A 71510-nucleotide genomic window follows, 5' to 3' on the forward strand; every position below is an offset into this window, starting at 1 on the left:
CAACTTAGTAAATAAGGCCTTTGTTTACTATTGTGGGTACTACAAATAAACATTGTCTTATTCTGTTAATACATCTATTATCTGTCTGTAAAAAATACAAAGCTAAACTGGTGACATCATGGTACCAGTAATAGAATATACAGTGTAATAAGCATTTTTGATATTGCTGTGACTGATGATTTGGCATCTTGGAGTCACAGTGTCATACTAACAGTCCAAAGATTCTTTTGGTTTTTATTTATTTATTTATTTTTACAAACACCTCCACCGTCAGGCACTCTGAAATCTCTTACACACCCTCCAACCACAGGCCTCAACTAGGTGTTTTGCTCTCCGCTCAGTAGGGAAAATCCACCCCCCAGCTACTTCCCAGCACTATAAAAAAAAAAATAATAATTTGGCTCTAGTTCTCCGTCCACCCCTGATTCTCCCTGTGAGTAACCCCACTGACCCCATGTGGCATGCAGTGCCTCCCATCCCCTAGACACTTGTAAAAAACTTTTTTTTTCCAAAGGCAGTTGTCACTGTGTCTGTCCTCTTACTATAGTTGATTAAAATAAATCTTGGCTTCAAACGGTCTAAGCATATTATCCAAAATTTTCCTTTCTGAAAACTTGCCGTCTTTGAACCCTTCAGATACATATTACTAGTTTTAGCACTGTTAAAAGATAAACTGAGGTAGACAAAAATTTTGAGGGGTTTTTTTGAGCAAACGTCAATGCGAAGCAGGCAGAGCCAAGCTGACAATGGCTAGGGGCAATCCACCAGCAGGAGCGAAGAGAAAGGGCTTCTAGCACAGACACAGGAGCAAATCAAGGAAATTCTGATTGGCTATTGCTGATCTTGTTGCCTTATTTGAGAACCCTATTAGCTGTTTGTGATTAGCTGTTGTTAAGTGTCAAGTTCTTGATTTCGAGGCTTTTAAAGTCATCCACTCTAACTTAGGTGTTGGTTTGCTTCCCCAGGCTGCTAAGGCGTTAGAGTCACCTTAGTGGCTCCTTGTTCAATTACTGTAATAGCAATTACTGTAGCTCTCTTGTAAGTTTGTAGGCCAGGCCATACTGTAGAGACAACATGGAAACAACCCCTTATGGAGTTTATACTCTAGGAGTTATAGTGGTAGGTGAAGTGTGAAGCGTATCTTTTATTTCACGTGAATCCCTCACTTTTCTTACCAGAGTTTCACATATACTAACGTTCAATAATATGTGCAGAATTGCCTTAGCATCAGAGGCCATTTTCTTTATTCTTTATTATTGAATAGTGGTTTACAGAGACTTAAAATTTTTTTTTAGTATTTACTTTTGAGAGAGAGAAAGAGAGCACACACTGGCAAGCAAGGGAGGGGCAGAGAAAGGGAGAGAAAAAGAATCCCAAACAGGCTTCATCTGTACTTTCAGCTTAACTGGGGGCTCAAACCCACAAACCATGAGATCATGACCTGAGCTGAAATCAAGAGTCAGACACAATCCAATGAGCCACCCAGGTGCCCAAAGAGACTTTATTTATTTTGAGAGAGAACAAGTGAGCAAGCAGAGGAGGGGCAGAGAGAGAGAGAGAAAGAGAGAGAATCCCAAGCAGGCTCCACACTCAGCTTGGAGCCTGATTCAGGGCTCAGTCTCATGACTGAGATCACGATCTGAGCCGATATCAAGAGTTAGACACTTAACCAACTGACCCACCCAGGGACCCCTACTTTCAAGGAGTTTATCTAGCTTGATGAAATTGAAAGAGAGCACTGTTGAATGTGATACAGTAATTCAGGCAGTTAAAATTTACTGAATAGCCTTACTCACCAATTACGGATGTATGAACCAGGAGTGGGGCTTCACCAGATGCTGAATCTGCAACACCTGGATATTAGCCTTTCCAACCTGCAGAACAGTGAGAAATAAATTTCTGTTGTTTATAAGCCACTGAGTCTATGTGGTATTTTTGTTATAGCAGCCCAAACAGACTAAGACCTCATGGCTAAAGTTCTTAAGAATAGTAAGTTGCTATCCCACTGGGAATTTTAACCAAGTCCTACACATTAGCTATAACTCATGTCTACACCTCTTGCAGCCAAGTATTTGGTTTATCTTTTAAATATATGCACCATCTTATAAGGAATAACTAGAATTTCAATTTCTTTTTCTAGGTCTCACTTTCTTACATATATAGGTGAATCAGCTTAACTACTGGAGTAGACGCTGCTATTACACACTCAACATTCATCTGTTTATCCCCTTTTTCTGCCTCTTGGAAGGCAGATGAGAGTCAGTAAAGTATCCTCCAAACTGAAAAGGCACTTTGAGACCAGAAAAATGACACAAGCCACCCCCTGACCTTTACAGACTCTTACGGTAATTTACCGGGAGAATCAGGCAGACAGACGATCCGAAGCCCTATTCAGCTATCCCCCACTAAGTCTGGCTCTTAATCCCTAGCTTCTATAGAGCAAAGGGCATGAGGGGTGAGGTCATAGGGTAGTTATCTCAAGTGGTGTCACCTGTGCACCAGTTCGAGCTCTACTAATTTTCTAAAGTGGAAACTTCTGTGCATCCCTTTAGGGACAATTAGAAGAAGGCTTCCCGCATTCAGGTCAGGGGGTGCATCAATCTCCAAGGGGCCTGAAACATGTAGACCCCCCAAGGGAGGTCACTGTGAGGGCATCAACAGCATGGAGGGCCAAAGACGGAATCAGTGTTCTCAGCACACCTACACCGCCTTAACATTTCTGCCTTTTTAACATAACCTAATTTTGTTTACCTTCCCCACATTGTCTTTCAGGAGAGACTGGCCCCTCATACGTGGAATATGAATTTCAATTGGCCTGAGCCCGTCATGGATGCCTCACCACTTTTTGGTGATAGGCACAGACAGTTGAAGCACTTTTAACTAATAAGATAAGAGAAGAAATCTGCTGGGGGGAAAAGTCGTCATTTGTCTTAAAAGGGGGCAGAACAGGGACTCCTGGGTGGCTCAGTCGATTAAGCATCTGACTCTAGGTTTCAGGTCAGGTCACGATCTCATGGTTCGTGGGATTGAGCCCCAGGTCAAACTCTGTGCTGACAGTGCAGAGACTATGTGGGATTCATTCTCTCTCTCTCTCTCTCTCTCTCTCTCTCTCTCTCTCTCTCTCTCTCATCTCCCTCCCTCTCCCATTATAAATAAATAGAGGAATAACATAAGGGTGTTCTCTTTTTCTGCTCTGGATATTATCTGTAATCTGAAACTAAGGTAGTCATTTTAAGACCATAAGGGAAGCCAGACTGGAAAACAGTCCAACACACTTAAAAATGGCAGAACAGGGACACCTGGATGGTTCAGTCAGTTGAGCATTCATGAGCTCGGGTCATGATCCCAGGGTGGTGGTATTGAGACTCATGTCAGGCACCATGCTTGGCACAGAGCCTGCTTGAGATTCTCTCTCTCCCTCTGCCCCTCTCCTCTGCTTGTGCTCTCTAACATTAAAAAAAAAACTTTTTTAACTTTAAAAACAATGGCAGAGCAAAAAGGGGGAAGGGACCTGGGTCCTCGACAATTTTGTCAAGCCCTATTTACCACATTTGGTTGGTTCACAGCCAATCCCAGGGATGGCCTTACCTTCACACATGGAGCTATGTGGGATAATAAAAAGGCTTAACCAGTAAGGACATTTAGTAAGGTTTTCTATCACTGCAGTTAAAAGCATTCCTTCTCTCTTTCAACAGTTTCACTCCTAATTTCCACTCCTACTTCTCCATGTAAGTAATTGTGGTAGACTGGACTCAAGGGTAATGTCCTTCTATGTTCAAGCTGCTCTTCCTGTTAAAAGGTGGAGTCTATTTCCCCTTCCCATGAGTCTAGTCCTTCTGCCAACAGAATACCGCAGAAGTGGGACGCCTCAGTGGCTCAGTTGGTTACGCATCCACCTTCAGCGCAGGTCACGATCTCTTGGCTCCTGAGTTCAAGCCCCACATCCGGCTCTGTGCTGACAGCTCAGAGCCTGGAACCTGCTCCTGATTCTGTCTGTCTCTCTCTCTCTCTCTCTCTCTCTCTCTCTCTGCCCCTCTCCCATGGGCACTCTGTTTCTCTCTCACAAAAATAAATAAACATTAAAAAAAAAATAAAGAATACCGCAGAAGTAATGTAATGCCAATTCCAAACCTAAGTCTTAAGAGAACTAGCCTGTTCCCTTTCTTCTTCACTCTGTTGGAAGCCCTGCACCATAAAAAGTGCTAAACTCCTTAGGCTAAGCTCCCGAATGATGAGAAACTGCATGGAGAGAGGTTTTATGGAGAATCAAGTAACTCCAGCACCAAGGTCACAGCAATGTGAGTGAAGTCTTCCTGGACCCTCTGATCTCCATTAAGCCATGCAGGCTGCCACCCTGTAAAGCATGAGCTAGCCATCTCTGCTAAGCCCTCCCTGAATTCCTGACCACAGAATTGTGAGCAATAAAACACCTGCTGTTTTATCTATGCAGGAACAGATAACTGAAACATATGATAATATTTGTTCTCTTAATTGATAAAATTACCAGTTGGTTCACAATGATTAAGAACTAAAAGCTAATTATTTTTCCCCAGATATGTGCGTCCTAATTGTGTTAGCTCGCAAAAGATATTTCGAACTATGCATCACCTTGTGCCAAAATTCAAAAATAAATACAAAGAAAATATTTGTAAAAACTTAGAGTTGATATCATTAGCAAGTAAAACAAATTCTTGCAAGTTTAAAGAAAAATAGTAACACCTCAATTTAAAAAATGGGAAGAGCCATTTCCTTGAAGAACCATAAATGGTCAATAAACATGAGAGGGAAATACCTTAATCCCAAATTCACTAATCCAAATGAAACTGAAGTTAAAACAACATGAAGCATCATTTTTCATCTACTAAATGGCCAAGAAAAATGTAAACACTAAGTCTTAATGCCTGGTGGGTTCCAGTGAAAAAATGGGAAAACCCTCCGTTACAATCGCAGTCTGGGACGCCAGTCTTCTTGAACAACTGGGACTCGGGCGTCTGTGTTCACGCGCTGCTTGACTTTGGGCACTGTCTATAGCTGTACAGTGGGCATAATAAAGCCACGGCACAGAGCTGCTGTAAGGCAAAAATGATATGCATACGGAAGAGCAATAGAAATGGTTACTTTTTGTCTGGCTTGTTCATCCACGTGTTTATTTTTGTCGGAGATACTGGAAACGCACTGGAATTACAGAAAAATCCTAACACTTTTCTGGAAAACTGCAGGGGAAATGATAGGGAGTGGTGGCGGTGAGAGGTCAGGGTAGGAGGCAGCCAAGGCTGGAAGCAGCGCCCTCCCTCGTAAGGCAACCTCTCAGAAAGACGCCCGCCCGCCGACTCATTCACACCCGGGCCTCGACGCTCCGCGGGGATCCCGGCCGGAGGGAAGGCGATGGGAACGAAGGATCCACGGCGCTGATTGGCTGCCTGTGAGCACGGGGCGGGATACACGGAGGCTCCCGAGGTTGCGCGAGCGGAAGGCCGCGGGCGCGCACTTCCGGTCTTTGTGGCTGGCCGCTTGGAGTCGGCGGCTTGCTCCCTGGCTGCTGCTGGGCTTCGTGGTGAGGGACGCGGGCCCCGAGCGGAGGGAGGGCGGGGATGGGGTGGGCCCGCCGCCCGGGCGGCGGGCGCAAGGTGAACGAGCCCTGCTCCCCGACCTCTTCGTCCCGGGTCGCGACCCCTTGTCCGGGCGGCGTTTCTGAGCGTCCTGGGGACCAGAGGAGGCCACCTTAGGCCCTTGCTTTCCAGCAGAGAGGGCAGTTACTCCCCCACCCCGTGACTTCGCCAATGCTGAAGTTTAACCGGGATACAAACATATACAGGCTAATGCGGCTGGGCTGGCTTAATAAACCTAAATGTTAGCCTAAATACTTCTAATCTCTAAAGTTACTTGTACTGTTAGGATCAAATTGTAATTGATTTGTCCTGCTGTTTCAAGGGCATACCCTCCTATGGATATTCACCCATCCCTAGAATCAGGTCATGTGTGACTTCTATCACAAAATTTAATACATAATTATCTGTTCCCGTATTTTTCTCTAAATGTTTTCTCCCGTATATTCTAAGTTTTAGAACGGAGATTGACGTTTTTGCTGATTTTGTGTCTCCGTGACAATTGATATCTTTTTGAACACACACTAAACGTTTTAACAAACATTTCTTGGTTAATTCCTCTGTAGATTCATTTACTCAACAAGCAAAAACCTTTGTATTCTTAAGCCTGGCTCACGACAGAGCCCATGGTAAGTGCCTCTGTGTTTGTTGAAGAAATGCATTGAAAACCAAATTTGATCAAATGGCAGTTACCAAAAAGTGTTTTTATTCAAATCAACTTCTGTTCAATATGATTTTTTTAAATGTTGTTACTACCCCAAATGAAAAGATTATTTGCCATAGCTAGAGGGTAACTAAAAATAAAATTTTAAAAACCAGTATTATTGAATCCTAGCTAGATACAGTTACCCTTGGAAGTCTGAGGCTTAAAAAGGGAATTCTGCAAGTTTTACAGACAAAGATTTTTTTCCTTATACCATCAGGATTGAAAGAAAATTGAAAAGGAAATTTCTCAGTTTGTGATTCATGTTAATATTGCATTCTTTTGCTTCTAAAATAATTTCTTAGGGCATTAGTGGTAGAAATTCCACTATGGAAGACAAATGGGATGAGTGACCTTTAGTTTGTTGCTTGATTGTTTATTTAGTTATAGTGTCAAACTTCTTCCCTTTCAATGTATTACTGGCATGACTGATATTTATTATAAATCTTAGAGTTGTTTTTTTTTTTTTTTTCTCCACTGCTAAGTTAACAGTGCTTTTGTATCTTTCAGGCAAGAAGAAATTACTCAAAGAAACTGAAGTACAGTACTCAGTTGTGCTGAGCTTTTGGCTAAGCTGTTCAAGCCAAAATGGCTGTGGAATCTAGAGCAGTTTCAACCCTGGTACCTCAGAATCCTCAGGAACAAGAACTAATACTAGTGAAAGTAGAAGAAAGCTTTTCCTGGGGTCAGAAGTTTAAGCAGAGTGCGAGTACCCGATCCTGCCAAGAGTTGTTTCGCCAGCAATTCAGGAAGTTTTGCTACCAGGAGACACCTGGACCCCGGGAAGCTCTGGGCAGACTCCAGGAGCTTTGCTATCAGTGGCTCATGCCAGAGTTGCACACGAAGGAGCAGATCCTGGAACTGCTGGTGCTGGAGCAGTTCCTGAGCATCCTGCCTGAGGAGCTGCAGATCTGGGTTCAGCAACATAGCCCAACAAGCGGCGAGGAAGCTGTGACCCTATTGGAAGATTTGGAGAGGGAATTTGATGATCCAGGGCAGCAGGTGGGAACAGGGAGATGTGGTATGTTGTGGGAAGAGAAATTTACAGACTGATGCATGTCGCATCCTCATAGCAGTGGGATGAAAATTTGTCTCTACTGAACCATACCTTGAAGTGACTACTGTGCCCATACCTATCCCTGTCCTTAAATAGGTCTTTTTTTTCCCCTGTTGCTCATCCCTGGGGATGTCATTGACCTCTTTCAGATTTTTACTAAGCATTTTCCCTAGGAAGTTTCTCACAACATTAACCATGTTTTAACTGATTTCAGGGACCAGCAGTGCCATGGAAAGATCTGACATGTCTTGGAACATCCCAAGAGTTAACAAACATCCCACTCCAACCTTTAAAGACACAGCTGAAACCCTGGGAACCTTGCCTTTCCCCCAAAAGTGGTAAGAAAATAGAAACTCACCTGGGAACTATTATCAGGCGTCTGGTTTTGAGGATACAGAATTAATTGGATTTTACAAACATGCCACATGTGAGCCTCCCCTTTATTACTCTGGACCAGAGGTATTCACTTCAACAGCTTTGTATTTACTAACCCTCAGGAAGTGCAGTCAGTCTTTCTTGTGTCAGTTTCCCTGGCATTTATTCATTTACTCCTTGGTTATATAACTTAATAGGGTGCTAATACATGTCTGCTACTGTGGTAGGCACTGGGTCTCTGCCTCAAGGAACTTTTACATCTAGATGGGGTGGACAAGTGAAAAGGCAATTGCAATATAGTATAGTAAATTCTAGAATAAAAGTGGGCTTTAGGTACTGTGGGGGCACATATGAACACACCTAACCCAACCTTAGAGGTTCAAGGAGTACTTCTCAGAGGAGGAGACATCTGAGCTAAGATTTGAACAATGAGTAAGGAGAAAACTAGGTAAATAGGGTGGGAGTTTTTCCCATCCTAAAGGGAAAAACTTTTTCTACTCACACACTTCTGACACTGGATGTGTGGGGGTTTTCCTTCACATTAACAACACTAATTCTGACACACCAGAATTAGGGCTGACCCCACAGGTTAAAGTTTCAGTCCCACAAGGCTGCCTCCCTTCCTCCCCGCTGCCACCTCCGCTTGTAATGAATCCCCAGGTTACTCACCCTTCTTTCCGATTTGGCTGCAATTCAGACATCACATGACCACCTCCTCGGGTTTCATAGTTTGCCGTAATAGCTCACAGAACTCAGGGAAACACCTTGCTTACCATTACCAGTTTATTATAAAGGACACAGGTGAACAGCCATAGGAAGAGGTACTTCAGGCAAGATCCAGAAGGGTCCTGAGCACAGGAGCTTCTGTCCCTGGGGAGTTAGAGGTTCACCACTGTCATGGCACTTGGATGCGTTCATCATCCTGGAAGCTCTCTGAACCACTTTGTTTAAGGTTTTCATAGAAGTTTCATTACATAGGCATGGCTGATTAGATCATTGGCCATTGGTTAACTGAATGTCCAGCCCCTCTCCCTGGAGGTCAGGAGGCAGAGCTGAAAGTTCCAACCTTCTAATCATATAGTTGGTTCCTTTGGTAGCCAGCCCCTACCTTCCAGGAGTTACCTCACTAGCATAAACTGAGGTACTGGTTGATAGGGGCTTATTATGGGTAACAAAAGACACTCTTCTCACCTCTACCACTTAGGAAAGAAGTTGCAAGGGTTTTTAAAGCTCTGTGCCAGGAGCTGAGGATGAAGACCAAATATATATTTCCTATATTATAATATCACACAAGCAAAGGCCACAAAGTCCTGAAGGTGGGAAAATACAACTCATTCTGGGAATTGTAGGTGATTCAGTTTAACTTGAGAGAATTCATAGGGGAGAAATGGTGAGACATAACCAGAGAGAAAAAGGAGACCCAGGTTGTGAAAACTTGTGGGACATCTTAAGTAGTTTGAAGGAGTGCAGTGGAGCACAGTTGAAAGGTTTTGGACAAGGGAGTAGTTGATTGGATTTGTGCTTTAGAATCTAGCTGCAAAGTGGAGAATGGATTAGAGGAAGGCGAGAGTGGAGTCCTGTTAGAAACTGTTGTAATCTAAATGGCCACAGTGAATAAATTAAGATGTATTACAGTGAGAGATGGGGACAATCAAAGCTGTCTCTTGACCAGCATTTTAAGTTGCATTGCAGTAGCTGGTCATGGTTAAAAGTGGAGAATGTGGGAAAGGAGTTAAGGATGATACTCAGGTTTTAGTCTTGAACAGCTTGGTTAATGATGGTGCCATTCATGTAAATGCGAAAATATAAGGGAAAAAAATATACCTGATGATGTGTTTAGCCATTTGGGGGCTTGTGAGATATTCACAAGTAATATCCCAGTTAACACTGGATATGATAGTCTAGAGTTTAATAGGGAGAACTGGGCTAGAACTGGGGACCTGGGGAGACATTAGCTTATAACATAAGTAGTGATTGAAACCTGGGTGTAGACAGTTTGTAGAGCGAGGACACATGAGAACCCAGAACAGCACCTGAAGGACCTTGTGTTTGAGTGATTGACCTTGAATCTAAGGAACAGCCCCCAGAAATCAGGCTAACATAACCGGAAGAGAAATGTCTCTAGAGGAAGGTGTGGTCCCAGTGTCAGTGCTACAGGGAAGCCAACTAAATAAGATCCAGAAAGTATTTACTGGATTACGCATCTGTGACGTTGGTGACCTTGATGAGAGTAGCATGGTGGGGAGGGGGTGCACAGGTGAGGCAGAAACCAGATTGCAAACAGATGAGTAAGGCTAACTCTTTCAAGAAGCTTTACTCTGTGGGCACCTGGGTGGCTCAGTTGGCTGGGCATCCAACTCTTGATTTCGGCTCAGGTCATGATCTTGCAGTTCATGAGATTGAGCCCTGCGTGGGGCTCTGCTCTGAACGTGTAGGCTGCCTGGGATTCTCTCTCTCCCTCTCCCACTGCCTCTCCCCTGCTCATGCGCATGTGTATGCAAGTGCTCCCTCTCTCGCTGTCTCTGTCTCTTTAAATAAAAAGAAGCAGCATCAGCTTTACACCGAATGGAAGTGAGGTTGCATGAAGGAGATGTGTAGGCAAGGAGCTCGATTTGAAAAAGATGAGAGAGGCGCCTGGGTGGCTCAGTCGGTTAAGCGTCCGACTTCAGCTCAGGTCTTCAGCTCAGGTCACGATCTCGCAGTCTGTGACTGCGTCGGGCTCTGGGCTGATGGCCCAGAGCCTGGAGCCTGCTTCCGATTCTGTGTTTCCCTCTCTCTCTGCCCCTCCCCCGTTCATGCTCTGTTTCTCTGTCTCAAAAATAAATAAAAAACGTTAAAAAAAAAAAAATTAAAAAAAAAAGAAAAAGATGAGAAATTTGGGCTTGTTTAAATGGTGATGAATGAGAGTCAGCAGATAAAGAGGTTGAAAATAATAGGAAAGGAATAGTAGGTAATTGATCAATTGAAGTTTCAGAGGAAGTAGGAAAGAATAAACTTCAAAGTGTAGATATAGGCGTTAGTTACTCGAAAGGAGGAGGGAGGGACCCTAGTATGGCCTGTTAAAGAAAGATATATGTGGACAGTGACCTCTTTTGTAAGGAGAAGCCTGTATTTCCTCTCACATGGAAAGTAGGTATTGAGAGTGACTGGAGAAATAAAAAAGTCTGTTTTTTGCTATTATCATTTCAGATTGTGAGAACAGTGAAACAGCAACAAAGAAGGACATTTCAGAAGAAAAGTCACAAAGACTTCCCCAGGAACCTTCATCTGGAGGAATTAGTGAACCTGAAAGCAATTTAGAGTGGCAACAAGGAAATGCTACAGGGGAGAAGTTAAGAAGATCCCCTTCCCAAGGGGACAGCTTTAGTCAAGTAATCTTCACACACAAATCTCTGGGAAAGAGAGACCATCATGAGCCTCAAAGCAGCTTGATTCTAAGTACAAACTCTATAACTTATCAGAAAGTTCCTACAGAAGAGAGACCTTATAGATGTGATGTATGTGGGCACAGCTTCAAGCAGCATTCCTCTCTAACACAACATCAGAGAATCCATACTGGAGAAAAGCCCTATAAATGTAACCAGTGTGGAAAGGCTTTTAGTTTGAGGTCATATCTTATTATTCACCAGAGAATTCACAGCGGTGAGAAGGCATATGAATGTAGTGAATGTGGGAAAGCCTTCAATCAGAGCTCAGCCCTCATTAGACATCGCAAAATTCATACTGGTGAGAAAGCTTGTAAATGTAACGAATGTGGCAAAGCATTCAGTCAAAGTTCATATCTCATTATACATCAAAGAATTCACACTGGCGAGAAACCTTATGAGTGTAATGAGTGTGGGAAAACCTTTAGCCAAAGCTCAAAGCTTATTAGACACCAGCGAATTCATACAGGAGAGAGACCTTATGAATGTAATGAATGTGGAAAAGCTTTCAGGCAGAGTTCAGAACTGATAACCCATCAGAGAATACATAGTGGGGAGAAACCCTATGAATGTAATGAGTGTGGAAAAGCTTTCAGTCTGAGCTCAAACCTCATCAGACATCAGAGAATTCATAGTGGAGAGGAACCTTATCAGTGTAATGAATGTGGCAAAACTTTCAAAAGGAGCTCAGCCCTTGTTCAGCATCAGAGAATCCATTCTGGGGATGAAGCTTATATATGTAATGAATGTGGGAAGGCTTTCAGGCACAGATCAGTCCTCATGCGCCATCAGAGAGTCCACACTGTAAAGTAACTTGTGAATACAAGGAATGTTGTAAATATTTTGGTCAGATTTATATCTTTGTTAGTTGAAAGGGTTTACTTTGGAACAAGACTCCAGACTGGTAAACTACCAGATCTTGAGTCATCTGACTTAAAGCAGCACTTCTCAATGCTACTGCAAATTGTCCTTTGAAAGCTTTTCCTGTGACTAATCAGAACAGCAGATGGAAGAATCACTGCTTCCAGCTTTTCTCTTACTATTAGGAATACTCAGGAGATAAGAAAAATGGGAATATAACATTGAAACCTCATTTTCCACGAGAATGTCACAAAGAGGGTACAGCAACCCAGGCTGTGTCACTGCACCTGATTGTCCACATACCAGGTTTGGGATATGGTGTGGACAATATGAGGGACGTTTTGTCTCAGGAATACAAAAAATTTACTGACCAATTAAGAACAATGACAGGGCAGCAAGACAGATGGGGAAATAGTTCATCAGTGACTTACTGAGCCTGTGACAGCCCAGAAATGAGGTAGTGAAAGAATCCAAACTAATGTATCCAACAGCTATTTTTTGAGGGCCTGCTTTGTGCCAGGCACTAGGAATACAGTGGGAAAGAAGATAGTCTGTACAGTTTAATGGACAAGGAAGACAGGCAGTGATACGGTATAATCACTGCTGTGGGACATTAGGAGTACCTGACTCAACCTTGGATCAGGGAAAGTTTCTGAGAAAAACGATGAAGGATGAGTAGAACTTAGCCAGGAAAGTAGGCAGGCAGGCCAGGGAACAATATGGCCAGTAGAGGGAACAATAGACGAAGGTTAGGAAGAATGTCTGGCATATCTGAGAAATGAAAAGGCTGTTTTGTGTGGAGCATTCCTGTTGAGTTCCTTTTGGGGTGGAGTCATGTCTGTTAAGCATGGATGTAGCCAGAACCTGGTGAGCAGTGCTGGTAGTAAAACAGGAGCCAGGGGAGAAGCTTCTGTTACTGGACAAAACCTGGAGTTCTTGGACCACAGGGTAGAGGGAGCTGTCTTGGGCTTGTGTGAGCTGGGGGAAAGGGTTAATAACTATAGTTTCCTGGCCTGTAGGTTAAACTAGACCTTGGGGGTGGGTGGGTCAGAAAGAGCCTAGCCTAGTGGTTAAGAGGTTAAGCATCTGTTGGGAGTCCTGAATCTTCCCTTTCCTAACCAGAGGACTCCTGGTTCTTAAGACTGTCAGAGCTGCTGTCTGCGTCCTGCTAACTCCCAAGGCTCTGGGTCAGAAGCTGCTATGGCTACCACGTTTGTTTCTGGGGCTACACCCCCACATTTCTAGTGTACTCCCTTGGCTCAGGTGCTAAAAAACGTTGTCAGTCGCCGAGTGACTGACCCCTCACAGGCACCTCACACATGTTCAGTTTTGTCTTATATCAGCAGTATTTCAGTCTTGTGAATTTTGTTAAGGACAGTGGTAAAGGGAAGTAGACATAACAGTCATGGTCCATCCAGAGACCACCTCTGACAACCCATCAGGAAACATATCCCTTGACTGGTGCTTCTCAGTGCAATGCAGAAAGGTGTGTAAGTTAGTGAGCAACAGAAAGTCGTGGTCAGAATACCTAACAGGTAAGAGTTCTAACACACCTTACCAAAAACAGAAATCTGTGGGAATCTGGAATCCTGTGCATAAGAAAATAATTTTCACGAGGATAAGTAGACAGCACTCCTGTTGGGGCATATGTAGATGAGCAGGTAATAACCAGGAAGAATGGCAGGTGGACTAAATGCCCGTGCTTGGAGAGAGAATGTGAAGACAAAGGGATAGGATAACAAAGTTAACATGGTAAGAGCTATTCATATTCAACTCTTAGGTTTCCTCTCAAGATGAGGACTCAAACAAACTGAAAAGGGTAGGATAATAAGTAGGAATTGATAAAACATATTACAAAAGGGAGAGATTGTTTATAAAGAGAGTTCTTAACATTTATCAGTAAGAAACATACTGATACTGGTACTTTGCTGAGGGCTTTGTATGTATGTATCTTTCCAACAGCTCATATCTTGCAGATGAGGAAGTGAAGGCTTAAGATCATGGGTTAGTCAGTATCCTATCGCTAAAAAGTGGTGAGGTCAGACTTTGAACCCAGGCAATAGGAATCCAGAACCTTTCTGTGGAGCCACTTACCTCTAGAATCTCCCCATGAAAAAGTCCCAGTAGAAAAAAGATTGTACTTAAGTAAGCAAATCACAAAAGAACAAATGCCAATGGATGACAAATGGTCAGCCTTGCAAGATGTGTATTAAAGCAAGAGTTGAGATGGCACTTTTTTCCCCCCTCATCAAATGAGAATTCAGGGAACCTGGGAGTTCAGTGCTGCTGGTGAGATGTGACTAGATACTGTCTCTGGCAATCAATACCAGAAGCCTTAAGCATTGCCTTGTGACTTTAAAATTCTACCTGTAAATGTATGCTTCAGAAAACATCATGAATGTATACAAAGTCTTAAAAGCTGTTAAAATGATGTTGATTGATGTCAAAAGAAATGGCAGCGTATCTTGGGTAAAAATATGTACACTATGACTCCATGTAAAAATATATTTATGCATTAAAAATACTGGAAATAATAATCTCAGACTGCTATACCGGCTAGCTGGTGATAAAATTACAGATTATTTAATTTTTTTCTTGTGATTTTCTGTGTCTTCCAAACTCTTCTACAATAAATACTTTTAAACTTAGAGGAAAAAAAAAAAGGTTAAAAGGAATGAAAGCCCAGGATAGTCAAGAAATACTAAGAAAAGTACATGCTTTCTGTAGCATCTGTGTCCCTCCCAAGTCCTGGGAGGTTAACTTGTTAACTTCCACATGATGTCCTCATTAAATGACAGTGGCAGACACACCCATCTCACACTAGTGTACCAACAAAAGCCATCTGTAAATTATAAATCTCTGTTCAAATACAACTTATTTGTATGAAGGTTATCTGTAGTTGAGAAAAGCAGTAACCTTGAAGTGGAGCCTCTTGTTCACGTTAGTGCTTCTTGAATTCTGCAGCCATGGGCAAGTCACCTCACAACTTGACCCTCGGTTTAAAGGAGCTGGGGTAGGGGTGCCTGGGTGGCTCAGTTGGTTAAGCGTCTAACTTTGGCTCAGGTTATGATCTCATGGTTTGTGAGTTCAAGCCCCGTATCAGGCTCTGTGGTGACAGCTCAGAGCCTGGAGCCTACTTCACATTCTGTGCCTCTCTGTCCCCCCACCCTCGCTCACAATCTGTCTCCCTCCTTCAAAAAATAAACATTAAAAAATATATATATATAATTTTTTTTAAAGGAAGTGGAGTAGATGATCTATAGTTAAAGCTTCAACATTCTGTGTTTATGAAAGAGGAGGCACCAATATACATTTTCTTCTCCAGCCTTCCCAGAAAAAGAGTAAATAAATTGTGCTCAGGGTCCTCTTATATATTTTGGTATAGAGGCTCTCCAGGGGAGTAATGTTTACCTTAAATGGGTCTTGCAGATACACGGATTTTAAAAGATGTGCAATTTAGGCAAGATGCTTAGTTTCCTACCTTTCGCCTTCTCCCTCATTTCCATAGACTGCAATTAACTGTCCAGCTGAGGATTGGAAATTTAAGCAAATCTGACCTTGGTCTCTCCAAGCTCCCCCATGAATCTTTGTTTCTCTTGCCCCATTGAATGAATCCTCAAAGTAAGGGAGATTGCCAATTAGAATTATTTCCCATGCAGAAGAAACTGACCTGGAGAGCATTTCTGCTAAAAGAAAGGGTGAGCTCAATGGGCAGACCTCACTGATACCCACCCACCCCTTGCTTTCTGATGGGTCAGACATTGTTACTCAGTAACCCTATCCTCAGCAGCTGTCTTGTTGGCTGGTGCTAATGATCACAAATCTAAAGGGTCATGGGGTTTTTCTGCACAGGTTTCTTCTAAGGACCTGCTGAGAGAGGAGGGGAAGCCCTGGGCAGTCTCCCAGACTCCTGCTCCTTAAGTGATTCTGGTGGACGCAATGTGTATGTGTGTTTAAAGAGGCTACTTGCTCTGGTTCCCAAAGTTTTTCAACCAGCTGTCCCCTAACTTTTGTGGCTTCACCTGGTGAAGTGCAGCCCCAGGGGATAGCTATCAGTTTCCAGACACCTTTTGGCCCAGGAAAGAAGAGTTAAGAAGCCAATTCCTTGACTTCTTGCCACAACCCCCTCACCCAGCATACCTCCACTCATGTCACCATGCTCCCTATTCCAGAACAAATCATTTCAAAGCAGGGCTTAAAATTCAAATTTTATTACAATACATCTTGCATTACATTCTAACACTAAACAGTTTAAGTATATACTCAAAAGTATAAACGTTAAAATCAATTACTAAAAATGATTTACCAAGCAAGATTTTTACCAATACTAGAGTTGGGGGAAGACAACTAGAAAGTACTCCAAAATGTTAACGTTTCTGTAGGTGGTGGGACTGAAGTGATTTCTACTTTCTCATTTTCTGTATTACCAACATTTATAATTAATTCACAACCCAGGGGAAAAAAACTATTAAATAAAATTAACATGAAATCATCTGATTGTCACCTATAGGAAAGGGCAACTTCATCCATTTTAAGGGTCTCTCTAGACTTCTGATTGACCTCATTCAATGACAATCCCCCAACCTGTGGACATGTAGACTGACCCCCTCCCCCAATTTCACCTCCCCTATTACCCATAACAGATTTGATCACCAAGTCTTCAGAAGTAACAGTATCTGGAAGGGAAATCAGGACATCTTAAAAGAGAAATCAAACTTTCTCTTACATAGGAATTGCCTTCAGCAATTAATGGTGGGTTAATTAAAACTGCCAAAATAAAAATCAACAGAGAAGTAGAATTTTGAGGAATCTAAGGGGGTAATTCAATAAGGATTCATTGCCTTCAAGTAACTTAGTATCTTCTAGCTGGTGATAAGGGGAGGGGACAGGAAATGAGGAATAGTAGACCTTGGGAAGGCAGACCTCTCACTCCTATGCTTCTGTGAGCTTCCCATTTCCTGAGCCCTAGGGGCACAGAACACCAACACTGTCCCTCTAGCCTCCAATATGTCTTCTTTCCGTGGTGTACATACATGCCTTTTTCCATACAATGCGCCAAAGTCTACCATCACACTGACTGTTCCGAGTACCTCAAGGTCTCTTAGGTCACTCTGGGTCCGGGATAGGCTACCCAAATCTGTGATTATAAACAGAAAGAGAGGAATCAACACATGTCCTCTGAACCAGGGTCTACGAGAAGAAATTCCTGCTTGAAAGGAATCCTGATCAAGAGACCTCTATAGATCCTCTCTCCATACCTCTGTATGTGCTATAACCTTTGCCTATAATGTTCTCTTCCCTCTTGCCTTGATCTAATTTGTACACACCCTTTATTCCTCAACAGAGATTTCATCACCTCCAGGAAGCTTAAGTGACTCCTAAACCAGGTTAGGTGCCCCCCTTGTATTTTGACAGAATCCAAGATTTATCCTACCAAAGAACTTATCACACTTTACTGTAATTACCTGTTTAATAAATATATATGTATCCCATTAGCCCGTAACTCTGGGAGGGCAATGGCCATGTCTGCCCCCAATGGCTGGCACATAGCAGGTGCTCAATAAATAAACAAACCTCAACTGACCTCTGGAAGCTCAGGGCTGAGGAGAGAACTGGCAAGGGGGCAGAATGAGCTATAAACTGATCCAGGACAGAATTCAACATTTCACAACCTCACAATTCAACACCTCAGAGAACTGAATGACTCTCAGCACATGCCTCCAACTTCCAAATGCACGATGTTCTTGCTGGGCAGAGATCCTTGCCATTGAAAGCACCACCTTTCAGTCCATCATGTAAGAAGCTCTTTCAGGATCTCTGCCCCAATCCTGGCCTTACTGTGTAAGTGCTCATTCAACACGTCAACAACCATATTTGTGTGGATCTGCTCGTACAGTAAGTACTGACTCAGACAGGAAGGACAGAAACTCTGCTCTTAGGAAACGTCTAACTTTCGTGCAGTCTCACCCCAAAGCGAATCCCTAGTATGACACAAGTATACAACTCTTACCCAAGACTTAAACTCTGGTGTGAGTTCTCTGGTGCTGCATAAGGCCTGACCTATGCCTAAATGTTTTCCTACATTCATTACATTCGTAAGGCTTTTCCCCAGTATGGATTCTCTGGTGCTGTGTGAGGGCTGAGCTCTGATTGAAGGATTTTCCACATTCATTACATTCATAAGGTTTTTCTCCAGTATGAATTCTTTGATGTTCAATAAGGATAGAGCTTCTACCAAAAGCCTTACCACATTCAGTACATTCATAACCTTTGTCTCCAGTGTGAATTTTCTTATGCTGAATGAGGGCTGAGCTCCGGCTGAAGGCTTTCCCACATTCACCACATTCATAAGGCTTCTCTCCAGTGTGAATTCTCCGATGCCTAATGAGCTCTGAGCTGCCCCTGAAAGCTTTTCCACATTCACAGCATTCATAGGGTTTTTCACCACTATGAATTCTCTGATGTCTAACAAGGTCTGAACTCAAACTAAAAGCTTTGCCACACTCTTTACATGCATAAGGCCTCTCCCCAGTATGAATTCTCTGATGTCTAATCAGCTTTGAGCTCTGGCAAAAGGCTTTCCCACAGTCCAAGCACTCGTAGACCTTTCCCCCAGCGTGAACTCTCTGTCGTGTTACAACATTTGAGTTCACACTGAGAGTCCTTTCACTTTCGTTACATCCAAGGACACTCTCTTCTGTGGAGATTTTCTTGTTGAAGACCGCCAGACTAAGATGTCTTTCCTGAGAAGGGAGCTGACTCATTTTGTTCCTTGCAACTGTTCCTTTTGGCTTCTCAAAGATGTGCAGGCCTCCCAAAGCTTCTTCAACTATCTGTCCTGAAGGAGTTTCCCCAGGGAGTCTTCCTGGGGATATCATGGCTGCTGATGCTACACATTCAAAAATTTCTTGCTTTGTTGTTAATACTTCATCACCCACCAGCTTGCCATCTAAATATGTGAAGAGAAAAATACTAGTGTCATTTGATCCCCATGTCAAAAGAAAGGAATCTATTATAACCAGAATAGAAAATAACCAAACAAAATAGGAAAACTCTTAAGAACTAGCTTCCCAATCCAGAATTTTGAGAAGTGGCCTGGGGTAGTGAGAGGTGGCACCCTCAGAAAGCAATGGGGACAAAAAAGAGTCAGCACTGGAGAGGGACGGTGAGCAGGGAAACACATCAGTTAGAGGAGACAGTGATACATAGGAGTAGCAGTGAGAAACCAGGAAGCTAGGAGACAATCCTGGGTTAGAAGAGAAGAGGCATTTTTTTTGGTAATGAGGGAAAGGAAAAGAAGTGATAGGGAGTGCTCAGGAAGAAGAGAGAGGTCTAAGACTCTTAAATAAATGGTGCTCCTAGAAAAACAGGACAGCAGGATATACGATTAGGAAATGCATTCAGGGTCAGAACTGAGCAGAGGTAGATGAGCAGGAACTAGAATGCGTTAAGTTAATTGCAGATTCTGGTAGGTTCTAAGTAGATCAAACGATTATAAGCAAATAGAATAAGACATACAGAGCATGAGAAAAGGAATACTCTAGGATCAGGTAGAAGTCTTATATGTTCACTTTTTCATGTGTAAATGGTCAAAGGTAGATGGAAACAAGAGACAGCTGTGATTTCCTGGAGCCAAACTTTCAGCTCTCACACAACAAGCCCCTCTCATTTCGAGATTTCTAGTAGCTCAGAAGGAGACTACTAGATAATGGCTGAGGCAACTTGAATTATTTTGAGGGTGAAAATCTAAAAAACTGCTCAGTTACTTTCATCCTCCCAAAAGTCCTCTAACCTCTGGGGTGCCTGGGTGGCTCAGTCGGTTAAGCATCCAACTTCGGCTCAGGTCAAGATTTCATGGATCGTGAGTTCGAGCCCTGCCTCAGGCTCGAGCCTGAGCCTGCTTCAAATTCTCTGTCTCCCTCTCTCTCTCTCTGCCCCTCCCTTGCTCTCTGTCTCTCTCTCAAAAATAAATGAACGCTTAAAAAGAAAAGTAGACAAAGGACACAGAGAAAAAAATACAAATGGCCAATCAACAAATTAAATGATAATTCACTAATAAATAGCTATAAACCAAAAGTCTTCTAACCTTAAATACAGTTTACAGACCAGGAAACTAAGGCTCAGAGAGGCAACATAACCTATGTAAGGCCACAGAATTCATAATTTAAGAGCCAGATTCAAAGACGCTCAACATCAAGGCTTGCCGTTTTCCCCTAAGTCCCTTCTGCTATTTCCCTACCTGTTCAGTGTGGCCTATGTGGTCTAAAAGCCTTTTAACTAGGGATGTGGTCTTTAATTGCACATTGACAAACATGCTTTTAGCTTTCATGTTATGTAGATGATGCTCCACTGCCCACCCAGACCCGCTTTACTTATAGGGTGCCTCCTTGCCCAGCTGCTGTTGAGTGTTGGCTCCTAACCACCCAGTTGCCCTCTTCTCTGGAAAGTTGCCCTGGCTGATGAGAACCACCTGGCCCAGGATGTTATTTCCACCCTCACTGCCCCACACCCACTGCCTTAAGAAGGGACAGCTCAGCACTGCAGTTATGCTGGAGGAGGGGAGGGTAACCCAAACCCCCAGAGATTAAGCCAAGGCTAGGTTTTACCCAAGACCACATCATAACCCTGTTTCTCTCACTCCATTACAGACTTCTACTGAAGAGCAAACCCTCCTTTAAATCACATGTACCCAAATCTCCACATCTCAGGCTCTTCTTCTGGCAAGACATACTGTTAGGCTTGTGAAGAACCTATGGAAAGATTATAACCAAGGCTGTAAGGTCATAAAGCTTCAACAGTAGAGTTTGAGATGGAAGGACACTGGAGAAGGAAGGGGCTTTTCTTCCTGGTGCTGTTGTGCTCTGTTTGTTCCTGCAGCACCTGCTCAACACCAATTAGTCCCAGAGGTGCCATCCCTCTGGGTGGCTTCCCAGCAAGTCTGGTGTCACGGCACCTCTCCACAAGGGCTCTCGGCACCCCAGAGGGTGGCTACCACAGCACACACACCCTCTCCCTGCACCTCATGAATGGCTTCCCTTGGTACCCTAAAGTGCAGCTTCCCAGAAAGTTCTGGCAGCACAGCACTTCATTGAACATGTCCATCCAGCCATCCAGTGGACCACAGCTGTGTCTTCTCCAACAAGATCTGGATCTCAGCTCTGACAGGGCAGGAGGAAGATGTGGTACTCTGTCACAGATTTGTTCCTTCCTTGGATGCTGTGCCTCAGCCCTAAAGATTCCCTATATGTGTTATTCCCGTATTATTTAGACTTTTTTTTTTTTTACCACTTAGTAATTAACCCCATTATAGTCAATAATTCTTTTTTTCAACTTTTTTAAGTTTATTTATTTATTTTGAGAGAGAGAGTGCATGCAAAGGAGGGGCAGAGAGAGATAGAGAATCCCAAGCAGGCTCGACACTGTTAGCACAGAGCCCAATGTGGGGCTCGAACTCTCGGACTGTGAGCTCATGACCTAAGCTGAAGTCAAGAGTCAGATGCTTAACCAATGAGCCACTCAGGCACCCCTATAGTCAATAATTCTTAACATTCAACTTTCCCTGTTCAAGCTGCTATGTAGTTTCTATTACTGATACACTATTCATCTCCACCTTAGAGACTGCCTTGCCAGTGGATCATTAAAAAAAAAAAAAAAAAAGAGTATATTGGTCTTTGAATGTTACAGGTGTTAGAGAATTTTATTAGAGACCTTAATTCTTCACCCAAAGTTAGAAATTATATTGGAATTTCAGATTCTAGGCAGAGCCAATGGAAGAATATTTCAAGGCACAGAGGGGACCTTTCCACTAGACTTAATGAAGCCACAAATGAATGTCATTAAGAAAATGCACTATGCCACAGATGATAGCCCCACCATCATCCTCAGCCCCAATGGACTGTGACTCCTCACCTCCCTCGTGGGAAGCCTGGGACTCTTGAGTCTCACTCTTGCACTGGTTCTCCAAGGGCTGGAGCTGTATACTCAGAGACTTCAGTGCTCCTATGGATGTCATTTCCTTCCAGATCATTCCTTGGCCATGAGCCGTGTCCTAGGAGTAATCAAGTACCAGCACTATGATTTTGAGGATACAGAAGAAAAAACAAAACAACAACCAAAAAAAACCCCTAGAACAAAGGGACAAGGCAGCTGGAGTCAGAAACTCATCCAGGTGATTAGAAAGAAAACAACAGGACTAAAAGCCCTGGTGCCTTGGCCCCAGTAGACAAATAATAACCCAAAGACAAAAAGTTTGTAACTTTCTGATAGCCACGTCAAGGCCACTCATAACTTATGTAACTATTAACTTATAAAAGGTAAAACTAACAAACAAAAACACCTACTTCTTACCTGTTGCCTTGGTTCATCAAGTTCTTTCTCCAGCTCCTCCAGCATAGTCACGGCTTGCTCTCCGTTCTCGGGCCGGTGCTCTCGCAGCCAGGCCTGCAGCTCCTCAGGCAGGATGGCCAGGAACTGCTCCAGCACCAGCAGCTCCAGGATCTGCTCCTTGGAGTTCACCTCGGGCCTCAGCCACTGATGGCAAAGCTCCCAGAGCCGGTTCAGAGCCTCCCGGGGCCCAGAGGAGTCAGAGTAACCAAAGTGCCTGAACTGCTGGCGGAAGGTCTCCAGGCCACAGGTGTCTCCCTGAAGGCCAAAGTCCTGCCCACAAACATAATTCTCTTCTTCAACCTTCACAACTATAAGTCCTTCTTGTTCTTTCGAAGCATGGTAGGCCAAGGCTGCAGTTTTTCCTGACATTCTTGGCAGAGACAGTCTGAAAATGCTGCTCAGTTGAGGCAGGGAGGGAATGAAAGTCTGTGTCTAAGAATTCTGATTCTTCAGAGCTCCTGAGATGGACAATGTGGAAAAAATGTGTTTAGAATACAAATACAGGATTTTGAAGACCAGTTGCCAGACAGCGTAGTAATGAAAAGTGACTATAAGGGAGTTTCCATATAAACAATACAGGGATGCCTGGCTGGCTCAGTTAGTAGAGCGTGCAACTCTTGATCTCAGGGTCATGAGTTTGAATACCATGTTGGACATGGAGCCTACTTAAAACATAAAAATAAAATAAATAATACAAATAAATAAACAATACATTAATGGTGATTCAGGATTTTTTCAAGACATGAAATAGAAAATTTAAGAATCACCAAAATCAACTCAGCCTTTGGAAATAATGCTAGGGTTAACATTGGGGATAACAGTCCTCTTAGATCATGGAAAGCAGGAAAAACACTGTGGTATATTATTACTTCTTAGAATAATAATCACCATTTTATTGAGTACTTACTAGATGCCAAACATTAGCTGGGTATTTAACATAAATTTATTTAATTTCCCTAATAATTCTATTAAGGACAATCATAATGTGCTCATTTCTAAATGAGGCTACTGAGAAGCATAAGCTGACCAAAAAGACAGGTAGCCCATAAGCAAGAGAACCAGATTCTCCAACAAGAGTATTGAGCTCTATTAGCCGTGGGGTCTCCCCCAAAGAAGGGAATTTGCACTTAATAAACACCTATTGGGGCACCTGGGTGGCTCATTCGATTAAGCAATTAAGTGTCTGACTTCGGCTCAGGTCATGATCTCAGTTTGTAGGGTTGAGCTGTGTTGACAGCTGTGCTGACAGCTCAGAACCTGGTGCCTGCTTCAGATTCTGTCTCCCTCTTCTCTCTGCCCCTCTCCTGCTCGTGCTCTGTCGGTCTCATTCTCTCTTAAAAATAAATAAACATTAAAAAATTAAAAAAAAAATAGGGGCACCTGGGTGGCTCAGTCGGTTAAGCTTCCGACTCTTGACTTTGGCTCAGGTCATGATTTCACAGTTCGTGAGTTCCAGCCCTGCATCAAGCTCTGAGCTGAAAGCACAGAGCCTGCTTGGGATTTCTCTCTCCCTCTCCCTCTGCCCACCCTCCTTCCCCCAGCTTGCGCGCTCTCTCTCTCTCTCAAAAAATAAATAAATAAACATTTAAAAAAATCTACCTTTCATGGGCGGGGCACTTTACAGATACTATTTTATTGGGGTTTAACAATAATACTATGTGATAAGTATTATCATCCCCATTTTACTGATGAGGAAACTGAGATTTTTAAAAGTTAAGCAATTTAGGAGCGACTGGGTGGCTCAGTTGGTTGAGTATTCAACTCTTGATTTCGGCTTGGGTCATGATCCCAGGGTCTTGGGATCAAGCCCTGCATCAGGCTCCACACTGAGCACAGGGCCTGCTTAAGATTCTCTCTCTCTCTCTCTCTCTCTCTCCCTGTGCCCCTCTCCCCTGCTCTCTCTCTCTCCCTCTCTCTCAAATAAAATAAAGAAATAAAAGTTAAGTAATATACCCAAGGCCCCAACCTGGTACATAGCAAAGTCAAGATATGAACTTAGGATTGCCCAACTCTAAAGTACTTGTTTTTTTATTACAGATAGGGGTTAACCCAAGACAATCATGGTTGGTACTATTTAAGTGATTTAAAAAATGTTAAGAAAGGGCCATGGAGAATGGCCAGAGTGAACGTACAAACAAGGAAAAATTCTTGACTTTAAGTCACAGTTTCTAAGACAGTACAAAGAAAAGAGGAATGAATTCCTTCATCCATTATTTCGACAAATACTTGAGCTGTGTGCTAGGCAGTGTAGTGAACAGGATTCTCAGGAGTAAAAGGTGTGTCCTCAAAGACTCCATAGTGTGGGAGAGCAACAGGGAAACCAGGAAATACAGTGTGGAAAATCCAAGGATAGAGGGAAGCAGGCAAGGTAGCACAGAGAAAGACAACTAAGACCAGGAAGACCTGCCTGCCTGGGAGAGACATGTCAGCAGTCTGATAAGAGTAAGCCAGGTGAAAATGTAAAGAAAGGTCATTCAGGAGAAGACAACAGTCGGTAGAAGATATGGCCCACTGAGGAAACTGCAGGTGTTTTAGGAAGGCCAGACTAGTGGTTGTCTCCTCTGGCTCAGAATCAGCCATGGAGCATGGACCCCACAACAGACTTCCTGAGTCAGAATCTCTGTGGGTAAGGTTTCAATAAGTGCCCCCAAATGCTTCTGATGTGAAGCCACGGTAAAAAAACAAAAACAAAAACACAGCCAGAAAGCCTGGGGCATAGTTAAGAAATAGTGAGAAAGGAGATACCTATGGTCTGACAGGTTGCATTGCAGAGTTTGAATTTGATCCCCACAGCCACGGGGATGGCTGGAGCGTCTGTCTGCCCACTCGAGAAGGAGTACAGAGAAGAGACAGAAAGGGGTCTGTTGCCACCACTTGGGCAAGGAGGGCCCGAGCTATGGGAGCCAAAGGTAAAGACAGATTTGACAGGAATTAGACACACACTGGATAAGGGTTTGGAAGAAAAAGGAGTCAAGAACTTGGATTTTTGGCTGGTGCTGGTGACTGAAATGATGGTGGTATCATCATTTCTTGAGCTATTTATGACAAAATTCAGTCTGAGATACCTACAAAGCAGCGTTCCTAAACTGTGTTTTTTCCATATACACCTAAACAGAGAAACTCAGGAATATTTTTCCTGTTAATTTTTTTAGTATTTGAAAAATACTAAACACATTTGTTTAGTTCTTACCATGTGACGATTAACATTTAAAAAATCCCCTAGCAATGCATCATCAGATCTGTGCATCACTGTGTACATAGCATTTACCAAGGGTTGCATCCTTTACTTAATGACCACTGGTCTAAGTCATGGATCTTGCCCCTTAATTTCAATATGTTTGTGATACTATTAAATTTCTGTTATAAATATTATGCTCCTCTACACAGAGTTCCATAGGTTAGCCCTTAAGTCTACCACTGTTTTCACTGTCTCCCAGGCATCTCTACTCTGGATCTCTCAGCTGAGCACCAGCCCTATTTATTCAGTTTCTCACTCCCATAATGCCTCTTGAATTTCTCAAAAGGACCTCAGACAGCACATTCATGACCAATTGATGATTCCTCCCACTCCAAATCTGCTCCTCTCCCAGTGGCCCCCTCTCAGGAAGTAGGAACATCCACCTGGCTGCACTTCTAGAAACCTGAAAGCATCCCTAACACCTCCTTCCCGTATTTAATGCAAATTAAGCCCTCTTGATTTTATTGCCTATCTCCAGAATCTGCCCCTCCCCATCTCTGCCACCACGATCTTCATGCCAACAACCATCCTCTCACACTATACAGTAACACACAGTATGCTTATACTGTAACCAGACAACCTTTTCAAATTGCAAATCTGATCCTGTTCCTCTGACCAGTTTTTTTAAAAAGCAAAAACAGAAGCAAAAACAAAACCTTTAGCCAATCTCTTTGATTATACTCATCTCATTTACAGATGCCCGAGATGGACCCCCAGCCTGAGTCAGAACCTCCTACGTGGGGCTTTATATTTGTAAAACATTCTGCAAGTAATTCAGATGTGCAGGCAGGGTTGGGTTAGTCAAGGAGGCATAAGAGATACAGTTAAAGAGAATTTTGATCCTTTCCCTCAGAGCACTTCTCTCATTTTGTCAATTTATATGCTTTAGTGGGACTATTGGGTTAATGCCTATCTTCTCCACGATTAAAACTGTAAGTTACATCAACATTTTTGCTCACCATTTTATCACTATCACTCAATCCAATGCACAGTACAGAATATGTATATGTATATATATCCATATATATATTCATATATATCCATATATATTCATATATATATCCATATATATATTCATATATATCCATATATATTCATATATATATCCATATATATCCGTATATATTCATATATATTCATATATACGAATATATACGGATATATATGAATATATGTACATATATATTTATATATGTATATATATGAATATATACATATATATTTATATATATGAATATATATACATATATTTATATATATACTCATATATATTCATATATATTCATATATATACTCATATATATATTCATATATATATACTCATATATATTCATATATATATATTCATATATATATTCATATATATTCATATATATTCATATATATATATATAAATGACTACTATTGTTAAAAAAAAAAAGTTTCAAAGAGGCAGTGGTCAACATTGTCAAATGCCCAACAAGGACTGAAAAATGTTTCCATGGCACTTCTCATAGTGCAGGGAGATGACAGCTCACAGGAAAAACACCAGCTTTGGAGTCAAGTGACACAGCAGTTTGGAATCACAGCACAGCCTCTTACTAGTTGTGTGACAGCAGTCACCAACCAAACCTTTCTAAGATTCCATTTTCTCTCCTAAAAATGGAGTTAATAATACTTTCATTGCAGTGTTACTATAAGAATTGGAAGTAACAGACATCTAGAGTAGTGCTTGATGTATTAAGCGTATCTTTTTATTCTGGCGTTTTGACATCTGGGCCTTGCTTTCACTGGAAGGACTGTCCTTCCCAGAGCTAGCAGATTCCTAGAGATAATAAACTCACCTACAGGGTGCTTTTCATATGCAAACCAACCCAGAGCCCACACCCCACCACCTCCTGTACTGGGATTTCTCATCCAGGGCCACCATTCCCCTGCCCTAATCACCCAGGGTCAGATGCCAGAAAATCAGGCACAAGCCCTATGCTTCAGAGCACAATGAAACTATTCAAACTAGCCAATCCCAAACCTGTTTACCCTGCCTCACCCATTCCTTCCCACAGAAACCACGATACAGGCTCCTGCCCACTTTCCCCTCACCTGGCCTCCTGACTGATCCTGTGATTTCACCATGTGTGACCATGTGGGGCATGGCATGACCCCTCCTCTTGGAAACCATGAGTAACACACTATCTTTGCAATGGCAATCATCTCCAGATCTGTTGGCCTCACCATGCCTAAATAATAATAAAACTTAAATTTTAAAACACTTGGCCCATAGCAGGTTCTCAATGCATGGTAGATATGGCACAAGGGAAAGGCAAATTCCACATCACAAGGCGTGGGATATAGAATAGGTTTTATTGGGGAAACTTACCAGCTAGGGGTCAGTAAAATGAGCACAGGTCCTGGGATTCTTCCATCATCCCACAAAAGGGAATTCTGGAGAGAGTTGCTGCTGTTTCAGGGAAGAGCTCCTTCTAACTTCTCAGTGTCAATGTTAAGAAAGCAGCCTTGTCATTGGGGGCCATAGGTCCACTGTTTGGTTGACCTATGTTTATTAAGTGCCAGTGTTGACAGAGTTGTCTAGGGAACCCCTATGGAGAGGGCTGGAAGCTTAGATAGGGCCCTTCCCTCTGGGAGGAGAGATCCTGGTCCAAGCTAGCTCTTAGTCCAAGCAACTCAAGGACCTCCAGGGCACTTTTGGACAAAACTGCTTGTTACAGCATGGCTGTTATTATAATGTATCTGCATTGTTTGCTTACTATATGGTAACAGAAAACACTGAGTTTTTATTGTAGAATCAAGCACTGTCTACCTGTTCATTTCATCTTCACAGCCCTTTATGGTCTAGATTCTACTGTTTAACTGAACAGAAACTGATGTTACTTAATTTGTCTCAGGTCACATGGTTTGGAAGTGATGAAATCTGGACTTTTCTGAAACAAAACGGTCTGACTCCAGAGTCCATACTCTTAGATATGTACTCTGTTGAACTGCCTTTTCACATCTGCCTTCTCCACCAAACCAACGGCCCCTTCCAGGAGGTCTGTGTTGTCCCACACATTTCTTCAACAATACAGAATGCTTACTTTGTGCAGGCACTGCGCTAGGCACTGAGCAAAGAATTATAAATAAGACCGTGTCCTTGCCATTACAGAACTTAAATTTTTAGTAGGGAGGCAGACGTTAAACAGAAAGGACGCATAATTACGTGATAAGAATTACAAAGGGGAAAGTAGAAAGGGCTCTGAAGGTGACTGACAAAGAATCTATCTAACCTAGACTGGGGAAGTCAAGACGGTCAGCTGAGATCTGACTCAAGAGCGAGCTCTGGCCGCATGAGAAGTGGGAGGAAAGATTCCATCAGTTTATCTCCGACTCCTCAACCCGTGGCCTGGCACACGGCGGAGCACGGTAAGTGCTTGTGAAGTCAAAGGGCACTAGGGCGGGTGGATGGGCAGGCAAACGAACAAATGCGTGAAGAAATGGCCCGACTGACGGATGCGCGGACGGACGGAAGCGTCGAGGTGGGGCGACCATCTGATACGGCCGCAGGCTCTGCCTGTGTCACGGCCAGGCTGAGGCAAAGCGGCGGGGAGGGCAGAGGCCGGACGGGGGCGGTTTGGGAAGCACCCGGGGCCGCGCTGCCGGACCGCCTCACTCACCCTTCGCTCGGCGGGCTGCGGGACAGACCCCAAGGCGGGAGCAGAACGGCCTCGGGCGGCGCGCGCCGGAAGTGGGATTGGGCGCACCCCTCTAGGAAGCCGGGAGGACTGCATGTTTGCAGCTCGGTGGCGGGCGCGCCGCGCGGAGGCTTGGGAAGAGGGGTGCGAGGCCGGGAGGAGTGCGTCTCTGCGGGGGACCTGGTCCCCCACAGCCCCGCTTCAAAATGGTTGACAGGCGACGGAGAGAAGAAAAATACAGGAAGAGAGAGAGCTTTATCTCCAAAGATATAAAAATAGAACCTTCCATCTGTACATTTAGGGAAGAGGAAGACGCGACCACATTCGTACACCACAAACGCCTGCCTTCAGTGCCAGTTCTGGACAGTTCGGGGTGGAGTGCGTGGGGACGGAGGGGAAGGGCTCAGCCCAGGCTTGGCGAGGGTGCAAAGCGGAGAATCGACCCTGCCGTCGTGGGCAAGGGCGTGCAGGGCCATCACGGAGCAGAAGAGTGAGAATAATTTTCTCATAGAAGCCGTTACTCAAGCTGAGTCTTGTCTAACGACTAAAATGTTGACTTAGAGGGGTGGCCAGAGGCAGAGCACCGCAATGGGAAGTTCAGGGCATGCTGGGGAATTAGCCCAGCATCTTAGTTGGCTGGAACCTAGGCTGAAGGATACAGTGGTGTCACGTTTCGAGAGTTTCAAATGCCACTCGGGAATTTGGAATGCATTTAGTAATCAGTGCAGGCCGTTTACACGTGACAAGGCCTGAATTATACTTTGGGGAGGTATCTTACGTAGTAGAGTGGATTAAAGGGCAAAACAGGTAAGAAAAAGAAAACAGGCATTTGGAAACATGAACTTAGCAGGATTTGCTAGTATCTGAAAATATGATTGAAGATAGAGAAGGGGATGACATCGCCAAGGGAGATCTTACGGGAAAATAAACAGGGAATGATAAAATACCAGTGTGTGGGGGTGGGAAGAGCAAGAACATATAGAGAAGAGGAGCTTCTCAGAAGAGGAGAGCCCAGATGGTTCAAACATCACAAAAGTCAAGCGAGAGTTTCAGGAGAGAGAACAGGTTACTAGCAGATGGGGCAGAGAGCTGGAGGAGGTGAGAATTCAGGTGATGCTGGGTTTTTTGTTTTTTTTTTTTTAAGCAATGTGGTTTTTTTGTTTTTTTAACATTTTATTTATTTTTGAGAGACAGAGACAGAGCAGGAGCAGAGGAGGGTCAGAGAGAGAGGGAGACACAGAATCCAAAACAGGCTCCAGGCTCTGAGCCTGTCAGCATAGAGCCGGATGTGGGGCTTTAACTCACAAACCATGAAATCATGACCTGAGCCTAAGTCGGGCGCTTAACCGACTGAGCCACCCAGGCACCCCAGGTGATGGTGTTATTAAGGGGAGGGGCAGAAGAAGGGCTGGAGAGAGATTACCTGTGGAATGTACTTGCCAGGGGTTAAGAAGTATATGATAAGACACTGAAAATAGGTAATAGTTTCTTTGAGAAATGTGGTCGTGCACGAAGGGACAAGAAAGGACACTTGGTTGGACTAGACAACAAGATTGAAAGATGTCTGTTTTTTAAAGATACTAGAGGGGCGCCTGGGTGGCGCAGTCGGTTGGGCGTCCGACTTCAGCCATGTCACGATCTCGCGGTCCGTGGGTTCGTGCCTCGCGTCGGGCTCTGGGCTGATGTCTCAGAGCCTGGAGCCTGTTTCCGATTCTGTGTCTCCCTCTCTCTCTGCCCCTCCCCCGTTCATGCTCTGTCTCTCTCTGTCCCAAAAATAAATAAATGTTGAAAAAAAATTAAAAAAAAAATAAAGATACTAGAGATCTAATTTGTCGAAAAAGGGTAAAATGTGAGTAGGAAGCAAAATTGAAGATAGAAGAAAAGAGAGATACATAGCTGATGGGGAGAGAATGATACCAGATAGGTAGGTGGAGTTGTCTCAGAAAATAAGATGAAGCATTATAATAAAAAATGGTGCATTTTGGTCTTTGTTTTTTGATGCTCTGAATGCAGAACAGCCAAACAGTATTGGTTAGTAATGCTGATTTTATAAGTAAATAAGTGTACATACAGTTTGTTGAATTTTCACAAACGGAACCTCCTCCTGTTCCAGCACTCAGCAAAGAAACAATATTATCGGTCTTCAGAAGTACCCCCTGTGCTCTCAAGTCCCCACCCTCCTCTAGTCCTGAAAGATAGCCACTACACTGAACTCTGAACATGATAGGTTGGTTTTGCCTCTTCTTCTACTGTATATAAATGGAATTCAATAGGTACTTTTTAAAGTCAGTCTTCTTTCAACATTGTGAAATCCATTCATATTGTTTTGTGCAGATGTATGCCATACATTTTTATTTCTAATAATATTGTAGGATTATACCAATATCCATTCATTCTATTATTGATGAACATTATTGAAAGTGAGGTATTTAAATCTCTATATAATTTTTGCATGTTAAACCAACCTGCTAGGTTGTTTACACTGGTACACACTGAATCGCAGTGTATAATTCTTTTTTATGTATTAATGAAGTTAATTTGCTAATATTTTATTGAGGACTTTGTGTCTATATTGTTAGAGATATTGGTCTGTTTTCTTTTCCAGATCACTTTCTTTTCCTGTGATATCTTTGTCTGCTTTGACATCAGAGTAATTACTGGCCCCTTCTATTTTCTGGGAGAGATTGTGAAAGACTGGTATTCTTTAAATGTTTGATAGAATTTACTGGGCCTTTGCTTTTCTTTGTTAGAAAGTTTTTTACTATTAACTCTATTTACTTTTCATACATTTATTCACATCTTCTATTTCTTTCTCAGTTTTAGTAATTTGTATATTTCAAGTAATTTGTCCATGACACTTATGTTGTGTAATATGTTGGCATGAAGTTATTCATAGTGTTCCCTTATATTCTTTTAAATTATTACAGAGTTGGTAGTGATGTCCCCTCTTCTCTGCTTTTGTTAATCTCTCTCTTTTTTTCTTGGTCAGTCTATTAAAGGTTTGTCAATTTTTGCTTATATTTTCAAAGAACAAAATTTTGGGTTCATTGATATTTCTTTATTATTTTTCTGTTTTCTATTTCAGTAATTACTACTCTAATCATTATTAATTCCCTCCTTCTGCTTTTTTGTTGTTAAGTTTACTGCCTATTTTCAAGTTTCTTAAGGTGGAAACTTAGATTATTGACATGAGATTTTCTTCTTACATAGGCATTTTATTTTAATTTTTTAAAATATTTATTTTTGAAAGAGAGAGAGAGAGACAGAACATGAGCCAGGGAGGGGCAGAGAGAGAGAGAGAGAGACACAGAATCCGAAACAGGCTCCAGGCTCTGAGCTGTCAGCACAAAGCCAGACGCGTGGCTTGAACTCATGATCCTCAAAATCATAGCTTGAGCAGAAGTCGGATGCTTAACCAACTGAGCCATCCAGGCATGCCAACCTAGGCATTTTAAAGCTATAAATTTTTCTCTACATGCTGCTTTGGATGCATCTCATAAAATTTTATATGTTGCATTTCACTTTCATTCAGTTAATATATATATATATATATATATATATATATATATATTTATATTTACATAAACATTTTAAAGAATGATATATATATTTATATATTTATCTATATGTTTAAATGTATATTTATCTATCTATATATTTTTTAGAGAATGAGAGAGCACACACACACATGTGAGATAGGGGCAGAAGGAGGGAGGGAGAGAGACAGACAGACAGACAGACCCAATCAGGCTCCACACTCAGCATGGAGCCCGTCTTTGGGACTCAGTCCCACAACCCTGAGATCATGACCTGAGCCAAAATCAACTGTTGAATGATCAACCAACTGAGCCACCCACTCAGGCGCCCTGAGTTTAAAATATTTTCTAATTTCCTTTGTGATTTCTTCTTTGAAGCACAGGTTATTTAGATATGGGCTATTTCATTTCCAAATATTTGTAGAGTTTCCAAATTACCCTGTTGCTTGTATGCCCCTTGCGACAATGGAAGCTTCATCAGCCCCTCTCATTTGAGGTGGCTCTGGTCTCTCAGCCCTCAGAAGTGGAACCCCTCACTGGGCACCCCATTTCCTGCATGTAGAATCCTAGAAATCTGACAGGCTTCCTTCATTTTGTCCTGTCTCTGTCTGATCCAGTCCAAGCTGGCAGTATTTCTGGTGATACAACATTCTCAAAAACCATGCTGGTCTTCTGTGGATATCAAGGGGATCCCACAGTTATATGCAGGGGTTCTCCACAGATCCTTTCTGGATAACCCCATTTCTGTTTCTGGTTTCTGTTGAGATAGTTGATTGGAACCATGAGTCACACACCCAGTCCTCTCCACCAAAAGTTTTCTAGCTACATTCATGGCTTTGTCTCCAGAGCAAGGATAGGCTGGGAAATTTTCTAAATTATCAATTACTGATTCCTTTTTTGCTTAACAGTTCCATTCTCAATTTATCTCTTTCCTCTCACATTTTACTATAATCAACAAGGAAAAACCAGAACACATCTTTCATACTTTGCTTGGAAAGCTCCTTGTCTAAAAATCCAAGTTCATCACTTACAAGTTCTATTTTCCACTCAACAGTAGAACATGATTCAGCCAAGTTTCTGCTAACTTTGCAATAAGTATCACCTTTTCTCCAGATTCCAATAATATTTTCTTCATTTTTGTCTGATACCTCATCAGGAGTGTATTGAATATTCAATATTTCTAGCAAAATTCTCTTCATGACAATATATGTATTCTCTAAGACGAAAGAACACTGCTCTACTATCCTTTTCCCTTCCTTCCAAGTCCTTGCCAGAGTCACCTTTAACATCCATATTTCTACCAACAATCTCTTCAAGGCAATGTAGGTCTTTTCTATCATGAGCCTGAAAACTCTTCCAGCTTCTAGTCATTACCCAACTCCAAAGCCACATCAACATTTTTAGGTATTTGTTAAAGCAGCACCTCACTTCTGGTGTAACAGAGTGGCTTAATACCACAGAACTTTATTTTCTCACAGTCTGGAGGTTGTAAATCCAAAATCAACGTGCTGGCAGGACCATGCTCCTTGTGAAGGTTCTAAGGTTCATGCCTATTTCCAAACTTCTGGCAGTTTCTGGCAGTCCTTGGTGCTCTTTGCCTTGTAGATGCATCACTTTAATGTCTGCCTTCACATTCACATGGTCTCTTCTCACATGGTCTCCTGTGAGTCTGAACTTACCTTTTCTTATAAAGACTCCAGTTGGTGGATTAGGACCCACCTTAATCCAGTATGATCTCATCTTAACTTGATTACATCTGCAAAGACCCTATTTATAAATAAAGTCACATTAACAGGTACTAGTGGGGCCGCCTGGGTGGCTCAGTCGGTTAAGCGTCCGGCTTCGGCTCAGGTCGTGATCTTGTGGTTTGTGAGTTTGAGCCCCACGTCGGGCTCTGTGCTGACAGCTCGGAGCCTGGAGCCTGCTTCGGATTCTGTGTCTCCCTCTCTCTCTGCCCCTCCTCCGTTCATGCTCTGTCTCTCTGTCTCTCAAAAATAAATAAACATTAAAAGATTAAAAAAAAAAAAAACACCAGGTACTAGTGGTTAGGATTTAAACATATCTTTGGAGATGGGGGAACACAATTCAACCCACAACAATGTTAAGTACAAACGAAGAGTCGTTCAAACTTCTGTGACTTGGTTTTTTAGTTGAAGACTTCAAACTGATGCCAGTGACCTCACTGACTGAAAAGAAATGATCTGATTTGAATTCAACTCTAGAGGTCTTGGGGAGTTTTGGTGTTTCTGATACAAGCCTATGCATCTCTGTCAAAGTGAACGTTGGAAACTGATTATATTGGCCATTATTTCACTTTCTGAATCTCAGTTTTCAGCATGGGTTCTGTTTTTAAAAAGTCACAGTCAATTGGAATGCATATTAACATTTCAAAGACATTGGATTGTCCATAATTTAGATATATCATTCACAAAACAAACAGGAGCAGTCTACTTGTTAATCTTTATTTGACAAAAAGGAAAGTCAATTTTTTTCATTTGGCTTCACAATTTGGATTTATTTCCCTTGTTTACCTGGACCTAGAGATTAATTTTTAGATTAAAATTAATTCTTTGTGAAGACTGATTATACAGTCTAAAGGAAATTAATTTCTCATACAATATAATACATGATAAGCAAAAGTTCACATGTAGGTCTTGATGTTCAACTTTCTGAAGAAGAGGTCTATAGTTTCTATCATATTCTCAAAGTAGTCATATTATCCAAAAAGGATTAAGAACCACTACTGTAGAACCTATGCCTAAATCAGACATATGTTAGTTTGGCCTAGTTTCCCGCAAGAAGAAATGTAATAGGAAACAGAAATCAGGTAGAATACTGGTGGGTGAGCTATCAGTTCTATTCTTGAGAATCTCATATCATTTCCCATGCCTGCATTATCACTCCTAATCTCTTTGGAAACCTTTGAATGCTTTTTACCTTACTGAGAGGAACCTCTTCAGTGTCAGCTGGTGTGGACCACAACTGGGTCTAGGGTTGTTCTGGCTGACTGATCAAACTGTTAGATTCCAAGCTGGCTTCTTAGCCTCAGAATGCATCTTTGGTAAGACTCCACAAGGCAACAAATCTAGCACAATCTGAAAAAAAGTTTGATTTCCTTGGTTAAATGCTCACAAAGTCTATGTTCACATGATCATTTCCATGTAAAAAATTAACAAAACCCTTAACTTTGCACATAAGAATTAACCTCTGGTTAACCTCTTTCTCATTCTCTTTTACTAAAAACCTTTCAAAAGTAGTATGTCAACTATGGTATTCTCATATACTGCTGGTGGGAATGAAAAACAACTCAGCCACTCTGACAAACAGTGTAGCACTTTCTTAAAATGTTAAACATACAACTACCATGAAAGAAAAAAGTATATGTCCATGTAAAGTCTTGGACACCAATGTTTGTAGCACCTTTATTTGTAATAGTAAAAAACTGGAAATACCCAATTCCCATCAACTCATGAGTGGATAAATAAATGAGGGGATAAATAAATAACAATGGAATATTATTTAGCAACAAAAAGGAATGGACTACTAATACACACAGTAACATAGATCTCGTAATAATGCTCAGTGAAAGAAGTCTGACCAAAAAAAGAGTGCATTCTGTATAATTCCATTTAAATAAATCTCTAAAACATGCAAACTAATCTATAGTAACACAAAGCAGAACAATGGTTGGGAGCTGTGGGAAGAAAGGGAGGAGATACTAAAGATAGAAGGAAACGTTTTGGGTTGCTGGTTGTGTTCACTATTTTGACTGTGGTGATGGTTTCACTACTGTATACATATGACAAAACTTATCAAATTGTCTACCCGAAATATTTGATGATTGTTATATGTCTGTTATATCACATAAAACTGGTTTTTTAAAGAAGTATCTACACTCCTTTCTTGGGAGGGCTGGACCTAAACAAGTTATTTACAGGGATATCAGGGCCTCAATTTGTACACCCCTAAGATTTCAGAGATCAGAAGAGGGTCTTGAGCTGGGACAGAAAGACCTCTACTTCTACCTCAACCATCATTTCAGCCAGCCACCACTTTCTCAAATCTGTACCTCTTCTTCCCAACATCTCAACCTAAATCACATGTCTCAATCCTTCTCCTAATCCCCCCTTACTTCCCAAGATATTTCCAAGGACACAACAATATTCTTTCCTATCATGATATGCGCCCCACCCCATCCCCCCAAATTTCAGGTCCTTCTTCTCACCCTGATCCTTTAGCCACAATGAAGACTGTACTGGCAAGAAAACTGTTTAGTTTCTAGTTCATTTATTTCTACTCTAGTCTTTATTATATCCTTCCTTCTACTGGTTTTGATTTTGGTTTGTTCTTTTTTTAGTTCCTGTAGGTGTAAGATTAGGTTATTTGAGATTCTTCTTGCTTCTTGAAGTAGACTTGTATTGCTATAAACTTCCCTCTTAGAACAGCTTTTGCTGCATCCCAAAGATTTTTGGACTATTGTGTTTTCATTTTCATTTGTCTTCACATATTTTTTAATTTAAGTAAGCCGTTTAGAAACAGACCCTGTGGCCTTCCTTGATGGCAAAGTTTATGAAAATCCAGCTTCCCAGCAATTTGGGAATTGCTGAGCATTCCTTATTTTTAGGGCAATGGTTCTCAAAGTGTGGTCCCAGAGCCAACCACAAAAGCACCTGAACCTGGGCTCCCACCCCAGGCCTACTGAGTGGTAAACTCTGAGGGTGAGGTCCAATAAAAAGTATTTTGACAAGGCTTCCAAATTATTTGGAGGCATGCCACTGTTCTGCGGAAAAAAAACAGAGAGGACAGGTAGAAAGTTAGAATGGAAGCACACCAGCAAATATGAAAGGAAGGTGGAGTGGGGATTCAAAAAGAATAAGATAATAAGAACTCATTATTATGTAGTCAGAAAACCCACCCTGCCCGAGAGAGCTTTCCTGAAAGGTGTTTCGACATTCACGTCAAGAACCGGCAGATAGGCCAGCAAGGTACCTGTCGCTGGCTCACCAGGTCGCTAGCTATAGCTCCGCTGAGGTCAGCTTCGCGGAGATTCACGGGTTAACTCTCGGCAAACACCATCCGACCCGCCGCCTTGGCCCCCGCCCCCTTGCGTGTGCTCACGTGCGAGGCTCCGCGCCATAGAGCTGAGCAATCCTCCCAGATTCCTAGAGCGGACGCGGCGATGGCGGGTTCGCAGCCTGTGAGGCTTGACAGTGACCTGGAGAACAAGTCAAGGTATGGGTGGTGTCAGGTCGCGGGGGCTGGGGATCTCGGGTGATCTCGCCTGCTGTGCTACCTTGCAGCGCCACCAGGGAGCCCTGTGTGTTTTCTTGTGTCCTTGGAGAGTCTGGGCCGCCGGGATCGCCCCCAGGCGCCGCTCCTGGGCTCGGTGGTTCCTTGGCCTAGTGTGCTTTGGGTATCCGGTCAGCGCCTCGGCCTTGAGTTCACCTGAATGAACACCAGAAACTTTGGGGGCAAGTGGAAATCAGGAAGGGGATGCATTCACGCAGATCAGACGAGCGTGCCAGGGAAAGAGAAACCTGCACGTGTGAGTGCTGGAAGAAGGGAAAGAGGGAAAGAAAAACATAATGATGAGGGATCAGTAGTCAGTTCGGTATGATAAAGGCACCCAATACAGTGTTAACCGCTGGAACAAAAGTTTTAATTCCCTCCCCTGCCTTATCTTTCCAGGATGCCCTTATTTCAGTAGCATTAACCTCCACTTATGTTGGAAGGTTTTTAGACTTGGAATGGAGTACACATATCCAAAGAATGCCTGACTCTAGGATGATGAGGGAGGAAACTTAGTGAGAAAAGCTCGTGGAGATTAAATGAGATTTTGTTTTCTCCCTCACTTCTTTTACATCTAGGGGATGTTTCTGGTGGTCTAGTCTCAGAAACTTTATCTCCAGTCTCCACCATGATTCCCTTCCAAACCCAGTGGTGCCCAGTTGCCTCCAGGCTTCAGACTCCTATGTGGACAAGAAAAGCTTACTAAGGAAATGGTAATTCTCCAGTTGCTCCCTGAGGTGGTAAGTGGCCCGTTGCAGCCCATGGAGATCCACTTCAATTATGAATCTCAAGAACACCGCCTTCTGTCAGGTGAGAAGCCATGTGTTACATCTTTCTTAATGGTTTCAGGTGGTGGGGAGGGTTGTTACCGGGGCTGTGTTAGCTTTTTCAAGTGCTATTGGTATTCTTCACTGCCTACCCCTCACGATATTAGGCAGTACTATCTCTTTAGTGCTGCAAGCACAGTCACATGGCTTTACTGTGAATTTTAGCAATCAAATTCTCATGGAATTCCCTCCTCTCCTTAAATCCCCAGAGTTAGCCATTTTCCCATTCTAACCACCTTATCACCAATCTGTCAGTGTTTGATATTTTCCCTTTAAAATCTTCTATGGGGCGCCTGGGTGGTTCCGTCAGTTAAGCGTCCGACTTCAGCTCAGGTCATGATCTCCTGGCTTGTGAGTTCGAGCCCCAAACTGCTGCCAGCTCAGGGCCTGGAGCCTGCTTCCCATTGTGTGGCTTCCTCTCTCTCTGCCCCTCTCTCTTTCTGAAAAATAAATGAACACTATAAAACATCTTTTCAAGTCATCCTTTTTATGTGTTGTAGTGGCATAGTTTAAAGTTTGGAAGTCTGGGGGCGCCTGGGTGGCGCAGTCGGTTAAGCGTCCGACTTCAGCCAGGTCACGATCTCGCGGTCCGTGAGTTCGAGCCCCGCGTCGGGCTCTGGGCTGATGGCTCAGAGCCTGGAGCCTGTTTCCGATTCTGTGTCTCCCTCTCTCTCTGCCCCTCCCCCGTTCATGCTCTGTCTCTCTCTGTCCCAAAAATAAATAAACGTTAAAAAAAAAAAATTACAGTTTGGAAGTCTGACAGCCTGGATTCAAATACTAGCTTTGTCATCATTCTGTTTCCTCATTTTATAAGTATATAATAACTCATACTTTGGAGGTTATTTTGAGGATTGTGTCTATTACCACATAATAAAGAACCTCAAAACTTAGTGACCTAAAACATGATACTTTTTTTAAATGTTTATTTATTTTTGAGGGAGAGCACATGCATGCGTGCGTGCACACATTCCCCTCCCCCCCCACACACGAGAGTGAGGGAGAGGCAGAGAGAGAGAGAGGGACAGAGAATCAGAAGCGGCCTCCGTGCTGACGGCACACAGCCCGAAGCGGGGTTTGAACTCACTAACCAGGAGATCATGACCTGAGCTGAAGTCAGACGCTTAACTGACTGAGCTACCCAGGGACCCCAAAACATCAGACATTTTTAAACCATGTTTTCTTATGGTTGTGTAGGTCGTCAGTTTAGGCTGGGTTCAGCTGGACAGTTTTTCTCCTGGTTGTCTGGGATCACTCATGCAGTCATCTAGTGGCTCAGCTAGGGCCAGGGTCTGAGTTGGTATCAATCATATATGTCTGGCTATTAGTGCCGGGTATGGCTTGAGTCATGTATCTGCAGCAGGCTAGCCCAGACTTTTTCGCAGGGCAGCCAGTTTCCCATACAGAGAGAGGGAAAGCCCTGGGATGCATAAGCACTTTTCTAACCTATTTTTGTGTTATACTGAAGTTATAATGACCAAAGTAAATCACATGACCAGTTCCAGAGTCATTGTGGAAGAGAACTGCACAAGGGTATGGGCATTTGGAGCATCTCATTTCCGCATCATATTTTGCTGCTGATTTTGGTCCTCCCATTGCTGCTCTTTGGCCTGTGAGATTCACCTTCTATTGTCATTTTCTTTTCTTTACTCTAGATCTTCTGCCTCTTTATAGTTTTGAAGCATCTCTATTTTACTTTGTTTCTGTCTTCTGTGTTTAGTACTTGTCTTACCTTAAGAATCTATTCTCAGGGAGCTAGCTCTCATTTTTCCTGAGAATCATTGCAATTGGGTCTACTTTCAGTTTTACATAAATTAATATACATATTGTATGAGTTTGTGACTTTTAGAGTGTGTTTAAATAACTTTTTTTTTTACTATAGAGTAATATAATTATATAAAGTGCATTTATAAAACATAGAAAGGCACAAAACAGAAAAATTAACCTACAACTCCACCATCTAGAGGTAGTCACTGCTAACATCAATGTATCTTTCAAATAATTTAACTATTCAACAAATACTTATTATTGATATATGTTTATTAATCAGATTATAGCTTATTAATTGTTACTAACCATATACTATGATTAGTTATTGAGGGGTTACTCTATGTGGGCACTATTATAAGTGCTGGGCATATAGCAGTGAACTGAAAAGGTAAGTCTTTGCCTTCAAGGACCTTACATTCTGGTGGGAGAAACAGTGAATGAATGAATGAATGAATGAATGAATGAATGAATGAATGAAAAATAGAGTATAGATAGTGATAATGGTTATGAAGAAAACAAACCAGGATGTATCAGTCTGGATTCTAACAGGAAACAGGTGGTTTGAATGCAAATTCAGCAATTCAGTGTTTCATGAAGAAGATGGGCAGTATTATAGAAATTAACAAGGGATAGAGAACAGCCTTGGGATCAAAAAAAAAAGAGGAGCAGTTGCTACCTTTAGGCCTAAAGCTACAAAGGGAGAGACTAATTAACCAGATCCTGGAGAGTATACTTGTAAGGTAGAGCTGCCAATAGGAGCCATGGCTTTTGCTCAAAGAAACACATTACTTCCAGCTCCTGGCCCAGCAAGAAGAGACTCTGGATGTAGAGTGAAGAGCTAGATCTCAGTTTCCCTGGGATTTAGCACTGAAAGTCCTATATCCCAAGAACCCCCTTTGTTGTGGACAACCAGGATAGCTGGTCATTCTACAATTCTCCTCCTACTTTGGGCCAACTCTAACTGCAAGCCAGAGGACACAGAACCCCAAGAGCTGCAGTACATAAACTGGTATCAACCTCTTGGAGCACAGAGCAAAGTAAGCAGTAGATCTAGAGGGTCAAAAGGAGAATATCCCATTACAGTCCACCCCTTTTAATCTATAATATTTACTTTTGTTCTTTGTTTGGGTTATGTTCCCAACTTAGCAGAAAAACAGTCTCTTAAGCTACCATTTCTTTGCAGGTTGACTTGTAATTAAATTATATTCCCATCAGGGGTGCCTGGGTGGCTCAGTTGGTTAAGCAGCCGACTTCAATTAGGTCATAATCTCACGGTTTGTGGGTTTGAGCCCATGCCGCGTTCTGTGCTGACAGCTCAGAGCCTGGAGCCTGGAGCCTGCTTCAGATTTTGTGTCTCCCTCTCTCTCTCTCCCCTCCCCCTGCTCAAGCTCTGTCTCTCTCCCTCTTAAAAATAAGTAAACATTAAAAAATTGTTTTAATTATATTCTCATCTGAAACATAAAACTTTACTGCCACTGGTGCTTTTCATATTAAGTATTGAGGAAAAGGGAGGGAAAGGCATAATAACCTTAAAATAACTGCTACAGTTTTTGCTATTCACAAAGCCAAAACTGATAATCAAAACTATCTTCTTACATCATCCATTCCTTATTGCCTCTACCCTCTGCCAGAATCTTAGTGGCAGAGTTCTTTACCTAGTTTAGTAACAGAAACCTGTTTTCCTGGATGATCTGAGTCCTTGATGATTCTGTCTCTTCCGTATTACTTCAGTGTATCATTGTGCATTTTAGACATGAGAGAACTTGGAAGCACCTTCACTGAATCCCCTGACTCCTAGACCTATTGTTCCTTGCCCTTACTATGTAGCAGCAGCCAGTTCCCCAGTAGCAATTGGTATCTGTCATCCAGGCCAGTAGAGTGACACTTTCTCTCCCTGTTGGTTCAGCCGCATGAGGAGCCCAAAGTGGCCAGGAGGCAGTCTCAGATTCAAATTTAACAAAATCATGACTTTATTCCATGGTAGAAGTATTTCTTCTTTGAGAACCAGAACCCCAAGCCCATCAAACCCAAGATTAGGGGAATAGAAAGTAAAAATAATATAAGTGGGTTATTAGTTATATAGTAAGAAGAGACATTTATTACTACTCCTCTACCCTTAGCTCCTATACCCATATATTCTGGCCATGGAGAAGACAACACTGTTTATTGTTCTCTGGTTTAAGGCATATATTGCATCCTGTATGACGGTACCCCAACTTATCCGGGTGTTGTTGCCTGGCTGGTACTGTAACTGAGCCTTCAGTAAATCATTCCACGATTACTAAACCCACTTACTTCTGGGTGATGGGACATGTGGTAAGACCCGTGAATTACACATGTATGAGCTTATTGGTGTACTTCCTTCCCTGTGAAATAACTCATTTGGAGGCAATATTGTATAGAATTACCATGATAATAATACACATTCTCTTAAGTCAATGCTAATTTGTATCTGGGCTGTCTGTTTAGTCCTTTGAAAACAAATTGTTGCTCTCTTTGTGATAGAAGGGGTCAAGTGTGATGAATCTGCCCCCTAGTTGCTGGCTAGCTCCCTTCCAGGGACCTTATTAGGGGCTCAGTGTTGGATCCAGCAGATGGCTACATGGGTGTATAGCTGTGATGATAGGCATATCAGCCTTGATAAGCAGACATCCATATTATTGAGCCCATGCATAGCCTCCATTCCTGCTGCCATGACCACTTTGTACATAAATCCATTGGGTAAGCATTAGTAAAAAAAAAAAAGGCTAATGGACATTCATAACATGAATCACTATGCCCATCTGATTGAGAGGCTTTTTGCAGAGAGTGCCCTTTGGTGAGTATTTACCCAGGGCACAAATATATTAATTATTTGCCCATTCTAGGAGATCTAGCCTCATAATTTTCTTCCAGAATCCTTATTTCTAGTCTTCCAATCTTATTCTTTGAGGTACCTAACTAATTATATAAGCCATTAGTCACTATCCTTGAACCATTATAGGCATGTATCTTAGGCTATATTGCCTTCCATGAAAATGGACAACCAGGTATATACCTGAAATTGTGCCTACTGGGAAGATTTGCCTTTACCAGTGTGTTTCAGGTCATTCCAGAGTCAGGGAATAAGTGAAAGATGCATTTTCAGCTAGTGTCCACATGCTGGTCAGGCCCAACTATAAACCAGTTCTGTACTTTTTCTTCCTCTATTAACTGGTAAGAGGGAATTCCCATCAGGCCATGAATGTAGGCTAATGGAGAGGGGTAGTGGAGCAATAGGAAAAGGCACTGCGGCAACCCAGGTCACTAGCACATAGAATTTGTCTTCCAGACTTGCTTTTATACTGGAATACTGATTTGTATGTCCAGTTTCATGATTTGGTGGATCAAATAACTAGTTCACAATGGTCAGTTTGTAATAGTCATTTGGTGCTCTGTGTTCAAGCACTAAGTCTCTATTAGTGCCCAAGTGCAAGCCAGGGTCTGCCTTTCACTTAGGAAATTGTTTTTGACAGAAGAGAGTATGGCCTTACTTCACTATAGTTCTCTTCTAGAGGCTTGCAAGAGGCCTAATACAGCATGCCTGACTGCTGCAGACACTTCTTATACCATTGGTTATCCTAATAAATAAAGTCATGTGACAGGACAACTTGCATTGCAACCTGGACTTCTGCAGAGCCTTTTATTACTCTAGTCTCACTCGAAAATAACAACCTTACAAGTTACTCATATTAGTTATTTCAGCACATTTGACTGTGGTCTTTTTTGCCTCAAAAATGCAGGGCTTACCAAGTATTGTGCCTTTCTGAGGTGATAACAGTTGGTTAGAGACAGAAGTGAAGTAAAAGAACAAGCCCTATGAGGGCTTTCAGGCAGAGGGAATAATAGCAAATGCCAGGGACCTTTTGGTGTAGCAGGAACAGGGTCAGTTTGGAATAGACAAAAAATAGGAGTAGTTGTGGAATGAAATGAGAGCAGAGAGAGAAAGGACGAGATGGAACTTTCAAGCCATAGTAAGGACATGGAATTTATTCCTAGTGTAAAAGGAAACCATTCGAGCAATTTATGCATGAAAATAACATATAAAGGTCACTCTGTTGTATGGACAATAGAAGAAAGGTATATTAGCGAGAAGAAAACAAATGTTTCAAGAAGAGAGTAATCAACTATGTCAAAAAAATAAGACTGAGAATTGGATTTGTCAAGATAGAGCTTATTAGGAATTCTAGTAAGTGCAGTTTTGATGGAGTTAAGGAGATAAAAGCCTGATTGCATGGGTTAAAAAGAGAATAGACTTGGGGCACCTGGGTGGCTCAGTTGGTTAAGCGTCCGACTTCGGCTCAGGTCATGATCTCATGGTTCATGGGTTCAAGCTCCGCATCAGGCTCTGCTGACAGCTCAGAGCGTGGAGCCTGCTTCAGATTCTGTGTCTCTCTCTCTGTCTCTGCCCCTCCCCAACTCCTGCTCTCTCTCTCTCAAAATTAAATAAACATTTAAAAAAAGAGAGAGAATAGACTTAATATTGGTTAGAATATAGAGCAGTGTGAACTCATACACTCAACAATGAGACCCCAAAATTCTGATCCTAAGTTTATGTAACCTGGAGAAACACTTGAATATGTGCATCGAGATAAATGTACCAGCAGATTCATATCAGCATTGCTTGAAACAACAAAATGTTACTGTCCATTGAAGGAGAATGGGTAAATAAAATGTGGTATATGTCACGCTATAGTAGTGAGCATGAATGCACTACAGCTACACACATGAATATGGATGAATCTTCCAAACATAATGTTGAACAAAAAAAGCAAGTTACAGAATATATGTGATACAATTTCTTAAATGTATATAGTTCAAAACATGCTCTATTTGTCTTCTAGAGCTGCCATAACAAAGTGTCACAGACTGGGTGGCTTCAACAACACAAATTTATTTACTCACGGATCTGTGCATTAACTTTGGTCATCTATGCTTTGCTTTCTTCTAGAAGATTTATAGTTTTAGATTTTCTATTTAGGTTTATATTACATTTCTAGTTAATTTTTGTGTATAGCATAAGGAAAGAGGGTTAATTTGTGTTCTTGTTCAGTTCTAACACTTTTTGTTGAAACGAGACTGTTCTTTTACCATTGAATTGTCGTGGCAACTTTGTTGAGAATCAGTTGTACATATATGTTTGGATCTATTTATGGACTCAGTCTTTTTTTTTTATGTTTATTTATTTATTTATTTTTTTGAGGAGTGGAGGGGTTAAGAGAGAGGGGGACAGGGGATCCGAAATGGACTACATGCTGATAGCAGAGAGCCTGATGCCACTCAAACTCACAAACCATGAGATCATGATCTGAACTGAAGTCAGACACTTAACCAGCTGAGCCACCCAGGCACCACTATTAATGGACTCAGTCTTATATTAATAGATATGTCTGATCTTATGCACTGCTTTGATTACTGTAGCCTTATAATAAAGTTTGAAATCAGGTAGCATAACTTGTCCAATTTTGTTTTTCCTTTCCAAAATTGTTTAGATTCTTCTGTGCATGAAGTTTATAATCAGTTTGTCAGTTTCTACAAAAAAGCCTGCTGAGGTTTTGATTGGGGTTGCATTGAATCTATAGATCATTTGGGGAATGATTCCATCATCTTAACAATATTAAATCTATCTTTCCGTAAGTGATGGCATATATTTCTGTTTATTAGGTCGTCTTTAACTTCTCTCGGCAATGTTTTGCAGTTTTCATTATAAAGATACCACACTTATTTTGTTGAATTCATTTTTAAATATTTTATTTTTGGTGCAGTTAAAAAATGTTTTCAGGGGCACCTGGGTGGCTCAGTTGGTTGAGTGTCTGACTCTTGATCTCAGGGTCATGAACTCAAGCATATTGGACTCTGTGTTGGGTGCGAAGCCTACTTTAAAAAAAGTTGTTTTTTTCTTTTGTTTTTAAAGAGAACACAAGCGGGGCGCCTAGGTGGTGCAGTCGGTTAAGCGTCCGACTTCAGCCAGGTCACGATCTCGCGGTCCGTGAGTTCGAGCCCCGCGTCGGGCTCTGGGCTGATGGCTCAGAGCCTGGAGCCTGTTTCCGATTCTGTGTCTCCCTCTCTCTCTGCCCCTCCCCCGTTCATGCTCTGTCTCTCTCTGTCTCAAAAATAAATAAACGTTGAAAAAAAAATTTAAAGAGAACACAAGCATTAAAACCACTTGTGTTTAATTTTTTTTTTTTTTACTGTTTATTTATTTTTGAGAGAGGGAGAGGGAGAGAGAGACACAACATGAGCATGGGGGTGGGCAGAGAGAGAGGGAGACACAGAATCTGAAGCAGGCAGGCTCCAGTCTCTGAGCTGTCAGCGCAGAGCCCAATGCAGGGCTTGAACTCCCAAACCGTGAGGTCATGACCTGAGCTGAAGTCGGACGCTCAACCAACTGAGCCACCCAGGCGCCACCTCCCCCCCCCCCCCCGCCACTGCAAAGAAAAGGTTTTTAATTTTAGGCTCTAATTGTTCATATCTAATGTACTGAAATACAGTTCGGTTTTGTATATTGCTCCAATAAACTCATGTACAACATATAACTTTTTTGACACACTTTAGTATTTTCTGTACACATGATTGTGTAGTCTATAAATAAAGACAGTGTGACTTTTTTTTTTATTTGTATCTCTCAATTTTTCTTGTCTTGTTGCATTGGCTAGCAATATTGAATAGAGATTGTATAGTGTTGAGTGGTAAGAGAGGTCATCCTTATTTTGCTCCCTTGTTCCCAGGAGAAAAGCATTCAATGTTTAACCATTAAGTATAGTGTTAGCTGTTGCTTTTTCTTTCCTTTGTATTGGAATCGTTAATTTACATATCACATAATTGATGTTTGGATTTAAATATACCATATTCTTGGGGCACCTGGGTATCTCAGTTAAGCATTCAGCTCTTGGTTTTAGCTCAGGTCATGATCTCACAGTCTGTGAATTTGAGCCCTGCATTGGGCTCTGCACTGGTGATATGGAGCCTGCTTGGGATTCTCTGTCTCCCTCTCTATCTCTGCCCCTCCCCTGCTTGCTCTCTGTCTCTCTCTCTCTGAAAAATAAATAAATAAACATTTTTTTAAAAAGGAAAAAATAAATATGTCATCTTCTTATTTGTTTTTATTTATCCCATCTTTTGTTTCTTTTTTTTCTCCTTTTGCCTAATTTTACATTATCAGGTTTTTTTGTTTTTCCATTTTTTTCTCTATTAACTTACTGTTTATACATCCTTTTATTGTATTTAATTGTTACCTCATAGCAGCCTTTTTCAGATGTGATTCTGTGAGAATTAAGCACCAATGCTTTAGGGCATTCATTGTAATCAACGTACTGATGTTTCTCCTGCATATCTATTATGGTACTAGCTGTGAACTTTCTTTGGGAGAATTAAGAAAATGGTCATTCAAATTATTTTCTGTTTTATTCTCTTATGGAACCCTGGTTGAAATAGGCTGCCTTAAACCTATTACAACAAATACGTTTGATTTATTACAGTTTATCTTAGTTTACTATTTCTAGGACAATCCAAAAATCTTATAATGTTTTAGTTTTATGGACTTTCCTCCTCTTGTGCTATTTTTGCCATGTATTTTAATTCTCTATATATTATAAACCCCGTAAGAGGTTCATGTTGCTTAAGTCAGTCAGTACACATTTAGATTTACCCATAAACTTAACTTTTTCCAATGCCCTTGCCTCTGGTAAAGGGAAGGAGCCTCTACTTGGAGACCTGAGATTTTTTACTTTCGCCCTTGAAATTAATCTGTGTCGTGTTTTCAGCTCTCTAGACCATTTGCAGTCTGACAACTGTGTGCCTTTTATAGTAAACCCCATTTAACAGTGGACTGATAGTCAAGAATTTCAGTGGAACTCCTACCGTCACAGACATCTGATATTGTTAAGCCTAGGAATCGCCTCCTCAAAAATCAACTCAGAAGAGATTTTTGATCTTTTCCTGATTCACACACTATACTTAGGAAGTCTGGTTACTGAATGTGGCTCTTTCTTAGCCACTTCCTTGTAATAATCAGGACAAAAGAGATGAGAGATTATAAAGACCTATTTTTGAAAATTTAAGATTCTGTCCTGACCATTCCTGGACTTCATTGGTTCCTTCTTTCCCCTAGTAGCAGCCTCTGATCTGCCTGGTTGGTGGTCCTCCCAGTGACAGCCAGGCTGCCACTGCCTCCTCCCCCTCTTCTTCCTTCCCCCTCTTCCTCCTTCCCCCTCTTCCTCAAGTATTCTTCCACATTGTTTACCTTACTTAATGTTAATAAATTGCTTATGTATTAGCTTTCATTTAGTCAAACTGTCATAATTACCATGACTAGGTTTCACTATTCCCAGATCTCCTGTGACAGACGTATACAGAACATATCTGGGTGAGACACTTCAATAAATGGTTGTTATGGGCCATTACTTACTGATTCTTCCCAATTTCTCTTTCGGAGGGTCATTTTCAGTGTTTTGGAGCACTCCCCTCTTGTGACGGCATCTTATAGGTAAATACAAATCTGTTTCACCTCAAACTTTCTTACACTATGGAGAATACGTTCCATTTGGATTTTTTATTGTTCTAGATGGTGAGACTAAGACCAAGATTGGAGAGGTGGCTTCAGAGGAGGAAATTACAACAAAAATTGAACCATTGCCTGAAGAGTCTGGCAACCCCAGAAATGATGTTCTCCAGGATTCTGAATGCAGAGGATTCTGTGAATTTGGAGATACATTAAATGAAAAGGATCAAAATCTGTTTAACAGAAGACAACATAACTGTGATGAATGTGGGCAAAGCTTTGCTTGGAGTGCAGGCCTTATTAGGCATCGAAGAACCCATTGGGAGAAACCCTATGAATGTGATAAGTGTGGAAAGGCCTTTAGTGTGAGCTCAGCTCTGGTTCTGCATCAGAGAATTCATACTGGGGAGAAACCCTATCCGTGTACTTGGTGTATTAAAAGTTTCAGTCGGAGCTCAGACCTTATTAAACATCAAAGGGTCCACACTGGTGAAAAACCTTATAAATGTGATGAATGTGGGAAAGCCTTCAGTCAGAGTTCCGATCTTATTATCCATCAGAGAATCCATACAGGAGAAAAGCCCTATCAGTGCAGTCATTGTACTAAAAGCTTTAGCCAGCGCTCAGACCTGGTTAAGCATCAGAGAATCCATACTGGAGAGAAGCCTTACACGTGTAACCAGTGTAACAAACATTTTAGTCAGAGTTCTGATGTTATTAAACATCAAAGAATCCATACTGGAGAGAAACCATATAAATGTGATGTGTGTGGAAAAGCCTTCAGTCAGAGCTCAGATCTTATTCTGCATCAGAGAATCCACACTGGGGAGAAACCATACCCATGTAATCAGTGTAGCAAAAGTTTCAGCCAGAACTCCGACCTTATTAAACATCGAAGGATCCACACTGGAGAAAAACCCTATAAATGTAATGAGTGCGGTAAAGCTTTTAATCAGAGCTCAGTCCTTATTCTGCATCAGAGAATTCACACTGGGGAGAAACCCTATCCATGTAATCAGTGTAGCAAAACCTTCAGTAGACTTTCAGATCTTATGAATCACCAGCGAATTCACACAGGAGAGAAACCTTACCCATGTAGCCAGTGCAGTAAAATGTTTAGCCGAAGATCAGACCTTGTTAAACATCATAGAATTCATACAGGTGAAAAGCCCTATGAATGTGATGAGTGTGGGAAAACCTTTAGTCAGAGCTCAAATCTTATTCTACATCAGAGAATCCACACTGGAGAGAAACCCTATCCATGTAGTGATTGTCCTAAAAGTTTTAGTCGTCGTTCAGACCTTGTTAAACATCAAAGAATACACACTGGAGAGAAGCCGTACGGGTGTAACCAGTGCAGTAAAAGTTTTAGTCAAAGCTCAGACCTCACTAAACATCAGAGAGTGCACTCTGGGGAAAAGCCCTATCATTGTGATCATTGTGAGAAAGCCTTCAGTCAGAGTTCCGACCTTATTCTTCATCAGAGAATTCACACGGGAGAAAAACCGTACCCGTGCCCACAGTGCAAGAAAAGTTTCAGCCAGAACTCAGACCTCATCAAACATCAGAGAATCCACACTGGGGAGAAACCATATAAATGTCTTGAATGTGGAAAGGCTTTCAGTCAGTGCTCAGCTCTTATCCTACATCAGAGGATCCACACTGGGGAAAAACCATATTCATGTGATCAGTGTGGCAAAAGCTTTAGTCGGCGCTCTGATCTCATTAACCATCAAAAAATCCACGCTAGTGAAAAGCCATATAAATGCGATGCATGTGGGAAAGGCTTCAGCACATGCACTCAACTTACTGAACACCAGGGAATCCACACTGGGGAGAAACCCCACCGGTGTAGTCAGTGCAACAGAAGTTTTAGCCAGCTCTCTGATCTTACTGATCACGAGATAGTCCATTCTGGGGAAGACAGTCTAAATGTGATGAATGTGGGAAAACCTTTGGAGTATACACCAACTTTACTCAGTACCAGAGACACTACACCAGAAAAAAATCTTAGGAATGCTATTGATGATTATGAAAAAGGTTTTAATCAATGCTCAACTCTTTTGCTACAGTAAGGGGGAAAAAAACCACTGGACAGAAAATAATTTTTACAATGAAAGTTTCACTGAGAGACATTACTAAACTTAAAAATTCTGAGGAGGAATCCTGTAATTGGGAAAAGCTTCAGTGTGAACAAAAATGTTACTGAAGGTCAGCAACAATGGAAAGGAATTTCTGTCTGCTAAAATGTAAAAAACAAAAACAAAAACAAAAACCTTTAGTCTTTTATTCAAATACAGTCCACAAGGGAAGAGTTTTATCATTAAAGAAATGTATAAGTATTAATGCAGAACCTTATCAGATATTGTAAAAATCAATGTGATGGGGTGTGCAATCAGAACTCAGAAAGAAGTGTACTAGTGTTATAATCTCAAACCTTTAGAGAGCCCTAATTACCTATTGCATATCCGAGAAGTCACCTTAGAGAATGTAGGGAAAACTGAATTCCCTTCCGTATCTTAATTGGCATGTATTCTGATGATCAACATGCCATTTATCTCCTGACAATGGAAGAGTCCTACCTTATGCTACTGTTAATTATCTGTCATTAAATTCCCTCTGTGTGAACATGCTATGCTATTCTGGTATTAAACTTATTAACTACGTAACTCCAGTGTCCCATTTTCTCAGAAAATTTTCTTTGGCCTAGTTTTGGTTTTCCTAATGCATATGACTTTTCAAGTTCCTGCAGTATTCACAGCAAATATGGACTTGTTTTGCTTTCACTAATGTAGCCCATAAACTTGATGGGTTTGAAATCCTTCTTCACTACCATTTAATCACAGCTCCTAAATATGTGAAACAATTTTTTTAAAAAAGAGTTCCATATGTCAGAGTGTGAGGATTTCTCTTCCACTATGTGTATCTTGTCTCTATAGATTGAACAAAAATGAGAGCCAAAGTAATATCCAGTATGACTAATTTGTATAGCATATTCTGTCTAAAAATAAAAAGACATTGATTTTTTTCAAGTGGCAACGTTTATCAGACTATTTTTTTAATGTTTATTTATTTTAAGAGAGTCTGAGAGCGGGCATGCAGGCAGGGTGTGGGTGGGGACAGAGAGAGAGAATCCCAAGCAAGTTCCATACTCGGAACCAAGCCCCACGTGGGGCTTGATCCCATGAATCATAAGATGATGACCTGAGCCAAAATCAAGAGTGGGATGCTTAGCCAACTGAGCCACCCAGGTGCCCCTGTTTGTTGATTTCTGACATACATGTTGATAATAGGCTACACACACGTGTGTGTATATATATATATATATATATATATATATATATATGTATATACATATATGTATGTGTATATATATATATGCAAAGTTTTCAACAGAAAAATAGAAACTTTTTTAAAAATAAAAATCTCAAATTGTTTTTCTAGTATTAACCGCTTGTTAAAATTCCATTATTGTCCTTTACTTTGAATATTCCCTGAAATCACCCAGTTAATATTTCACTTTAACACATTGTTATTTACTACGTGCAAGGTATTTTTCTTTCAGTTTTACTATACATGAAGAATATACTGTCCCAACAAAGCATAAGTGACAAAGCCTGATGTATACAGAAAACACATGGCTCAGTGTAATCATAAGGGTAGACAAGATGCTTATAAGAGCTCAGAGGAGGTAAGGTTCAATTATGATTAGAAAGAAAAGGTAAAGTTTATGGAGCCCTTGAAATTTGAGTTTTGAAGGATGGGAGTAGAAGCATAAAGACAGAAGGAAGTAGTCAACAAAGTAGTCAACAACAAGAAGCAAGCAAGTATGTGAAATGATGTGAAGTGTGTTCATTCAATAAACATTCAGCATCATACTCTACTAAGTGTTGCTGAAGGGGTGAGAAAGAGTCCCTGCCCTTATGATCAACAGTTCATGAAAATAATTACTAAAACATGTACTTAAAAGAGTCAGAATGAGGGGCGCCTGGGTGGCTCAGTCGGTTAGGCAGCCGACTTCGGCTCAGGTCATGATCTCGCGGTCCGTGAGTTTGAGCCCCGCGTCGGGCTATGTGCTGACCGCTCAGAGCCTGGAGCCTGTTTCAGATTCCGTGTCTCCCTCTCTCTGACCCTCCCCTGTTCATGCTCTGTCTCTCCCTGTCTCAAAAATAAATAAAAGGTTAAAAAAAAAAAAGAATGAAATGGAAATAAAAAACGAAGTAGGAGAAAAGACTTAAGGAATGTGATGCTAAACAAGCAGGCACTTCAACTTTCTGGCGTTTAGTATCATATGGAAAATAGAAAAGTACTAGTTATGGCTGGGTTAAGTTTCATATTTCTGCATTTTGTTCTCAAGGTAGTGGAAAGCCATTGAGGTCTTTGAACGAAGAAATGACATGATCGTCTTACTGCCTTCAGAAGAATAAAATAAAAGGGGAAAGAAAGGGGCGCCTGGGTGGCTCAGTCGGTTAAGTGTACCACTCTTGATTTTGGCTCAGGTCATGATCTCATGGTCATGAGATAGAGCCCTACTTTGGGCTCTGCACTGAGCATGAGCCTGTTTAAGATTCTCTTCCTCTCCCTCTGCCCCACCTCTGCTCACTTGTGTTCACACACTCTCTCTCTCTCTCAAAAATATAAATAAATAAATAAATAAATAAATAAATAAATAAATAAATAAATAGGGAAGGACAGAAAGAAAAACTATTTTGGAAGCCTGGAAATAAAAGCATGAGGGTCACGTTTCTGATTCTGTGTCTCCCTCTCTCTCTGCCCCTCCCCCGTTCATGCTCTGTCTCTCTCTGTCCCAAAAATAAATAAACGTTGAAAAAAAAAATCTTAAAAAAAAAAAAAAAAAGCATGAGGGTCACTAGTAGAGGAGCTAAAAGGTATTCACATGATGATAAGTTGTGAAGTCAGTGGGAAAAAAGTGTACAATGAATTATCATCTGTTCCTTTGGGAATTAAAAAAATGAAGAAAATAGGAAGATGGAGTTTATATCTGAAGTGTACCCCCCTCTCCTGAGAGTAAATTTTAAGAGCCGTCTGCTTACTACACACTTCTACCTAGTGTCATGAGCTTAACACACACCCGCATGATATCTTCCTTCTGAATTCCCTGTTCTGGTGAACTGCACTGCTAAACACCTTGCCGTACAGATGAAATAACTGGTAGTCATCCTACGCTCCTCACTCTCCCCAGTTCTCTAAATCAACCTGCTCACTAGGTCTTAGAAATGAGTTATAAAAGTAACACTACTTATACAAATCTAATTTAAAAAAATCTGACAGTAACAAGTGTTGACAAGGATGTGGAAAAAACTGGAGCCTTCATGTTGCTGGTGGGAATATAAAATGGTGCAACCACTTGGAAGTTTGGCTGTTTGATTGCTGATGGGTATAGGGTATCTTTTTGGAGCGCTGGGAATGTTTTGGAATTAGTGCCAATTGCTGCATATTTTAGAATTTACTAAAAACCACTGGAGTCAACCCTTTAAAATAGTAAATTATATGGCAGGTGAATTATATGTCAATAAAAAATTAATATGCAAAAAAAGCTACCGCGACCAAGAGAAAGAACATATGTTTAGAAATAAAATCACAAGTGATAAAGATATTGGAGTTACCAGACATGGACTTTAAAATGACTATAATTAATATACTTAACAAAATGTTAATGAATAAATATTACCAGAATTTATTAGATAGATTCTAATAGATTCTAATAAATCTATGAAAACTGTTTTATGGAAGTTCTACACCTGAAAAATATAACAACTGCAATTAAGAGCTCAATTGATAGGCTTACCAGCAGATTGGATACTTTGAAGTGGAGATTGGTGAACTGAAAGATGTAAATAAACACCAAGGCGGAAGCAGGGAGGGGAAAAAGAAACAAAATGCAGAGGAGAGCATAGGCATCATACCTAATATTGTAAGAAGATCTAACATACAAATAATTTGAGCCTCAAAATGAGATAAGAGATGATGAGAAGAGGCTCTATTTAAAGAAAGAGTGATTTGGGGCGCCTGGGTGGCGCAGTCGGTTAAGCGTCCGACTTCAGCCAGGTCACGATCTCACGGTCCGTGAGTTCGAGCCCCGCGTCGGGCTCTGGGCTGATGGCTCGGAGCCTGGAGCCTGTTTCCGATTCTGTGTCTCCCTCTCTCTCTGCCCCTCCCCCGTTCATGCTCTGTCTCTCTCTGTCCCAAAAATAAATAAATGTTGAAAAAAAAATTTTTAAAGAAAGAGTGATCGAGAATTTTCCAGTACTCATGAATATCAAGCCATAGATTAAAGGAGCACTACAAACATCAAGCAGAATAAATACAAAGAAAAATACACTTGAGGACATCATAGTATAGAGCAGTGCTGTGCAATAGAACTTTTAATGTTCTTGTCAGTATTGTTCACATTTTAAAATGTGGTTAATGTGCCTGATGAACTACATTTTATTTAATTCTAATTAATTTAAATAGCCACCTCTGGTTAGTGGCTACCACATTGGACAGCAAGACTTAGGATATGTTTTCAGACAACAATAAAATTAGCTAGAAATCAGTAACACACACACATACACACTAAAAAAATTCCCAAGTGTTTGGAAATTAAGACCGTTCAAATCACATATGGGGCACCTGGGTGACTCAGTTGGTTAATTGTTCGATGATCTCGGCGGTTTGGGAGTTTGAGCTTCATGTCGGGAGCCCCATAGCAGGCTGGCAGTGCAAAGCCCGCCTGAGATTCCCTCTCTCTGCCTGTCCCCCACATGCATACACACTCTCTCTCAAAATAAATAAATGAACTTTAAAAAATAAATAAATCACCTATGAATAAAAGAAGCAAGCATAATGGAAAATTTAAAGGTATTTTTCTCAAGACAAAAATAGAAATTATGGAATACAACTAAAGCCCTGTTTAAAGAAATTTATTTTAAAAAATTAAAATTAAAAAAAATTATAACATTCAGTGCATGTGTTAGGAAAGAAGGGGCTGCAGTTCAATGATTTTTTTTTTAATTTTTTTTTCAACGTTTATTTATTTTTGGGACAGAGAGAGACAGAGCATGAACGGGGGAGGGGCAGAGAGAGAGGGAGACACAGAATCGGAAACAGGCTCCAGGCTCCGAGCCATCAGCCCAGAGCCTGACGCAGGGCTCGAACTCACGGACCGCGAGATCGTGACCTGGCTGAAGTCGGACGCTTAACCGACTGCGCCACCCAGGCGCCCCTGCAGTTCAATGATTTAAATATACATTGCAAGAAATTAAACAAAGAATAGCAAGTAAATCTGAAGAAAAAATGTAGAGAGAAGTTCATACACTGCTGTTCTGGGTTCCCATTGTAACTTAAAGGGAAATTTGCACCATGTCCAGAACGTTTGATGTACTGCAAATGAGGGAACAGCGTCTTCTCAAATTCCTTGCAGCAGGAACCCGCTTAAGGGCAGCAACTTGACTTCTAAATGGAAAAGCACCTCTACAAAAGGAAAAGTGACGGCATCTTTATCATAAATCTGAAGAGAACCTAGGAGAAGCTTCTGCTGGCCTCTCATGTCATTGTTGCCACTGAAACGCAACTGATGTCAGTGTCATGGCCTCCAGGAATACTGGCCAGAGAGTTGTGCTGAACAGTTTGCTGCTGTTGCTGGAGCCACCCCTGTAGCCACACACTGAAGAAAATGTTCTCAGACCCTTAGACTGAGCAGACGGGCAGGGCTGCCTCTGCCAGCGAAACAGCAGCAGCAGCCAACTGCACATGGTCTTTATTTTATATTCATCAGGTATAAACATCAAAGAAGCGTGGGAGGAAAACACAAAGAGCCTCCAGACATCTGGTGTTTACGTGAAAGCATGTAGGGAAGATGTACAGTTCCAAGGACTGCTAGGCAATTACAATGGGTCTGTCTCCTAACCGGCTCCTGGGAGATCGTGGGGCTCTGTTCTCATACTGCTATCGCGTCCGACAGCCTTGAAACTGGAACATCGCTGATGTTTCAGCAATTACCCCATTCACTTTCCCAGGCCTTACAATACACTCTCCAGAAATAACTCCACACACCCCTAATGCTGGCCGCTTTTCTCCCGGAAACTTCACTAACCAGATGCAGGCAGCCTTGCGGGAGCCAGGACTTCTGGTGGTTACTCATCCCAGGGCTGACTACCAGCCTCTCACAGAGGTGTCTTATGTTGGCCTGCCTACCACTGCTGTGTGTCAACACGAACTCATCTGCTCTACGTGGACATTGCCATCCCGGGCAGCGAGGAGGCTCACTCACTGGGTCTGGTGAGGTGGATGCTGGCCCACAGATGCTGGCCATGAAAAGGCCTGCTGAAAAGGCTATGACCACGAATGACTTTCAGGGTGAATGGACTGCTCCAGTTCCTGGAGTTACTGCTTCTCAACCTGAGCTCCCTGACTGCTCGGAAGGTAGGCGGGTGCCTCTGTGCCTATTCAGCAGATCCCTACTGAAGACCGGAGCGTGCAGCCTGCCACTGAAGACTGGTCTGCAGCTCCCACTGCTCAGGCCACTGAATGGCTAGGAATGACCACTGAGTGGTTTTAAGCTGTTCTTCCACAGACTGTTAAACAGAAAAGGGAAATATGGTCGGCAGAAAATAAACGGTTTCTTTGAAAACAAAACAAGAGTGAAAGGAAAGAGGGGCGCTTGGGGGGCTCAGTCAGTTAAGCGTCCGACTTCGGCTCAGGTCATGATCTCGCAGTCTGTGAGTTCAAGCCCCGCGTCGGGCTCTGTGCTGACAGCTCAGAGCCTGGAGCCTGCGTTGGATTCTGTGTCTCCCTCTCTCTGACCCTCCCCTGTTCATGCTCTGTCTCTCACTGTCTCAAAAATAAATAAAACGGGGGCACCTGGGTGGCTCAGTTGGTTGAGCAGCCGACTTCGGCTCAGGTCACGATCTTGCGGTGCGTGAGTTCGAGCCCCGCGTCAGGCTCTGGGTTGGAGCTCAGAGCCTGGAGCCTGTTTCGGATTCTGTGTCTCCCTCTCTCTGACCCTCCCCCGTTCATACTCTGTCTCTCTCTGTCTCAAAAATAAATAAACGTTAAAAAAAAAATTAAAAAATAAATAAATAAATAAATAAAACGTTAAAAAAATTGAAAAAAAAGAGTGAAAGGAAAGAAATAGATCGTGAATTAATGAAATAGAAAACAAATATTTCAGTTCAGTTTTTGAAAAGAATACAAGTGATAATCCCCCAGCAAAACTGGTCAAAAAAAAAAAAAAAAAGTACCGTTTGTCTGTCAGTGTAAGGAATGCCAAAGTGACCATTACTATAGATCTACAGCCATTACAAATATAACATAAAGGATGCCATTAATGATTTTATCAAAAATTCTGAAATTTTATCCAAAATTAACACAAGAAGAAATATAAAATCTGGATAGTTCTGGGTCTATTAAGGAAATTATCTGTAATTTAAAATTTGTCCCATAAATACTCCAAGCCAGATATCACAGTGGGCAATATTTCCAGACATTAAAGGAAGAAATAAACCAATCTTACACAAACTCTTCAGGTAATAGGAAAATATGGTACATTACCCAACTAATTTTATGGAAGCTGTGGATTATGCTCCTTACAGAGGAAGATTTTATTCCTGGAACAAGACCAGGAGGAGCCTGGCTTTCTCCAGGATTTTGACATACGCATCTTTCCACATCTTCCTAAGATATCCTCAGGCCCCTGATCACTCTAGCTTCAGGGAGCTACAGCTGAGCCTCCAGGGCATATTGAAAGGAATCTTCTTTCCAATGGTGGGGATCCAGTTCTATGACAGACTGAATCTATCTACGATATCATACAATGCATATTTATCACATTACACTTCTCTAGACAAAGTGTTATTTGTTTATAAGTGTGGTTTTGGTTAGATATTTACATTGAATTTCATTTATTGCTAACTCAATGATACAGGTAATTGCACGGGGCCAGTGAAATTCTCAGACCATCAGCTGGTCCAGAGGGCCCCATACGAAGTCCTATAGGAATGAGAACATTTCATGCCTATAAGCCATACTCTACGGAAAAAAGTATCCATCTAAATTAGGGGCCAGCAAAGTACTACAAGAACGCCAGCCTGCCACCTGTTTTTGTACAGTTTTAATGGAACCCAGCCATGCCTATTTGTGTATTATCTATGGCTGCTTTTTGCTATAATGGCAGAGTTGCATAGTTGCAACAGAAACTGTAGGGCCTCAAAGCTGAAAATATTTATTATCTGGCCCTTTACAGAAAACATTTGCTGACCCCTGACCTAAATGAGAATTTACTTTCTTTTTAACATTTTTTGATTTTTTTTTTTTGGCTGATTATAAATGTCCTGCTAGCTTATTGTAAAAAGAAAAAAATGGTAATATGTAAAAGAATAAAGATAGAAGTCATTGTCTCTGGAAACCTATTTTGCAAACCTAGAATTTCGGTGTATGCCATTCTACATATATATGTACTTTTTTTTCCAAAAATGATACCAATAATGATAAACTAAATATTGGGACAATTTAAACTAAATATGAACATTTTATATATCCATGAGCATAGCTCTACATCATTTTAAATTATGACTATAATGAATATTTATAATTGCTTTCTCAGTATCCCCTGCACCCTGCCCCTGCCTCAAGCTTTCTCAATAATAGCACATACCCTGATTTTCCTTTAATAATTCTCCCTCCCCCTTTCTGGGCTATTAAATTTTCTTTAACTTTGACTTTTGACATAATTTCAAACTTCTAGAAAATTGCAAGAAGAGTACAAAGAATTCCTGTATACCCTTCACCCAGATTCCCCAAATGTCAACATTTTATTATAATTTCTTTATAATTCTCTGCCTGTTTTGTTTATCCAGATATCTATCTATCTATCTATCTATCTATCTTTGTGGTTTTTTTCTGAATAGTTTAAGAGTAAGTGGCACATGCAGTTCCCCTTTGACATTTAAATAGGGCAAAAAGGAAGGGGATTTTGAGCCAAAGTGATAATCGTCGACTTAATGATCAGCAGCACTTAAATGATCTGGCTGCTATGCTGAGAACACAGTAAAATACAGCAAGCAGGGAAGCAGCAAGGCCCTTGGCCTGAGCAATAGGAAGGACAAAATCGCCACTTTCTAAGATAAAGAAAACTATAAAAAGAACATGTTTGGGCACAAATTAAAGGTTTGATGTTAGGGCATGTTAGATTTAAGATGCCTAATTAGTCATTGTACCAAACCCAGTTTAAAAACTGCCTCCCATTTGCAGAGTGGGTGTTCTGCTCTGATACTGATAACCCTCTAAGAAGATGGCCTGCACCTCCACCCCTGAGGCTGCAAGCCCAGAAGACTGCAGGGACGGACTCCCACTCCTCCCGTGCTGTATTGTCTTAGAGCGTGGCTTCCTAGTGGTGGCTGCTGGAGAGGAGGAATTCATGCCCTTTGATAGAAACTGACCAGAGGGAGGGAGAGTCTGCAGAAAAGTCTTCTTCCTCCCCTACCCCATGGTGAGGTGCGATGAAGTAGTCTATAGCACTTGCGCTCTGAACACAGTGAGACTAGGCAAACAGCTGTTCTGAAGCTGTGGACAGCTCAGTAACACCCACTTGTATTCTCCTTCCCTTCATCACCTCCTGTTTACCCTCACTTATCCTTTCCTGGGATTGCATCACCCCAATAAAGTATTAACAATAAGGTTTTTTATCTTAGGCTCTGTTTTCTTAGGAACCAACACTAAAGCAGGCATCAAAGTGGCTATTCCTAGGATACAAAAGGCCGCAGTTCAGAGAAGAGGTCTAGGCCGAGATACAGATTTTGCAGTCATAGATGGTATTTAAAGAGATGAGATCACCTACGAAGAGAATGTAGGTAGAAAAGAAAAGGGATTTGAACACTGAATCCTCAGGCACTCCAACATATAGAAGTCTAGAGACCCATGAGGATATAGCACCGTTGAGACTGAGAAGAAATGCCCCACGAAGCAGAGAAAACCCAGGCATGTTGTTCTTGACGCCAAATGAAAATGTCAATTATGCAAAATACTGCGGCTGATGGCTCGAGTAATATAAGTCTAAGAAATAAGTATTGGAATCAGCAATGTGGAGGTTAGCAAACTTTACAAATATTTATGTGGATAAGAATTTGTATAATGGGGATACCTGCATGGTTCAGTCGGTTGAGTGTCACTCTTGATTTCGGCCCAGGTCGTGATTCCAGGGTGGTGGGATTGAGCACCCATTGGGGTTCTGCCCTGAGCATGAGGCTTGCTTAAGATTCTCTCTCTCTGCCTCTCTCCACCACTCGCTCGCTCTCTCAAAAAAAATTTTTTTTAATTATATACGGTAATGTCACACCTCTCATTCCTGATGTAATTTGTACTTTCTTTCCCCGTGCCCCTGCCCCCTCCATAAGTCTGGCTAGAAGTTTATTAATTTTATTAATCTTTTTTAAAAGTTAGCTTTTGGTTTAAAAAGAATATAGAGGTGCACCTGGGTGACTCAGTTGGTTAAGTGTCTGACTTTGGCTTAGGTCGTGATCTCAGTTTGTGGGTTTGAGCCCCACATCAGGCTCCTCACTGACAGTGAAAAGCCTGTTTGGGATTCTCTCTCTCTCTCTCTCTCTTTCTCTCTCTCTCTCCCTCTCTCTGCCCCACCTTGATTCTTTGCATTCTTTCTCAAAATAAATAAACTTAAAAAATATATATATATATGTTTTTTTCTCTTATTTTTCTATTTTATTGACTTGTAATCTAATCTTTGCTATTTCTTCTCTTTGGGTTTTATTTGTTCTTATTTTGGTTTCTTAAGATTTAAGTTGAGGAAACTGAATTGACTTATTTTTCTAATGTGTTTTATAGCTATAAATTTCCCTGTAAGAACTGCATCCCATAGATTATTTTTTCAAATATTTCTCTATCCCTTCTCTCTCTCACCTTTGAGGACTCAAATTACAATTACACATATCAGGGCACTTGAAGTTGTACCACAACATGTTGATGCGCTATTCATTTTTTCTGTTTTTTTTTTTTTTTTCCTGTTTTTCATTTTGGGCAATTTCTATTGCTATGTCTTATATACTATACTTTTTCCTTGCTTTCTTGTTTTATCCAGTTAAACCCATCTGTGCATTTTTTTTTTTTTAATCTCAGACATTGTAGTTTTTTCTCTAAGAAGCTTAGTTTTGTTGCTTTTTTAGAACTTGCATGTCTCGATGTGTCTCCACTAGCTTCTTGATCATATGGAATAGTTATAATTGTCTTAATGTGCTGGTCTACTAATTCTTTGTCATTTCTGGGCTGATTTGATTGATTTTTCTTATTATGGGTTGTATTTCCCTACCCCTTTGCAGGATTTATAATTTTCGATTGGATGCCAGACATTATGCATTGTGCCTTGGTGGGTGCTGGATATTTTTTATGTATTGTTTTGTTCTGGAATGTATTTAAATTACTTGGATACAGTTTTATCCTCTCAGATCTTGCTGTTAAGTGTCTTGTAGGGAGTATGAGTGTAGGATTCATTTTTGTCCACTAAGGAAGCAGGACCCTTCCTACTGCTTGAACCCAGTTTCTCAGCCTCAGCACTACTGATATTTAGCGCTGGGTAATTTATTGTTATGCATTATAGAATGTTTAGCAGCATCTCTAACCTCTACCTACTAGATGCCAGTAGAAACCATCTTCTCTGGTTGTAACAAACAAAAATGTCTCCAGATGTTGCCAAATGTCAGGTGGGGTGGGGTGGGAGGTGCAAAATTGCCCTTGAGCACACTACACTGACGCCTGTGATTGTTAGGTTTTCTACTCAGGTACCCTTTGTGAGTTCCACTGATTTTTCCCTCTAATCCTTTTGGATGGTTCTTCCCCACCTCAGGTAGTTTCCCTACACACACATGTGCTCATCAGTATTCAACTTGAGTAGATTTCCAGTGTTCTGTCTAGTTTTCTCCTATCTGGTACATTGCCCTGCAAAAGCTAGCCACCTTGGCCTCCCAGGACGCCTTGCTCCATCTTCTCAACTTAGGGAGCCTGCCTGGCTCCGCTTGAGTTCTCCTTCCCCATGCTGTGGCCTAAAAACTCTCTCCAGGTAGTAAACTGAGACAACCCAAGTTTGCTTCATTTGTTTCCCATCTCTCAGGGATCCCCCCTCTCCCAGCCTTTGCAGTATAGATTTTGCAGCATTTGTTCAGGCAGGTTAGATCTGGGATCTTGGCCTAACAGATTTTGTGTGTTTGTGATTTAAAAACAAAACAAAGCATAATAGTCAGCAAAATCCAGGAGAGGAAAATCAAGAATGCAAGATGAAGATTGTTGGGAACATGCCTTGAGTGAGTAAGTGTGAGAGGACAGCTTAGATCCAGTGGAAGATTCAGGCAGAAGCACAGGGGATCCAAAGTTAAGAGGAAAGAAGGCATTAACAAACCAAATTATAGACACTTTACTACTTTGTTCTTCCTGTTGCAAATATTGGTGTAATAGGTATAGATGGGGACAGGTATAGAGAGATCATTTATATAGGTATATAGAGAACATTAAAATGTTAATAGGACTGTGGACTCATGGGTGACTTTTGGGGTGATTTTTATTTCTAACCACCAGAAAAAAAACATTTTTAAGAATTTAAAAAAACAGGTAACTGGACACTTTGTTCTATTCTTAGGACCTTTGCCCCAAAATGGTTTCCCATCTTTCAAAGTCCTAGTCCTACCAATAGCTAACCAGGTCTTCCAGGATGTGGCCCCACTCTCCACCCTTACCCCATTTATTCCCTGGCTTCTTCACCTACTTGACCTCATTATTTGGCTTCAGTGACTCCACCCACTTACCGTTTCTTGAACAAATCAGGGACTGCTCCCACATGAAGTTCTTTACACTTGCTGTTCCCATGTGTGGAACATCTGTCCTCCAGAATCTCTTCGCTTTTTATATCATTCCTCTCTCCTTGAATTTTTCTTTTCCAATTTATTTTCTCCATACTACTCATCACATGACATACAACATGGGTTTTTTTTTTCCCCCTACTGCCATGTGTAGTTTCCACACATAGAAGCAACGGATATAAATTCTAACAACTAAGTTTTGGCCATTAACAACTTCAAATCCCCAAGCCTGGCAATAAAATGAGGGCCCGAGAGAATGATGTTCGGGGGTGGCAGGGGATGATGGTCATAGGGAGGGGCTTCAAGAGTCATGTACAAGGGATGCTTGAGGGGAATGCCCCAAAAGCAATGGGTGGAGGTGGGTACAGCATAGACTCGGCAGTGTAGTCCCCAGTCTGAGTCCCAGGTTAATAAATCTGTACAAAGGATGGAAAATAAATGCCAAAGACACAACTGTGTAAAAAGCTTTTCATCCACAAACATCCCCAACACCAATGTTTAGATACTGTTGGAATGTAAAATGTTATGTGTGGTATAGAGAGAGTGAAGTAACAAATGGCAGAAGTTGACAAAGGCCAAGTCATGGAAGGCCATGCTAATTTTATTAACCTATATAATGCATAAAGTGTTAAGTCTAGAATTTAGAATTACAAAGCTTTTCTACAAATCAATAAGAAAATACAAATAACCTATATTAATCAGGACAGAAACCCAATTCAGTTATTTTAAACAAGAAAGGGACTTTATTGGCTCACAAAACTTTAAAGTTCGGAGGTAGGGCAGGCTTTAGGCACAGCTGGATCTAGGGCCTCCAGAAAAATGACATCGGAACTTAGTTCTCATTCCTTTCTGCTAGCCTCTGAATTTCTCCTCAGACTCTCTCCACATGGTGTAAATTCAGGCTTACGGTCCTTAGTTCGTGGGATCCCTGTAGAGCCTTCTTTCCAAGAGTTCCAGCAGAAGTTCTGTTGAGAGCTCGCGTTAGCCTGGCTTGAGTTACATGCCCATTGTTTAATCACTGTGGCTAAGAAGCTGAAGGACTCAGGAAGGCCAGACCTGGTCATGTACTCATCTCAGCCACAGGGAACGGGTTCCCCACAATAAATAAGGATTCTGTTACCAGAGGATGGGGAAAGAGATGCTGAACAACAACAACAAAAGACCCAACAACATATATCCACACATAACCCAATAGAAAAGCTGTAATAGGTAAAGGATATGAACAAACAGTCCATGATAAAAATGGCCAATAAACTATGAAAATAACCTCATCCTCACCATTAATCAGGGAAATACAAAATGATTTTTTCTTCTTTTGCCCATCAGATAAAAAAAAATATTAAGTGTAGGTAAGGCTATGTGGGGAAATGAGCACTTTCCATACATTTGGTGAAAATAAAAAGTTATGAAGACCTTTGGAAAGGCTAAGATGGGTCTATCAGGAAGCACATCCTTTGACCCAATAATCCACCTCATACAACTCCGTCCGAAAGAAATTCACACACATGCACAAAAATGTATGAAGAAGATGTTTACTTTGGCAGTGTAATAGCAAGAGACAAAATAAGGGAATAGTTAAATAACGGGATTTTCATAGTACTGGATCCTATTCAAATCAACCATTAAAGAAATTTAAAGACCTAAGGATTTGTTTCTGACACACCTGCTCCCCCGCAAAAAAAAAAAAAAAAAAAAAAAAAAAAAAAAAGGCAAGCTGCAGAAAAATCATATACATGATTTTATTTATGTAAAAATAGCATTTATATGTGTATGTATACTCATATGGAAATGTATGGAAAGGGAACTAGATGGAGGTATATGAAACTAGACAGTGGAATGAGACTGGAAGCACTGGAAAAAAAGGGTCTCTCTCTGCTCTTCTAGTTGTGTATCATTTAAGTTTTATAAAATGAGATGGTAGTCATTTATTAATTAAAAAAAGAAAAATGGGCAAAGGCAGTTCACAATGGGAAATGCAAGTGGCCAATAAACATAAAAAGATGCTCCCCCTTATTAACAAAAAGAAAAATTCTGCCCACCAGAATGCTAAAAGTATTTAAGGATTCGGGGTGGGTGGAAGTGTAGGCAAACAGGCACTCAGTTGATGGAGTTGTAAATTGGTACCATCTTTTTGGTGATATTTCCCAAAATGTTAAACGTGCACATTCTCTGACCCAAGAAATCTATTTCTAGCTATTTATCCTACAGAAATATCCACACAGGCAGCAAAATACATGGGTAAGAATGTTAATAACTATGCCTTTAGCCATAATTAAAAAATTGGAAAGAACTTATTTTCCATCAGGAAGGGGTTGGTTAAACAAATTCCAGTATATTCGTGCAGAGGAACGGTACGTAGCCATAAAAAAAGCAGGTCTACATCCTAGTGGGAGGGGAGGCAAGTTTCAGTGCAGTACGTGTAAGATGGGGATAGGCACCTACCTCATACGGCTGCTGTGAGGGCTAAGAGTTAATCCGTGGTAAAGCGCTTCCAACAGTGCCCGCACACAGCAACCACAAGTGTCAACTATCAACACGTTTGCTTAAATATGCTTAAATATGCCTAAGTCCGGAAGAATAGCAAACCAAGTAATTATTCCTTCTGAGTAGACTGTGAAAAGGAATGTCCTTTTTCATTTAACATTTCTGTACTGTAGAAAATGCAAATGAATATGTTTATTAATAAGCTTCCAAATTTGTTAACCATAAAAAAGCAGATTTATCAATCAAGGTTTAACAGCCATCACTCACTACACTGTGAAAAAATATATATTCCTGTAAGTTCACAGAACTACATTTGAGTTTTAACTCTAATTGGCCACATGCAAGTCACACAATCTATGAATCTCCCTTTCCTTGACTACAAATCTAAGTGAGAGAGGCATAGCGACTGACCCAATGCCTGGAGTGCAGATTCTTTCCACACAACCCTCCCTTCAATTCACATCAACGTGATAAACATACTGTTCAACGATCGAGTGAATACCAACTGGGTGTGGATGTGGGGAGTTTAACCTCCAAGAAAACCAGCAGGAAATTCAGCAATAATGAGCAAATGCTCAGTAGCCATTGGGCAGTTATCAGCGGCCTGCGTGCCGTTAACAATGACTGCTCTTTTAAGAACCAAACAGATGGCGCTGCTTGGCGACTGCCAGGTCACTTCATCAGAGGCTGGCCAGCCCCCAGAATTGCTAACCAGGATTATCTGTGTGGGTATACATTAATATCCGAAATAATAAATCACTGAATAGCCATCTTAAATCAAGTTGTCTAGTGGGGACGTGGACTAACAGAAGATGACGAGTAGACAGACTGCTGCTTCCTTTTCCCTTACACCCTAATCCAGTCTTTTGGGGTCCAGCCCATTTTCCCCCCAGAGCCTTGCCTTCGCCTCAGAATCCTTTCTAAACAACACACAGGGATCAGAGCTGGCAAGACAAACTTGTATTTGCCAAGTCTGACACTGCTTTTTCTAAGCTCTGACGTTATACCAAACATCTTTGGCATTTATGACAAATGTACCACAGGGAAGTTTCTTTATATATGCAAAAGAGGTAAGATCTAAAAAACAGGGTGAAATTCTAGCCACTGAGAGGATGCTCCCTTCTTACCTACTCTGATACAAGAATTCTGTCATTTCAGCAGAAGTATTAAAAATATGCCACCTCAAAACCTACTTGGAAAGAAGCCAGTTATAAATAAATAAATCAACTCAAGATAATTTTATCTTAGAGCGGAGGAGTTTATAGCTTTATTGGACATTGACTTGTTTCCTCTCAGCCACAAAGAGAAAAAGACCCAAACAAAAGTCCCTACATTTTCTTGTATAACTTAAAATACATTATATCATTACTACATATTTATACTTCAATAAATCTTAATCTATAAAGCACATTTCTTATAATTAATTGTTACCAGAAAATCTATAAACAAGCTCCATTCTGCCTCACTTTTCCACCAGCTGGCCTTGCATTTATTACTATGCTTTTTAACAGGCTCATGCAAATCTCACCTTCCATTTTTTAAATTTGATCCAAGCACCAGATGTAACCAAAATCTCTGGAACTATGAAATCTTTTTATTCACATGGGTCATTTTCCACACAATTAATGCCCACTATAAAAAAGCCTTTTCTCATATTCTATATTTTAACTTCCAGAGTTTTCCACTAAACAGTAAAACCACAGTACTTGGGATTCTCAGCCAAGGAGTATATAAGCCTACTACTACAATGTATTACTTTTATACATTTTTTAAAATGTGTTAAGACTTAAAATTAAAAAAAATAGTTCAATCAATTCTGATAGTTAATAAACTAGTTGTTAATAACCTATTATTTTTTAAATAGAACAATCCATTCAACTTAACATGTAAGTACAACCTCAATGCTACTAGAGATTGATTAGTTTTTTTAAAAGACCCACAAACCTCCAAACCATGATGGAGTATCTTGGACTCACCTCTGATTGCTGGAGAGCTGGTCAGCTCTCTGAGCTGAGTCTTCCTTTCCCCCAAAGACAACACCCTGGTAGGAGGACTATGGCTCCGGGAATCTCAGAGGTGACCTCCCCCAGGACTGCTCCGATGGAGGGAAACAGCTCACTCACATGAAACAGCTTTAGACCAAACCCCCGATGATTTACAGTGGAAGAAACATCTACCTACCCATGGTAGGGTTACAGTATCTAGCACAGTGCCTCGTCGGTAGAAAATGTTTAATAATAAATGCATGGCTGCTCTGTTAGCCTGCTGTGCAACCCTTTTGTACCAAAGGAATAAAACAGCCAACCTGATACTTGTTGCCCACCTGTCATGGACATTTCTGTCCTTCACCAAAAGAAAGGCAAAATAAATTAGATCTTCAAGTCTCTTGTTTTCTAAAAGCCAAGACAGACCATTACCCTTCTGTTTACATTTGCCCTTCAACACTGCTGTTCACTACAAATTCCTCCCTAGTGTTAAGATTTCTACTCTTGTAGTTTACAACTGCTTATTGTTCACTGTCCACTTTCTACCGATAACACAGAACATTCTCATTAGCAGGATGCCTTCAAATTACAGACAAGGTAAGTGTGTTTTGAGTTTTCCTGCAGGCAGATAATTAAATGGAGATAAATTCTTGATATACTTCAATTCCTGGATCATGATATTTGTTTTATCTTCCCCAATCTAGGTGTCCCATTCACTTTTGATGTTTTATCACCATCACTTCTCATCTGAGTTTTAAGGCTCATTTTACTTTGAGGCTTTTGGTCATCCTTTATCTTCTATTTTCTGAATGCATATCCGAGTTAGGTAAAAGGAAGCAGAAGGGTACGTTTTTAAAAAAGGGTTTAGGTTTTCAGATTTTATAATTCCTACGTTGCCTTTTAATGTAGAAGGGAATGTATCCTTGCAAAGACATTTCAATGATCAACACAGAAACAATGTCTGTCTAAAAAAGAAACTTTTAAGGGACAAAGAATCAGGTAGTTCATTATTTGGAAAAATAATAAGAATATAAACATCACATGGAAGATTTAGGCATTAACACCTGAATTAAGTTTAAAATTTCAGTTTCTAGGCAGGTATGATATCATTTCTTTCACGGTAAAATAAAATAATGGTGGGTGAAGATTTTCTACATTTCCCAGTGGATTTTCTAACCGTCTATATAGGGAAATAAAACTATTATGTATCATTTCATGTTTTTAATTTTGTCTTCATTTCTGAAGAAAAAGACCTGAGTGCTGATTTTTTTTTGTAATTTCTTAAACTTTCACAACATTCAGAAGTTTTTCTGCATTGTGTCTTCGCTGATGTCTAAAAAGATTTGAGCTCTGACTGTAAGATTTCCCACACTGAACGCATTCATAAGGTTTCTCCCCAGTATGGATTCTCTGATGATTAATCAGCCCAGAATTCTGGCTAAAGGCTTTTCCACATTCAAGACATTTGTAGGGTTTCTCTCCAGTATGGACTCTCTGGTGCTGCACGAGGATAGAACTTCTGCTGAACGCTTTCCCACATTCAACACATCCGTAGGGTTTCTCCCCGCTGTGGATTCTTTGATGGAGAATGAGGGCCGAGCCCTGACTGAAGTGTTTTCCACATTCATCACATATATGTTGTTTCTTTCGAGAGGGGTTTCTTTTTCTTTCAAATCTGCCCTTGGGGAAACAGGCTTCTCCATACTTAAAAATCTGAGGAACACCTATATTGAGAGTGCCCGGAACTTCGTGAGATTCTACCGCTGAAGGAATCTCCTGCTTTGGAGCTAGAGCTCCATTTTCAGTCCTACCATCATCATCTGAAATAGAGACAAAATGTAAATAATGTAAATATCACTCATTTCCTATTCTGGGAGGGAAGAGAGAGACCTGAAGAAAACTTTAGTAAATGTGAACTAAAAGTAAAGAGCTTCCATTCATCTATAAACAGCAACCTGAAAACCAGTGTTAAGGTTGCCTACTCCAAAAAAGGAAATTAAATGACTGATTCTGAGGCTAAGGGGGAAATGGCATGCTCCCATAATGAAGAACTAAAATGTTATATCTGAATAAAAGCAGTAACATAAGCAAGTGTGCTTTACAACACTCGTCAGAAAACAAAGGGCAGAAAGATGTGGCAGATTCTATATGATTGTTAGACAAAGTGCTGCAGCTAGGTCTGGATGAAATTTCATAAGAAATATAAAAATTGCCCGTTGGGAAATCCTTGTAATATTCTTTTGCTTTGAGAAAAGGAGAAATTACACCAAATCATGATGGTGTAAATAATAAGTGATCTGTCAAAAAGTGACTATTTCTGAAATGAGCAAGATAAGGCAGGTCACGGCCAACACTACACTAAGAGCAGAACCCAGAAGATGTCGTAATAAGAGACTGAGGGTAATAGGAGCTGAGGGTATTCTTAACTCAGGACATGACACTTACATTTAACAGGCCCTTAGTAAATGAAAGTTTTCCTGTAAAATACCCTACTTGCTATTTGCCGTGGTACTTAGTTAGGTGAGTTATTATTTTTAAGCCTCAGTTAGATAAGTCTAGTGAAACAAAAGCCTGAATTAATTACCAACATGAGGTACTATCACCCACCCGCAGGACACAGTATATTTAAAGACTGTCCTGAAACTTCCAGCCTGTAAGAGTACAAACAGTTACTACAGGGTGAGCAGCAACAATTAGAAAATAAACAGTGAGCAAGTCTATAATAAATGATGAAGAAAGGGATAAAGTCAAGAGAGAAGACTAACAGAAAGACTGAAGGGTTGCAGGGGGTCAGGGAGGCCTGGAGACATGAACAACGGAGAAGCAAGTGTTAAAGTTATGTGGACACAAATGGCACAGAAATAAGTTCCCAAGCGTCATAAAGACTAGACTGCTGAAATGAAGCTATTTACAAGCGAGGGAAAATT

General features: G+C 41.3%; 3 protein-coding genes across 8 annotated transcripts in view; 1 reads left to right on the forward strand and 2 right to left on the reverse strand.

The window, feature by feature from the left end:
• Nucleotides 1-5456: 5456 nt before the first annotated feature.
• Nucleotides 5457-52288, forward strand: ZNF397 (zinc finger protein 397). Of its 4 annotated transcripts, XM_043558599.1 has the most exons (6): nt 6162-6235; nt 6820-7311; nt 7581-7704; nt 10931-11970; nt 37570-37575; nt 49580-52288. In XM_043558599.1, exons 2-6 carry the CDS (start codon nt 6898-6900, stop codon nt 51326-51328), a joined length of 3333 nt encoding a protein of 1110 aa, XP_043414534.1. In that variant the 5' UTR covers nt 6162-6235; nt 6820-6897; the 3' UTR covers nt 51329-52288. The 4 variants fall into 4 exon arrangements, with proteins under 4 accessions (XP_043414533.1, XP_043414534.1, XP_043414532.1 ...); XM_043558598.1 differs by lacking the exons at nt 6162-6235; nt 37570-37575; nt 49580-52288 and adding an exon at nt 5457-5554 and having other exon boundaries at nt 10931-14614; XM_043558597.1 differs by lacking the exons at nt 6162-6235; nt 6820-7311; nt 7581-7704; nt 10931-11970; nt 37570-37575 and adding exons at nt 28939-29047; nt 38720-38951 and having other exon boundaries at nt 49317-52288.
• On the reverse strand, nt 16223-29363 carry ZSCAN30 (zinc finger and SCAN domain containing 30). 2 transcript variants are annotated; one of them, XM_043558601.1, is made up of 4 exons: nt 29299-29363; nt 22375-22871; nt 21937-22075; nt 16223-18976 (listed from the first exon to the last, which is right to left on the reverse strand). In XM_043558601.1, exons 2-4 carry the CDS (start codon nt 22780-22782, stop codon nt 18045-18047), a joined length of 1479 nt encoding a protein of 492 aa, XP_043414536.1. In that variant the 5' UTR covers nt 22783-22871; nt 29299-29363; the 3' UTR covers nt 16223-18044. The 2 variants fall into 2 exon arrangements, with proteins under 2 accessions (XP_043414536.1, XP_043414535.1); XM_043558600.1 differs by lacking the exon at nt 29299-29363 and adding an exon at nt 28008-28542.
• Nucleotides 52289-64829: 12541 nt separating the features above from the next.
• ZNF24 (zinc finger protein 24) overlaps nt 64830-71510 on the reverse strand; it is a 10696-nt gene continuing 4015 nt past the window's right edge. For both annotated transcript variants that reach the window (XM_043558602.1, XM_043558603.1), the window contains exon 4: nt 64830-70403. In XM_043558602.1, the coding sequence (XP_043414537.1) occupies nt 69865-70403 (539 nt within the window). In that variant the 3' untranslated portion in view covers nt 64830-69864. The remainder of the gene's footprint in view (nt 70404-71510) is intronic.

The sequence above is a fragment of the Prionailurus bengalensis genome, chromosome D3 (genome assembly GCF_016509475.1).
Source record: "Prionailurus bengalensis isolate Pbe53 chromosome D3, Fcat_Pben_1.1_paternal_pri, whole genome shotgun sequence".
Classification (NCBI taxonomy): Eukaryota; Metazoa; Chordata; class Mammalia; order Carnivora; family Felidae; genus Prionailurus; species Prionailurus bengalensis.

What these genes read in the sequence shown, in the direction of transcription:
- ZNF397 (XM_043558599.1), top strand. Translation starts at nt 6,898, where the DNA reads ATGGCTGTGGAATCTAGAGCAGTTTCAACCCTGGTACCTCAGAATCCT. An exon ending in TTGATGATCCAGGGCAGCAG is followed by an intron (nt 7,312 to 7,580) that starts GTGGGAACAGGG and finishes AACTGATTTCAG; the next exon opens with GGACCAGCAGTGCCATGGAA. An exon ending in TTGCCTTTCCCCCAAAAGTG is followed by an intron (nt 7,705 to 10,930) that starts GTAAGAAAATAG and finishes TTATCATTTCAG; the next exon opens with ATTGTGAGAACAGTGAAACA.
- ZSCAN30 (XM_043558601.1), bottom strand. Translation starts at nt 22,782, where the DNA reads ATGTCAGGAAAAACTGCAGCCTTGGCCTACCATGCTTCGAAAGAACAA. An exon ending in TTGATGAACCAAGGCAACAG is followed by an intron (nt 22,076 to 22,374) that starts GTAAGAAGTAGG and finishes GATTACTCCTAG; the next exon opens with GACACGGCTCATGGCCAAGG. An exon ending in CCAGGCTTCCCACGAGGGAG is followed by an intron (nt 18,977 to 21,936) that starts GTGAGGAGTCAC and finishes TCACATATTTAG; the next exon opens with ATGGCAAGCTGGTGGGTGAT.